The following is a 57,635-nucleotide window of genomic DNA, read 5'->3' on the forward strand; positions in this document are numbered from 1 at the left end:
TGAGGTACTGTGAGTGTCTCCCCCTTCTGACAGCAAGCAAAGGCCGGTCAAAGAGGACTCCCTCTGCCCCCGACCCTGGGATGCAGCCATGTACCCTCAGGGTGGTTAACTCTGGCCGTTCGTTTCCAAAGACAGAAGACATAGTGTTCAGATATGAACAGACACAGTTTGCTCTGACTCAACAGCTTAAAAAACTAACTCTCCGGAGTACCAGCCTGGTCCAGCAACTGGACCCCAGGGGCAAAGGCAAGGGACCGGCTACCAATCATTTCTGTCTACGTAGAAAATTTCTGCACAATTAAAAAAGTCAGTCATTGGACCAGTCCAGTGAAGAGGTAATAAGGTGTTTATTAAAAACTTTTCACCCAGAGGCAGTTAAAATTTATAATTTAAAACCCAGCCCACTACAAAAAGGGGAGGGAGAAAAAACTGTGCAACATTGACAAAAGAACCAAGACAGACAAGGCCCAGTGGGGCAGCCCCACGGCCCTGGGGTTCCTCCTCTCCGAGGCCAAGAGCAGCAGCAGGGTGCACACCGGGGTTGGCTCCAGTCCCTGGCACAGCCCAGTTCATGGGCCTCCCGGGGTCGGGGGGGGGGGCAGCGCCCCAGGAAGCGCCCTCAGTAGTGTGTGTTCATCGCATAGCCTGGACCTGCGACCTGCTCACTCTGCTGTGGAAGGACACAGAGCAGTGGCAATTCGGGGGCCTCCTGGGCAGGCCGGGGGGCCTCAGTCCCCCACCCAGGGGCATGTGTGGGCTCATTCTCCTATCCCTCCCCAACTAGGAGGCATACCCTCCCGGCCGCCCCCCAGCCCTGCAGCGGTGCCCAGAGCCCCTACCTCCCCCATTGCTGAGGCTGTAACCCGTGGCCACTCGCTGAGATCGCCAGTCGCCATAGCTCCTGCACGGGCAAAGACAGGGCAGTTACCATCCGTGGGGACCTCGGGGAGACCAGATGAGGATCCTTATTCCCAGAGAACTCCTGGCACCTCAGGGCCCACCCCTGCAGGCCCGAGCAGGAACTCACCCTCGGTCTCCCTCCAGTGTGCTCTGAATCTCCTTCAGGACCCCTGCAGGGTTGGGGAAGAGGCCTGCTGAGGCCGGCAGAGGCCGGGCCAGACACAAATGTTTCTCCCCCTTTTACTGGTGGAGTGTCGGACAGGTCTGCCTCCCTCAGAGTAACGGCCCTCAGTTCCACCCTGGCTTTCCAAGCCTCCCTCGGGACATCCCTCATGACGGCCCACCGACTCCTGCCCAACTCACTCTCGTCATTGAGCAGAGCGTGCTCCATCACCGGGCCAGGCCTCCTCTCTGAAAGGCAGGGGCCAGGTCAGGTGAGCTCTGAGACCTCCTCTGCCCCAGCTCCCTCCTTACTAGAGCAGCAGTGCCGGAACCCAGAACCCAGGACTGGAAGCGATGCCGTCTCTACTCTTAGCCCCAATACCACCTGCTGGCCTGGGGTTCCCTTCCTTCCCCTTCGGTCTGGGTCTGGGTCTGGGTCTGGGCCTAAGTATCACAATGTATCTGTCCCCCACCCCCACCCCCACCCCCGGGCACAGGGAACCCTGTCTTACCCTCTCCATCACTCTGGCTCCCTGAGTTCCTGTGAGGAGAGAGATGGTGAGGACTGGGAGTCTCTGGGCTCCCCATTCTGGCTCAGAAAGCCCTGATCCCATGAAGAATGAGGTCAACTAACCTGGCCCACCTTGAGCCAGGGTGATAAACCAAGCTCTGCCCTGGATGGCAGCTTCCATGAGAGGGAGGGGCATATGAAGGGGGGGCAGCGAGCCAGAGCCAGGAGGGTGGGCTTAGCTCAGAGGAGAGGGGCCAGGGCAAAGGCCACCTGTCCTTTTACCGACCTGGCTTGGCCTGAGACCTTCTCTGGGCCTGATCCGTTGCGGGGGCAGCTGTGGCTCTTGGTTTCTGCTGAATCCACCAGACACCGGGGCTCAACCAGCCACTTGGTGGAGAGAGAGAAGCGCTCAAACTCTGAGGGTGAGATCAGGTAGAATCCTGGGGGGGGGGGGGGGGGGGAGGAGAAGCCTGGAGGTGAGGCCAGCCCACGGCTCCCAGGCCCTGAAGCTGCTGACGGGACTTTCCTCCCAGGAGGAACGAGGGGCCGGGGGCCTCCCTCAAAAGTTCTCTTAAGTCAGTCAGTCCAGCCTGGCCTCGGCCGCAACACCCCAAGCTGCCCTTCCCAGCAGCCCCTGGCAGCGCAGCGGGAGTCCCCACCCGCCCCGCCCCCGGGGGCCCGGCTGCTCGCACCCGCCTGCCCGCCCCCGCTGTGCCCACCTTGGCCGTATTTGGTGAAGACGCAAGAGGCAATGCCGCTGACATCCTCCCGGCGGATGCAGCTGTACCGAACCTGGGGCTTGAGCAGGGGCAGCGAGACCACCTGGACGTCACCCAGGTTGGTGAGGACAGTCAGGTGGTGCTCCCCGTAGTCCTCGGCTCGACAGCTGCCGAAGTGGGCCACGCTGACCCGCCGCACCCGCGAGCCCTCCAGAGCGGTCAGCTTCAGCTTCAGCTTGGCGCTCACCTTGGGCAGCGTGAACACCTGGGGGCACAGGGCACGGCTCACACCCATGGCTTCCGTGCCTGGTGCCGTCACAGGGCCCTACTCCCCAGCAACGACTGCCCAGTCTCTGTGCCCGCTCAGTGCTCGGACATGCGGCCACTACGCTTTGACCGGGAAGGGACACCAGGGCTACTTATTTCCATGTCTGTGTTTTCCGTCCCCCCTATTGACATAGGTCCTGCTTCAGTGCCCCCGTGCTGACCCCGGGACCCAGGATCTCTACCCCTCTCCTTTTCGGTGCCTCGGTAGTCTGTCACACACCAGCTGCAAATACAACTTTAAGTGAATCCCGGCCACTGTCATTTGTGCCCAGGATCTGCACTCCCCAGATGTCCCAGGGATCCCCAGGGAGCCCCGCCTCCATCCAAGCAACACCTTGAACTGTTCTTCTGACACCACAAGCAGCTGGTGGCTTCCCTGCATGTCTGGGCTCTTTGACAGGTCATGGGCCACCTCCAGGGGCTCAGGAAGGGGGACGCTATGTCCATCCAGCACCAGGATGCCCACCACGGGCGCTCGGTGCATCAGCTGGATCTCCTTGGCTGCAGGGAGAGAGGCAAGTGGTGGTTGATGGTCGGAGGGAGGGTGAGACTACAGACCCCACCCCACCCCACCCCACCCCACCCCATCCCAGGCAGATAAGGACCCTCTGTTCTCCCCCTGCCCAGCACTCACCCTGCTCGGCCCGCACGGGCTCATCCATTCTCCGCTCGGTGGGGGGCACACGCAGGGCAAAGGCATAGACCGTACCACCGTTGGTGCCAGCCCACAGCGAGGGGCAGTGGCGGGAGCCTGCCAGGAAGCAAAGGTTTATATCTAACCCACAGTTCCGGGGGTCAGGTGGAGCCAGGTGACCTGGGCTGATGTCCCGGCATTGCCACTCACAACCTGTGTGACCCCAAGGTCAAGTTAGCAAACCTTGTAAGCCTGTTTCCTCCTCTGTAAAACGGAATGGCTGTGGGCCCTGCCTATTTCCTGGGGGTATAGATGGGAAGAGCTGGGAAGGCTCTCTGACCACTAAGGGACCCAGGCACAGGTGGTCTTGAACCCGGGACAGCTCGGCCCTGAAGATACAGCAGCAGATACCCCCACCCCACTCTTGCCCCGGTGGGCGGGCGGCAGGGAGCTTCTGCAGGGCACAGTGGGTACTAGCAGGCACTCTTGGAGGAAGATATTCCTCCACTTTACAGGAGAGAAGCTGACCCCAGGTTAAGTGACACGTCCAAGGTCACACTTCTAGAGTGGTGGAGCCTGAGTACGAAGCCAGGGCAACCTGCCTTGGAGACCCAGGCACGGGAGAGAAAGAGGCAGGCAGAGGATCGGGTCTCCCCATGCTCCCAGCCAGGCCGGGCAGCAGCCTCCAACACGCCCTCAGGCCGAAGGGTGCTCTCCTGGGCCCCCCACACCTCAGGCTGGCCACTCACTGTCCCTCAGATAGGTGTCAGCAAAGTAGAGGGTCCGGACGAATCCCGTGAAGGAGTCCTCTGCTGAGCGAGCCTCGATCTTACGCTGCACAGGGGCCAGCTCCATGTTCTGCGTACCCGTCCGCTCAGCCCTGGCGCCTCCCTCCGGCACCTGCAGTGGGTTTGGTCAGGCTGAGGGGGGCTCTGGCCTCCCCTTCCTGGGGGGATCCGATTGCCCAGCACCGGTCCTTCCAGGGGAAGATGGCCACTGCCCACCTGGTGATACTAACTGAAGACTTAACCCTCTACACTTGGGGAAGCTGAGGCCCAGAGATGCAACGTGTGTGTGTCCGAGGCCACAGAGCTAGTGGGCAGCGGGGCAGGACGTGAGCCTGCTCGGTGCTTGCAGCCAAAGCCATGGGGGAGGGAGGGCTAGTTTGGACCTGCTGCCAGCCGCCCCAGGCTCGTGGCCGGTCTCGGCCTCACCTCCCCAGGGGGACCAGCTGGCCGCCGCTTCCGGCTTGACACCCGGCTACGCCGTATCCGGCGGAAGGACTGGCGCAGGGACTTCTTTAGGGACTTCACACGGGACAGGGGGCCCTCCAAAGCCAGCTGGTCACTGGGGTGCAGCGTGCACCTGGGGGGAACATCAGGACATCAGTGCTGCCAGGGCCCCAGGGTGCTTGCCCAGCACCAGCCCTAGACTCAGGCCCTGGCCACCCCGGGAGGGCTGCTCACTTGACAAAGACCTGCCGCCGCTGCTGGTGGTCAAAGAGGCCAAAACCGTGGCTTGTGCCAAAGGCCACGAGCCGCCACTCAGAGTGCAAGGCCAAGGAGGTGACCACGGCCGGGGGCTGGCACTGCACCAACACGAAGGGCTGGAAGCCGGGCTCAAAACGCACGGGCCCCGGGCGGGCACACAGGCGCTCGTGGCCCTTCCAGCGGTAGCCCTCCTGGTCCTGCAGCAGGTCGGCCTCCACCTGCTCCACGGCATGCTCCGCCTCCTCGTCATTCAGCTCCAGCACCAGCACCTGGGGTGGGGGGGTGGGGGGCAGGTGGGCTGAGCCACCCCCCCACCCCCCGCCCAGCACCAAGGAATAGTGGGACCACAGGGACCCTGAGAGTGGAAGAGTGAAGGACCTGGGACCCACACCAAAGCCTAGGGCCCAAGGAGAGCTGGAAGGCCCTTCCCGATCCCTGGCCCTTAATCCTGGTTTCTGGAGGAGAAACAATCATCCCAAAGGCCTGTCTCTAATGGGACCAGGCAACCTCTATCCACTGGGAAAAACACAAGAGCCACAAGAGTCCGTGATGGTCCTGGCGACATCTTCAGCGGGTGCCCAGGAGGCTGGTGTCTGTCCTTGCTGCCCCCCAATCCTTGGACACCGCCCAAAGTCCCCTGATCACTCCTCCTAGCTGCACCCCCTGCCCCAGCCCAGCCTGCTACCTGCCCTGCCGTGCCCGCCACAGCCAGGTAGCCACTGTATTTGCAGAGGAAAATCTTCTGGATTCCCAGCCTCGGATCATCACTGTAGGGGTCGAAGGAGCCCACCTGACAAGGGAGAGGAGGTCCGCGAGTGGCCATAAGCACGAGACCCAGCCTGTCCTTGCCCTGCCTGGTTTCCAGGCTCCCGGCCTCACCTTGCGGAGTGGGGGCCACTCATCCTCGCCCTGGGCATTGAGGTTCTCGCTGGGCTCTGTGTCGGTGAGGAACACCCGTACCGTGCTGAGTTTGTAGAGTAGCCGTAAGCAGACACCGGAGGCGTCCCAGAAGCGCACTGTGCCATCCTCGTGCCTGCGGGCAGAGCCACCTGCCAGTTGTGAGGGATGCCAGGCCAAGGGTGCCCGGGAGGCCCGGGACTGGCACACACCCGCTCCGGGGTCTGTTCCCACCCCGCGTATTCTACTTGGCAGGAGGAGAGTGCCATGAAAGTCACCTACCCTGTGAGCAGCAGGTCCCTCTGGGGAGGGGCTGGGGCCAGACTGGTACCACCATCGATGGGCCACTCCTAAAGAATGAGACCAAGAAGTCCATGGGAGAGCTTGGCCCGAGGTGGGGCCAGGGCTGGTGCCAGACTTACCATGGTGGAGAAGTGTGTGTGCTGCTGTCTGCCAGCGGCGACGATCCGCTCCCACAGCTTCAGGGGGATGTTGGAGACGTGGTGGGAGCAGGTGATGGCGGAGCAGTGAAGGGAGGCCAGGTAGGGAGGCTGGACTGGTGGCCAACCAGCCGCCTTCAGGTCAATCACCACTAGCTCCTCCTCGGCCAGCACCACCAGGGCGTAGGGGTCATCAAAGGCTGGGGGACAGGCCAAGGGTCAGGGGCTGCAGGAACCGTAGGAAGCAGTTTGCCCTAGCCCAGCCCAGCCCTGCAGGATCTTAAGCTCTAGGGCTGGAGTCAGAGAATCTGCATTTTTTTTTTTTTTTTACATTTATTTATTTTTGAGGGACAGTAAGACGGAGTAAGAGCAGGGGAGGGGCAGAGACAGAAGGAGACACAGAATCCGAAGCAGGCTCCAGGTTCTGAGCTGTCAGCACAGAGCCCGACGCGGGGCTCGAACCGTGGGATCATGACCTGAGCCGAAGTCGGACGCTTAACCGACTGAGCCACCCAAGCACCCCTAGAGAATCTGCATTTTATTTTATTAATTCATTTTTATTACAAAAAAAATTTTTTTAAGTTTATTTATTTTGAGAGAGACAGAGATAGTGCAAGTAGGGGAGGGGCAGAGACAGAGAATCCCAAGCAGGTTCCGCATTGTCAGCTTGGAGCCTGATGTGGGGCTCGAACTGACGAAACCGCGAGATCATGACCTGAGCCGAAACCAAGAGTCCAAGAGTCGGATGCTTAACTGACTGAGCCACCCAGGTGCCCCAGAATCGGCATTTTAAAAACAAGCTCCACTTGAGCCTCACTTCGGGGTGAGCTCAAGGCCTGCTTCCGGTGAGCAGGAGCCCCACTTCAGGCGAGCCCCACTTCTCTCTCTCTCCTTCTGCCCCTCCTGGGATTCTCTTTCTCTGCCCCTTGCTCACCTGGGCCCCCTCGTTCTCTCCCTCTCCCTCTCTAAACAAACAAACAAACAAACAAATAAATAAAAATAAGCTCCAGTGGCAGCGGGTGGCTCAGTCGGTTGAGTGTCCAACTTTGGCTCAGGTCATGATCTCATGGTTCCTCTGCTGTCAGCACAGAACCCTCTTTGGATCCTCTGTACCTTGCCCCCCACCCCTTTCCCACTCATGCTTTCTCTCCCCAAAATCAACAATAAAAAAAAAGCTCCAAATCCAGAAACATAGAGAAAATCACACACCACAACCAAGTAGGATTTATCCCAGGTGGGCAAGATTGTGTCAACACATGAAAATGAGTTAACGGAACCCATCACATCAATAGGCTAAAGTAAAACACGTGATCATATTGATCCACGCAGGAAAAATATCTGACAAATCTAACACCCATTTATGATAAAAAATCTAAGTAGGAAGAGAGGGGAACTTCCTCAACTTGGTAAAGATCATCCACAAAAAAGCTACAGCTCATGTGACTATAATAGTGCGAAACATGAAGCTTTCCTGCTAAGATCAGGAATTTGGCAGATGCCCCCTCTCTCTGCTTGTTTACAAGTCCTAGCTACTGCAGGGAGACAAGAGAAGAAAAAAAAAGGGACACAGGTCAGAAAGGAAGAAGTAACGCTGTCTTTGTTCACAGAGAACGTGACCATCTCTGTAGAAAATCCTAAAGAATCGACCCCCCCCCCCCACCCACCGCCGGCATCCTGCATCGGGCGTGAGGAGGGAAGAGGCTGAGAAAGGAGGGACAGCAAGTGGTCTTGTGGTGTTGAGGATGCACGGGAATACAGCCCAGGGTGTCCGGAGCAGGCCCAAGCCCCTCACCTGGAGGCCTTGGCCTCGTGAGGCTGGACTCACCTGGAGGAGAGGCCCGCCCTCCTGGGAATCTCCCACCAGGCCTCCGCTCCAGGTTTCGACATCGCCCTTTCTGGTCTTGCCTGTCACCAATTTACGAGGCTGACTCAGGGCTTTGCTGTCTTGGCCCAGCTCCAGGAGGCCCCACACGGCACCACTTGCCCCACCCCACAATGGGAGGGCTTCGAGTGTCTAAGCCAGGACCTCTTTGCCTCAGCTAGGTAGCTGTTAAGCCCCACAGCCTAGATCTGCCTGCCTTGGGCTCAGTCCCATCAGAGCCGAGCAAGGGTGAAGAGGGTTCAGAGCAGGTGGGAGGTGTGGCCAGCAAGGATAAAGCCACAAGCAGGGGAAGGGAAAGGCACTGAGAGGGGTGCAGGGGGGCTGAGGGGCTCAGGTAGTGGTGCGTTTGGAAATGGACAGGCCGCATCCCCTCACCCACTTCCCAAGCCCACCTACCTGAAGCAGGGTCTGCCTCAGCAAGGACAGTAAAGTCAATGACACGGGAGGTGAAGTCGAAGGCTGTCTGTTGGCCGTCGTGGACCACCGAGATGCAGTGGCGGTCCCCATAGCTGGCCCGCGGCATGCCCCCCTGGAAGATGGTGAAAGGCAACCTGGCGGGCACAGAAGAGCCGTGGGGTGGGCTGGGGCTCCCAACAGTACCTCAGCCACAGGCTGAGCTGACAGCTTAGACTTTCCAGGGATCAGAGTGGCAGGACCAGGGAGGGAGCCCAGTCTCAAAGTAAGTGCTCATTCAAGGTCCCCAGAAGGGGTGGGGTGGACCGCCCTCTCTTCCTGACTGCAATAACCCAGGAGAACTTGGGGGTGAGGTGGGGGCACCCAGGCTGGGGTTCCTGAGCCTCTGTAGCCACTCCTGCTTTACCCGGGGTTCCACCCCCAGCCCACCCTGATTATGCGTCAGGTTTCCCTGTAGGTCTCTGAAGAAACAGGTCTCCTGCTGAAACAGAGTCTGAAAACGGCTGATCTGAATCATCTTTCCGGGAGGGTGGAGGGAAAGGTCAGAAATGTTTGCTCAGGAATTAGCCATGAGAGGTATGAATGAATAGCCCTCTCTCCCTTTGCTGGCATCTGAGACACCGATGTGGGACCCCCAAGGCACTCCCTAGGCACCGCCTCCCACAAGCAGAGGCCAGAGTAGCCCCTCGGAAGGCTGCTGAAAGGGAGGACAGAGCACTGATACCTACCCCTGCTTGGTGATCAGCCAGAAGATTTTGGTAATAGCTTTGCAAGGAAAAGGACCTACAAGACAAGGAACCAGCTTGAATGGGCCCTCCACCCCTATGTCCACAGGGCCCAGACCCTTCATGCCCATACCCATGCAGCAGATTGCACAGGAGTCTTGCTCTGAGCAGTCCCTCGAGAAAGCCATGACGGGCATCTGAAAATCTGCTGCACAATTTTGGACAGAGCCTTCACTTCTCTGGGCCCCAGTTTTGCTTCTAGGAGTTGGGCACCTACACCCGAATGTGGGGAAGACAGACGGGGAACAGAGGACACTGCTTTGCAAGTGACAGGGCAGGGCCAGGCCCCATTAGGCGGACGGAGCACTGACCGTAAGGCACACAGTTGCGCAGGGGCTCCGAGTGCTGGGTGTCGCTGGACACAGGCCACTGGCAATAGCTGCCGTCGGAATGGCAGCTGACAATCAGGTGGCCGTCCCGCTGCCAGCAGACGTTCTCCAGTTGCTGCAGAGGAAGAGAGGGAAAGCGCGCAGGCTGGGGTCAGGGTGGTGGTCCTGTGCCCGCAGGTCTCAGCACAAGGGCTTTAGGTGATTCGGGGGCCTGAGAGCGCCACGCGGCACCCGCCACCCGCCACCATCCCAGGCGCCGCCTACCTGGCTGCTGAGGAAATGGCCAAGCACGCAGCTGCCCCGCAGGTCCCAGACAACGATGAGGCCGCGGCTGTAGCCGATGAGGAGCTGGTTGGGGTCACGGGGGTGCTCCTGCAGAGCTTCCACCATCTCGAACACCCGCCGGTGGCGGGCGTCCTCGGGCAACCTGGCCGAGGGAAGCACTGTGAGCCCATGCCGCTGCCACCAACAGGGCAGGACGGAGCGTGTGGCACAGTTGCTCACGGCGTGCAAGTGCCAGCGTGGGAAGATCGCAGGGAGAGAGAAGCCGTGCGCACAAGAGGACAAGGATATATAGAAACCTATATATCCTGTATATCCATCCACAAACGCAGGCGGTTACACTACTACGAAGAAAGGCAAGGCAGTGGCTTCCAGAAGAGTTGATGCGGTGGCTACCTCGGGGGAAGGAGGGACTTGTGACTGGGAAGGACAGCGGGGGCTCCTGGGAGGCTGGCAAAGTTCTATTTCTTTGTCCAGGGGGTGGCTGCAGGGACGCTCACTTTACAAGAATCCATTAAACCGCACATTCATACTTAGTGCGTTTCTGTAGAAGTGGTATTTCATAAGGAAACAGTTTTTAAAACCCACAAAATAAAACTCCCTACATTAGGTTGGTCTGGCCTTGAGCCCTGTCCCCCTCCTCCTTCTCTGGGCCCAGAATGCTGACGTGAAGTCTGGAGGTGCTGAAGCCAACAGAAGACCACGAGGTGGCAGGCAACGGACCAAGAACCCACACCAAAGAGGGAGAGCAGGAAACACAGACACCTGGACCCCTCTCTGCCAACCCAAGCCAAACCTCTTTTCATTTAGAACAGGATTTACACTGGTAGGAGGGGCTTCCCGGGGCACTCAGGTTGGGGGAGGCCCCCCGCAACTAGACTCCCACCAGCACAGAGTCAGGTGGGTGCCGGCAGGGCCACACGTGAGGAACAGGTCCTCCTGCTGTCCTGGCCACAGACGGGGCGCCCAGGCTGAGAAGCCTCCATGCCTGCTGACCCGCAAACAGTCCTGCTCTGACCGTGGTCGTGCTGCCCTGACGCTACCCTGCCGGGTGGGAAAGACAGACGTTTGGGCTCAGGCGGAGCCAGCCCCAAGTAGGAATCCTCCCAAACCCAGCGACACTCTTCCTTGGACAGTGGGCCCTGAGCGATGTGAGCACGTTGGAAGGCCAGTCCTTTCGGGACCAGGGTCCTGCTCGCTTGAGCCTGAAGCAGCCCCACATCCCAGGACCCCGGCCTCCTCTCTGTCCCGTGAAATGGCAAAACATTCCACCACTGCCAGTGCTTCGTCTCCTCCTCCTTTGGACCCTGGCACTCTCTCTCCACACCCAGACCTGATCTGACTCCCTCTCTGTTGCCGACATCATCGTCATGGAGCAAAACCTCCACAGTGATCCGAAGAAACCTACAGGCTTATGGCTGTCCAAGAGCTTTGGCCATGGGGCCTGCATGCAAACGAAAACTTAGCTCGGACGCCAAAACATAAATCTCACCAGGAGTTGCCCCACCTGACGTGGCAACACGAGGTTTGGGCCCCACCTGCCCCCCTGCGGAGCCCCTGGGGTTTTGAAATTCACATGATCAGCGTGAAGACTGCCGGACTGAGACTTGGTGACATTACGAAATCATTTTGAGCATCATTTTCCTCACCTTTAAATGAAATGACAGGTTACCCCCAAGACTCCTCAGAGTGCTATGGTGCTAACACATTATGGGGCGAGAGTCTCAAGTTAAGGGACAGGTTGGGGGCTGAGAGTCTCTTCTCCCCTCCCCGTAGACTTCCCAGGAGAGAAATTATGAGCTCCCGAGACACTACTGGGACTCAAGGGAGAAGGCCACGCTCAGCTGGAGGGAACAGCTTCCTAATGGCACAAGGTGTCCAGCTCACCCCTGCAGCACAGCGTCCGAGCCGATGGTCCGGTCCCCCAGCGTGCGGAAGGCCGGCAGCTGCACTGCAAACACGGTGCCACTCTCGGTGCCCAGGTAGAGGAGCTCGCGGGAGGAATGAGGCAGGACCACAGTGATCTGTGTGGCACTGGGGGCGGCCCTGAGGACGAGAATGGCTGCCTGTGAGCTGGCTGCCACTCAGGCAGGGGAGACCCTGGGGTTAGGATCCCCGACTCCCGGCTGCCCTCAGCAGTCCTGGGAAAGGCCGTGGCTGGGGAAAGCGGGCCCGTGAGGTCCTTTAACGGGGTCTGATGGTGTCTTGGGCCAGGACAAACATTTTGAGTGTCTCCTGCCAAGACAGAAGACAGATGGTAGAGAGCTTGGGCTAGGAGGCGGAAAAAACTCCCAGAGCCTCCTGTGCAGACGGCATAGGCGTGGAGGGCCCTGCTCCTCCAGAGCACCCACATGTGGGGATGTGTTGGCTCAAACAACTGCCAGGACCACCAAGGACTCCACAGGACCTTCACAGGGTGATTCCACCCAGGAGTTGGGTGCGCCGGTCAGGCTGGCCGGGAGAAGACGGGTACCAGGTCCTTACCCTGGGGGGCCACGCAGCGTGAAACTCTCATCTTCCTGTAGCTCTGACACCCCTCCTCTGACCTTCAGGCTCCACAGGTGGAGGCTGTTGTCGTCCAGCAGGGTGACCAGCTGGCACTAGGGAGGGAAGGGGACAGGAACCAGGAGTGTGTGGTGTCGCTAACCAGGGAGGGCCAGCATTCACTGGGGCCCTTCACACTGGGGCGGCCCACCCCGCGCCGGTTGATTCAGGGAGCCCCAGAACCAAAAGACCCCTGGCTGCTCTTAGGGTGGTCTGTGAACCGCAGCTGGGGGAAGGGAGGTGGTCCCAGGCCCTCCTATCAGAACCAAACCCAGGACTACTAAACGCCTGCCTCTCCCCACCCCTTCCAGGTGATGTGAGAGTAGGAGGATGCGGAGGGCCCCCTCACCTGGCCAGGTAGGAAGTAGATCTGCACCACAGCGTTGTTCTCCCGGTGCAAACCCATGAACTCCACCCCTGGGGCACCATAGCTACGAGTGGCAGGCTCAGGAAAAGCTCCAGAAGGCAGGACACCACCCCTTCCCGCCCAAGGGCCAGGACCTCTGGGCCCACGTGGCAAGGAGTGTAAATACCTCAGCATCACAGAAGGGCTTGCCCTCCTCCCAGACGGCAGTGACCGGGGCCTTGGGTTGGGAGGAGACGGCAGTGGCCCTGGCCCAAGGGCCCTTGGCCAGGGGTGATGTCACCCCGAGGTGGAGCCAGCTCCAACCAGGGAGAACGTTTCCAGCCAGGCAGGTGTGTGTGGGGGGGGGGGCGGGGAGGGGCGGGCAGACACCCTAGGATGGTGAAGATTTATCCCGGTAACTGTTGGGCTGCTTCCTACAGTGCCCAGCCCCGCCCCCCCCCCCACCTGAGCTGCAACAAACCCATCAGCTACCACAAGGTGGCACCTGAGAAAAAGACAGGGCACCCCCATGGGTCCACCCCAGCAGCTGTGGCACCGGGGATTGGTAACCAGGATGTGGCTGTAGCCTGGCAATGATTAACCAGCTGAGGGAGTGCTATCCGCCACCTCCAGCCTAGGCCAGCCCGCTAGAGGTGTCCCCGCCTCCCCCGCCCCTGCTGCATAAGAGGAACAGGAGGGAGCCGCAGCCTCACTGGAGGCTCCAGCCAGGCTTCCCATGGGTGGTTCCCCATCTCCCAGTACTCCCACGTCCCAACTGGCTCAACTCTAGGGACTCAGGGGGGATTTGGGGCTGGGGAAGTTCCCAGACTTGTAGTCCAGGCCAGAGGACCCAAGCAGTGATCCTTCATCATCCTGCAACCCTCGGGCTTGCCTCTGAAACGCAGAGGCCCCTGCAGCCCAGAACCAATGCTTTGGATAAAATGTGGCCCTTTCAGACCAATGTTCTGCCAACCAGGAGTCAGTTCTACTCTCTGATGTGCCTGTGTGTACATGGCAGGTATGCACGGTTGGGGAGAATCTGGAAGGCTTAGCACTGCTCTTCAAACCCAAGGACACCCTAGTTTGGACAGCACCCTGGGCCTGCTACCCCAGGTCTACTAAGTGGGAGAAAGGAAAACAAAACAAAAAACTTGACTCCACCTCCGGCATTTGGGACTGACTCCCAAGAGGCTACGCAAGAGGGTTCCCCAAGAGGGAACATCCCAGTACCAGGAGGGGTCATCTACAACTGACTTTTGTTTGAATCCCACCAACGCCAGGGCCCCTCCCCCAGTGGGAGCTGGGAGGACAGAAAGGATACAGCTTGACGGCTCCGGAGCGGGTGCCAATGGCCAGGATGCGCAGAGACGGGCTGTAGCCAAGGGCGCTGGGCTGGTGTGGGAAGCCATGCTCCACTGTCTGCAACGAGAACCATGTGGGTATGGAACCTGCAGACATGTCCCCTCTGCCCCGCCACGGCTGGGGCACCAGGGCCGGACAGAGGAGCTGCAGCACAGAGCCACCTCCAGCAGGAAGGAGAAATTCAGTCACGTTCAGGTTCCTACCCAGATACCTGAGTGCTGAGTCAATCCCAGACCCGTTTGTGACCCAGTCTTAGGCCCTGGGGCCAGCCCTGGGAGCGCATTCTCCCCCGACACCACACTGGCCACTCGATGCTTTCCAGGAACTCTGACTTGGTTTCTCCACCACCCATACTGTGGGTGACTGACCCAGTCCTCCTGTGGGGGGTAAGGGAAGCTTTGGGGGAGGCTGCCACAATGGACCAGATGGCTCGGGAAGCCTGGTTGTACCACAGTCTGGGGCAGTCCCAGGGGCTAGACAGAACCCCCCAGTAGCCTGTCCCAGCTCTGGGCCATCTGAGGCTCCTCCGGGGCCAAACACCTGCTCTCTCGCAAGTCTTTCTGTCGTGAGGTCTCTCCACTATCTTTCCAGAAAAGAAGCTTCTAGAGTTTTGTTGCAGACACATGCTTTTGCTCATTTCTTCTTATAGAAATACACATTATAGAAAACTTGGGACATATGAAGGAGTTTGAAAAGGAACACAAAAATCACCCATGCTCCCGCAACCAGAAGTGACCCTTGCTAACATCTGTGAGTCTTGTGTTGCGACTGTACACGTGTGTGTCTCTACTTAATACAAAGACCTGACTGGGGTTGTGCCACACGGATATATACGGACATGCATAGCTTTGTCGCCCATTTGTCCGCCTGTATGTAGCGGGCCCAAACCGTCAAAGGCACTAAAGTGACTTTTAAACGGCTAAGGACTATTCCCTACATAAAGGTGCCCTAACTCACAAGGCTTTAGTTGTTGAACACCTTTGTTTCTGCGGGTTTTACAGTTGCCAATCAGTTGCATTGACGACCTTTCTTGGACTCCTACCTTTGCTTACAACTTGGAGTATTTCTTTAGGCAGAGGTTCCAGTTCTGGAACTCCAGGTTTAAAAGGCATGGGTGTATACACTACAGATCTGGGTTGATAAACCATCTTCAGGGAGGTTTTTGGTTGTTTTTCTCCACCAGCCCTCCCCACCCCCCGCCTCCCACCCCAGGGGATGCCGAACCTGTAGAGCTAGATCAGAGCAGGGCAAAGGATGCCAGGCAGCTGCTTTACTTTTCGTTTTTTAAAGCAATGGAGACTCTGCCCTGCAGAGAAAGGTTGTACCAGTCAGGCGGCTCTCCTTAGGCCCAGGGTCCTCCTCTAGGCTTCCCTCAGCTGTCCCATCAGGCCTCAAAGGAGCAGAAAAGGAGAAGTCCTGACGACGGTGGACATGATAGTTTAGTAAACTCAATGCTGCCTGTTGGCTCATCCAGTCCAGGACGGTGGTTCACAGAAGGAGGCCCTGAGCTGGGGCAGGCCAGGAACAAGAGCTCCACGGAGTCTCTATTCTGGGGACACATAAGTGGAAGGGCCCCCCAGGTCTGGCTCTTTGCCAGGAACTAGTCTGCCTTACAAATGGCTATACCTGGAAGGGATGGCCTGGAGAGCAGAAGTGACCCAGCTGGAGCCCCCCTAGCCAGCCCAGGTCCCAATTCAGCTATGTAAAAAATGCAGCGCCTGGAAAAGCCTTGGGGAGATAGCAGAGTGTCTGGAATGTAAACATTTCCCAGGAAAAGGGGAGGGGGGGGCAGGGCATGTGATGGTGTTTGTGGGGACAAGCTCCCCCAGAGCCCCCTTCCGGCCTCAGCCAGTCTCAGATTGCTGGGGCCTCAGGAAATCAGCAGCCAGGGCTTGAGAAAAGTTTCCTGGGACGGTAGCATTTTTCGATCATCCCAATCAGCAGGAACACAAGGCCAAAGCCTCTGGAATTTGGAGGAGTCTGGGGAAAAAGTCCTGCAGGAAGGAGCCCTGTGCCCAGGAGGAGACCCGCACTGCCAAGTAGGACAGCTGTGAGCTGCACGGAGATACGGAGCATTTGTAATGTGGCCAGTGCCACCAAGGAACAGAAGTTTTCATTTTAATTAAAAAAAAATTTTTTTTTAACGTTTATTTATTTTTGAGAGAGAGAGACAGAGATGGAGTGCGAGTGGGGGGGAAGGGCAAAGAGGAGACACAGAATCTGAAACAGGCTCCAGGCTCTGAGCTGTCAGCACAGAGCCCAAAACGGGGATTTGAACCCACAGACCACAAGATCATGACCTGAGCCAAAGTCAGACACTTAACTGACTGAGCCGCCCAGGCACCCTTTAATTAATTTAAATTTAAGAATGGGCATACAGTTCAGTCACTGAAAAACTTTCCAGGTGAGTTCTTGGGTTCTAAAGGAACAGGGGCTGGAGTCAGGCAGACCAAGCTGCAAATCTCCCAAACTCTAAGTACAGAGCACACAGTTCCAAAGAAAATTTTGTGTCTGAATTGAAGTATGCTGTAAGTGTAAAATACACTTGGCGTTTCAAAGATTTTGTGTTAACAAAAAAACCTAGAAAAACCCTCATTAATTTCTACTGACTACATGTTGAAACAATATTTTGGATGTTTTGAGTTAATAAACAAAATGTATTATCAGGGGTGCCTGAGTGGCTCAGTTGGTTAAGCATCCGACTTCGGCTCAGGTCACGATCTCACGGTTCGTGAGTTCAAGCCCCACATCAGGTTCTGTGCTGACAGCTCAGAGCCTAGAGCCTGCTTTGGATTCTGTGTCTCCCTCTCTCTCAGCCCCTCCTCTATTCACACCTCTGTCATGTGCATGCACGCACTCTCTCTCAAAAATAAATAAACGTTTTTAAAAAATTAAAAACAAAATATATTATCAAAGTTAATCTCACTTGTCTAAAAAATGTTGTAATGCAGCTGCTAGGACATTTTAAGTTACACATGTGGCTCATGTTATATTCCTGTTGGGCCGAGGTGCTGCCCTAGACAATTCTGCCTCAGGATATGGGCAAGAAAGTCAAGCCAAAGAGAAAACAGCGTGCAGCTTTCTTTTTCTGTTAGCCTCTCCAGCCACACGTTATCCTACCAACCCACCGGCAGGAAGTTCTCCTACATCCCACCTGACTTATTCCTGCTGGTGGGCCTCTTTTCCTTAATCTGGAGGGAGACAAAGGTTGGACCCATCCTTCAGTCTCTTGTACTGTTTCTCATTTCCCACCGCCTCTCTCTACTGCCTCTGGTCTCCACCTTCTTTTCCATAAGCTGGTTTAGAAAGAATGGGGACTGGGGCGCCTGGGTGGCTCAGTTGGTTAAGCATCCGACCTTTTTTTTTTTTAGGCTTATTTATTTTTGAGACAGAGAGGGAGAAACAGAACGTGCGTGTGCATGAGCACAAGCAGGAGAGGGGCAGAGGGAGAGAGAATCCCAAGCAGGCTCCACATGGTCAGCGTAGAGCCCAATGCGGGGCTTGAACCAACAAATTGTGAGATCATGACCTGAGCCAAAATCAAGTGTCAGGCGTTCAACTGACTGAGCCACCCAGGCACCCCAGCATCCAGCTCTTGATTTCAGCTCAGGTTCATGATCTCATGTGGGATCGTGCCCCATGTCGGGACGGGGATTCTCTTGGGATTCTCTCTCCCTCTCTCTCTGCCCCTGCTCTTTCTCTCTTCTCTTTCAAAAAAGATAAACTTAAAAAAAAAAAAAAAAAAAAAGAAAGGCAACATCATGGATGGAACTAGAGTGCATTATGCTAAGCGAAATAAGTCAGAGGAAGACAAATATCCTAGGACTTCACTCATATGTGGAATTTAAGATACAAAACAGATGAACATAAAGGAAGCAAAAATAATATAAAAACAGGGAGGGGGACAAACCAGAAGAGACTCTTAAATACAGAGAAAAGACTGAGGGTTGCTGGAGGTGGGGTGTTGGGTAGGGGGATGGGCTAAATGGGCGAGGGGCATTAAGGAAGACACTTGTTGGGGTGGGCACTGGGTGTTATATGTAAGTGATGAATCACTAAACTCTACTCCTGAAATCACTGTTACACTGTATGTTAACTAGCTTGGATGTAAGTTAAAATAGTAATAAAAATAAAAATAAATACATACATACGTATCAAAAAAAGAAAGAACGAACAAATGGGGACTGAGTCAGTCCCACCAGGCTTTGAATCCCCTTCTGCCACTTAAAATGCCTTGGGACTTGGGTGAACTCTTTGCCTCTCTGAGCCTCATTTTACGTCTGATAAATGGGAGGATACCTACGACTGCATCGAGCAGGACCACCCGCAGCTTCAACAAAACCCTCAAGAAGACGGTGGCTGGAAGGTTCAGCCCACCCCCCAGAGCACAAAGGCCTTGCCCCCTAGAGCCTGCCTTCCTCCTGAGGCATCAGTCCCTGGAATTCCTCAGGATACCTTCCTCAAGGGATCATGGCTCCCCCAAGAACAAAATGAGGGGAGGAAGCATCATGGTGCCCGTACCTGGGCAGGGACCAAGAGAGTAGGTTCAAATGTAATTAGTGTGGGGACAGGGGATTCCCCAGGTCTGCGGAGGGGTGGGGAAGAGAGGCAAAACATGCAAATAAAGCCCACAAATCCCGAAAGGAGGCTGCAAACCTGAGTGCAGGCAGGGGGAGGAGGTGTGGCCCCAGACCCGTTCCAAGAGGCCTGGGGGTCTTGTTGGGAATGGGGAAAGAGGGGGTTTGGATTTGGGGAGAGGACAGAGGTCAGTTAGGGAGGAGCTAGAAACCCAGAGCAGCCTGGCCTCCCCTTTCCTTGGCTGTCCCATCCCCCAACCTCTGACAGCTTTTAAAGACGAAGCCCCCCAGCAGAGTACAAGGTCGATGCGGGGCACAGGAAGTGGACTCAGCCCCAGGGGTGCCCTGCTGTGGGACTGCCAAGGCACACAGCAGCCCTGAATCATCCCTCCACCCAGGACAAGGGGTGGGAAGGGGCCTCAGCCTAGGACAGCAGAGGCCTCCAGCTCAAATTCAAGCTGGGAGGTTGCCCCAAAGCCTGACAGCCACTGATGCCAGCCTCCCCTACCTCCTGAGCTCAGCATCCAGCCTACCTGGCCCTGCCCCTATCCTGCTACCTGGCTCAGGTGACCTCTGCCAAGGGAGGAGAGAACAATGAACTCTTTTGACAGCAGTTGGGAAAGGAGAGATTTGTTGTAGGAGCCGCCAAACTGCAACATTAGCCTAGTGCGAGGAAGAAAGCCCCGTCTGTCTCTTGCTGGCTCCAGGACCCCATTTCAAGTTCTCGGAAGGGAGAGAGCAAAGGCTGTTGGTCAGAGACAGTGGGGGCCCTTCATCTTGTCCTCAGTGAGGGAGGACGCCGGCCAAGATCCAGGGCCTAGGATCTTGCTGGGGGGCTGGAAGGAGGGCTGTCTAGGGCCAGAGGGGTCACGCCCAGCCGCTGGGCTGGGTGGCACTGCCCTGTACTGGGTGTGGTCAGCTCAGATTCCTGGCGGTGGCAGCAACCTGGCCCTCCCTGTGTGGCTGTCACCTGACACCAGGGGCCCAGCCACAAAAAAGCCAAGACAAAACAACCTGGTCCTGGACAGGGGCAGACGGTCAGGAACACACTGTTTGTTCAGGGCCTGGGGGTGGGGGGAGTGTGGGCCGGCTGGGCAGGAAGGGCGCAGAGCCGTTATCAACGGCTGGTTTCACCAGGGGAGGGAGGGGCCTCAAGTGATTTCCAAGGAAGGAGTTTCACTATGGCATGAAGTTTCTGTCCCCTTGGCATCACTTCCTCCCCCACTGACATGTCCAGCAGGCTCCACAGTCCCCTCATCTTGTCCTCAATGGCTCAGAAGACTAGGTCAAGGGGAAAGAAACTGAGGCTTAGGAGGTGAGGCCGCCACCCTCGGGGGCCAGCTGGTAGGTAGATGGAACGGGGGGGACCTTGTTCCCAGCCGGCGCTACCACTTGCCATATACTCAGGCTGTGCAAACCCTAGAGGCCTCAGTTTTCTCACCTGCAGAATGGGAACGCCACCAGCTGTGAGGCACCAGTCATGAGGATGGGGTGAGGCACCAACTGTGTACCAGGCACCATTCAAAGCCATTTAACTTGCTTAGCGTGCCAACCTGGATGTAGAGACTATTACGATGCCCGCTTTATAGATGAGGAAATTGAGGAGCCGAGAGGGTAAGTAACGTACGTGTCTGCAGTGACTTAGTGAGAAAGCGGCACAGCTGGCATCTAGACTCAGGCCATCTGGCTCCAGCCTCCCTGCCCCTAACCATGGAACCACCCAGCCCCTTAGCTGGTTGGTTGAGGGTTCAGAGAATCCATCTGCAGGCACAGCTCCTTCCCAGAGACCACCAGTCTGGTCTGCACACTGCATGCTGCACCAGCCGTAGGCACCCTTCAGAGGGCCCCTCACCTCCGTGTTAATAACACCTGCACTGATGGGCCACCCAAGGCTCAGAACTCCAGCTCTGTGTATCCATCCCCCTGTGTGCGGACACCCAAGGCTTCCAAGGTTCCCCAAACTCAGTCTCCGGCCAGAGAAGGCCCATAGGGCTGTGCTCTGAATCCCTAGCCACCAGCCACGCACAGCCTTGCAACTTAGACCTTAACTCATTTAACCTTCCCACCAACTCTCTGGGGTAGCTCCTGTCGTCTCCCCTGGACAGATGAGTGAGTTGCCCAAGGTCACCCACCTGGTGAACCTTGACACTCAATTCTGGGGCTGGCACCACTAACCCCTGGACCAAACTGCCTCTCAATAAATGGATAACCGTTGTTATTCTGTCCAAATTAAACGTATCACTTTCCCTTAACCTGCTCCTCACCTCTCCTGGGCTCCCCACCCCAGTGCCTGGCACCATTAACCGCCCGGGATGGCACCCCCATAGTCACGCTGGGCACCCACCGCCCTTCCCTGCCCCCCTTACTCCTACACCCCCATTGAGCAACAGGCCTCATGCCCTAAATAGTTCTTTAATCCAGCGGTCCTCAGCTAGGGGCCACTGGGCAGTGTCTGGAGACATTTCTGGCTGTACATCTTGGGAGAGCAGGGCCAGGCATGCTGCTAAACTGTTCTCACCACATAGCCAGCCCCAAATGTCAAGAGGGAGGAGGTTGAGAAGCCCTGTTCTATTCACACCTGTGCCCCCTCCCTCCTCCAACGGCCCAGGCCTCATCCAATCACTGCAATGCTCTTCTGAGAAAAAAAAAAAAAAAAAGTTCTTTTCTAACCTGTAAATGGGATCGCTCACTGTCCTGCTAAAAACCCACCACAGCTATGGTGTGTTGGGCCCTAGATTCCCAGGTTCCAGGCTCCCTCAAGCTGACTCCAGGGAAGCCTGGGGCCCGGGAGGGGCTGGCATGGGTGGGACCACCCAGGCTTCCAAATATTCCAGGATCTGGCCTCATCCCCCATTCCCAACCCTTCAGGGTCCACCACTCACTCAGTGTCTAGATGAGACTAAACCAGCCCACATCCCCCCCCCTCCCCCCCCCCCCCCCCCCCCCCCGCCTCCTCTTCTAGTCCCAGGAAGTGGAATTTCTTTCAGACCATCAGGTCCTTCCCTCTTTCCAAACTATAAAAGTCCTGGAGGGCAAAGATGTTATCTGAGATCCCCACAGCCCCAGCCCTGGGCAGTAGTGCTCAGTGCAGGTTTCTAGCAAGTGAATGGAAGGAGGAAGGGATTCAAGGAGCCTCCTCTCTCCCTCTCCCCAGCCAGGCCTAGGGGATGGGGCAGCCAAGTTTGAAGGCCACCAGTTGTGGGGCACTGGTTGCGGGCGGGGGGGGGGGGGAGATGATTCCTCTGCCCCAGCCCCACCCCAGCCCCACCCCAACACACAGTTGGAACTTGGGGCAGGGGTTCCTCCCTCTGCTGAGCCTGTCTGTCCGGTTTCTACTAGAATTGGCCACCTTTTTGGGGTGTGAGATCTCTCAGTGTCATCAGGGGCAATGGAGGCATACATAGGTCACCCAAGCCCCGAGGTGGGTGCTGATGTTCTGAGACCCACCCCCCCAACTCACGGGTTACTTCCTTCGAACCAAGGGTGGCAGACCCCCAGGGGCCCCGAGATCCCACATTCCCAACACCTGTACCCCGTTTCCCACGGCCCAAAAATCCTGCCCACAGCTTCCTTCTGACAGTGGGAGGAGGTGCTCGTTTAGGGAAGCCCTCATCCCACGGGGGGGTGGCCTCACAGCAAAGCTCCATCATGACACCTGCCACAGGTCAAGAAAATCAGAGGAAAATGGCAGGACACGTGGGGACTGCCACCAGCCTCAAACAAGCCCCTGGGAACTCTCTCTCCCTGGGAGGCAGCCTCTGAAGACAGACAGCAGCTAGTGTTCCTGGACCACAAACTGTTTAACTCCATATAATCCTTGTAACATGTCTACGACGTGGGTGACAGGCACAGGGTCACCCAAGTGCTAAGTGGCCAAGTGAGATTTGAAGCCCCGTCCATCAACACGTCCCAGAGGGGTCCCGGCGCCCCTGAGGAGCAGAGCACCATGGTCCTCCGCTTCCTGCAGTCCACCTGGTGGGGCAGAGGGAAGCTCAGGCACGCAGGCCACGGGCCCAGATCAAAGCAGACATAAGAGAGGCTAATTACCCCGAAACAGGAGCAGATTGCTAGGTGGCTGCAGAGCTAATAAACCACGTTGTGCTCCTCCTGTTTACAGGGCAGCTCTGGCCTTCTCAGGCACCAGCCACCCTGGGGAGGCCCTGGGGAGCTTCTGGGACCTCAGGAGCAGCAGGTTTGGGGTTCGGGCAGCCAAATGCCAGCTGTGGCACATTGTCCCAGGCGCCTCTCCCCGCTCACCCAGGCCTAGAGCTGCCACAAGGAGCTGTTGCGTTGGGCCTACAGGGACAGCTGCATTTTCCTCTGGGGGCAACGTGAGGAGAAAGGGGACAGCCACAGCCTGTGGTCAGTGCCCAAGGGACCTGGCATCACGGGAACATAGTTACACCTTGCAGGGTTCAGCCTCCTTTCACCTTTCTTGTCCCTAAGCATCCTCAACAGCACCGTGAGGAGAGAGGTTGTTTTATCCTTATTTTACAGGTGGGGAAACTAAGGCTAGACGAAGCAGGGTGATTTGCAGAGGTCACACAGCCAAGGGCACTCGGGACAGGGAGTCCTGATGCCTGGGCATCCCACTGCCCTTTCCCAGGAAAGCCTGCCAACTGGACCCCACTTCCAGAGTCAGATTCCCAAGGGGGACTGCAGGCAGCACCAACTGAAGTACCTTAATCCAGGTAAAGGCAAGCTGAGTGCCCCAGCCCGTGGAGGGTGGACAATATGGTGCCTGCCATAAACACCTGGCCGCCTCTCCCACTTCCCCTTACCTTGTTAAACTGGAAAAGGTCCCGCTTGAGCCTCTCCCTCGCAGGGTCATGTCCTGGCCTCAGGAACCGTCTCATCGTGCCTGGTGTGCAGCCTCCTAGCGAAAGAGGAGGAGCCGCTGATCACCAGGGTGAGGCAGACGCACAGCCCCCGGCCCCAGCGCCCATCCTGGCTCCCAGGCCCCAGCTTGGCCGGGCCCAGCCCCTCTCCCCGGGCCCACGGCGGCTTCACCGTCGACCCTCCTGCGCACCCTCGCTCCATCTGCAAAGTACAGTCGAGGGACCTCAGGGACTTCTGTACCTGGAGGTCCGGGGCTGGTTGAAGCTCTAACGCTTGCTCCTGGCCACCTGTGGCCTTATAAAGCCAGCGGGAGAAGCTGGGGGAGGAAGCCATTTCACCTGGCTTTATAGGAGTGGAGGCCCTGAGGTTAATTAGCTTAATTGTTAACCTGTTTTCTGAAAAACCATAAAAGCCCAGCTAAACAGAAAGGGAAACTTCCCAAGCCTCTCTCACGAGAGCCAGTTGGGAGGCAGAAATACAAAGGCTGTCCACCAGGGCTCCCAGACCAGAACCCAAACAGGGGCAGGAGAGAGGCCCGGCAGCTATCTCTGGGGGCCAGCACCCCCCGCGCAGACCCTTCCTGCTGACCGCAGGGAAGCCTCTCCCACCACAACTGGCAGGAGCCTGAGTGGGTGACGTGCGGGGCACACAGTCAGAGGCCACTGGGGTTTCGGAAGCCGCAGCCCTCACCCTGGGCTTCCCGGCTGCATGCCTCCCGCCCCCCCATCTCTGGCCATCCCGGTCCCAGCTCCCCTGGGCTCTAATGGGGTGCACCGTGACTCCCTTTCCCATGGGCCTAAGTGGAGCCTTATCAGAAGAAATCCGTTCCCAATAAAGAAACCAGTTCAAGGCCCCAAACCCATCGGCCCAAGCCATCCGAATGTAGAATGCATTCCCAATCCGAGGGCAACTATTTCTGGATCATCCTTGGGGGAAGGGAGAAGGATCATCTTTTCAGTTTCCGGCTTCCAGTAGCACGGCCTCCCACTGACCACAGGACACCAAGGCCCGTCCTCAGGAACACAGGGGCTCAGGCCTACTCGGACACTATAAAGAGACTAAGCAGACCCGGCCCCCGCACCGGAGGAGGTGCAGATAAAGACAGGCCAGTGTAGCATGTGGAGTGAGTTGCCCTGCCAGGGGGCACCAGGCCAGGGTGCGGGTTGAGGGCAGCCCCTGGCCCAGACTGGGGGATCTGACTGGGAAAAGCCCCCGGCCCAGACTGGGAAAAGAAGGATCTGAGACCTGAAGGATGCCCTTTAGTTTCTGGCTTCTCAGGAGGTGACCAAAATTACCCATCAGGCCAGGGCTTTGCATATGAAAGGACCCTGTGTGGTCCAAGACTGGGGGCTCCCTCCAAGGCAAGTGCTTGGCAGAGGGGGGCGGCGGCGGTGGTCTCTGGCAGAGCAACCAAGGGCTGGCTATGCTGGGAGGGGTCACCCCACTTGGCATAGACACACATCCTGGGGCAATCCAAACACCACCCCGGCTGGGAACAGGTAAAGACCAGCCCCCCCGAGGGCCATCACCTTCTGGGGGCACCACAAAGACCGCCATTTGCAGGAGGGGGTGGGGTGGATGTGAGAGGTTTGGGCCTTTTCACATTTTGGGGAAGCCACAGCAGAATGGGGTGCCCCCCTTGCCTACGGCACCGCAGGTAGCCGGGAAACTGCCAGGTGCCCACGGGACCCGAGGCCCAGAGCAGGTCAGGGAAGAAACACAGGTAAGTCCTGGAGGCTCTAGGGACCAAGCGTGAAAACACTGCTGGGCCTCCCGGACAAACAGCTGAGCCTTGGCCCCGCATTCCAGCTGTGGGGGAGGGCGGCACAAGCTCATAAATCAGCAGCAGCTCCGCTCCGGGCTCCTGGGGGCGTCCGCTCTCCCCGCCTGGGCCTAGGTCACTGGGTCAGAAGCCAGAGGAAGCTGGGAGCGGTGCCCTGGAGGAGGAGAGGGGCCTGTAGACTCCAGGGGGAGGCTGCTCTGGGCTCTGCCCTGAAGGACCCATGCCGGCTGTGGGGTCAGGACCAGAGGGCACAGGGCCATCTGTGCCAAGGACCCACGCAGGCTCGAGGGTGACACGGCACAGACCCAGGGGGACGAGGTGCAGGGAGGAGGGAGGCAGACAGGATGTGGAGACTGGTGGGAGATGGTTGCCATGCCATCCACCCAAATGCCCCTCAGAACATCTGCTGCATACCAGGCGCTATACCAGACTCCTACGTGTTATTTTTATTACTTTTTAAACAGTTCGCTCAAGTAATCCCTGCTCACTGTAAAACAAAACAACAACAACAACAAAAAACAACCCAGAGGAGAAAATCCTCCCGAAATCCCACTACTCGTAGGCACAGTGGCATGTCGGTACATGTCCTGACCCTTCCTTTCCTTTGCACTTCTGTACAAGGTACACCTAAACCTCGTTCCGGATGTTTGTTCACCCTCCACGAGCCCCCCTGAAGTTGAGTGGAATATCTCCACTTGGCAGACAAGGGAATGAAGACCACAGAGGGTGGGGAGCTTCAAGGGCGCTGAGGAGAAACCAGCAAAACTTGGATTTGCCCCCAGGTCTGGCGCACTCCAAATCTAAGGACTCTGGGAGGCAGGGAAGGATGGATGCGACAGGACAGAGGGTGCCTAATTACATCCCTGCAATTAAAAGGCACGGCCACATGCAGACACACACACTCCCACGTGCCTTCAACTCAGAGCCAACCATGCAGGCGGGGGCTTGGGTCCTGGTCGCTGCTTGTGAGGTGCTGGCGAGGTGCCACCTGCTCCACAGTGGGCTGGGACCTCAAGGAAGGGGGTATGTGAGGCGGGGGGAGCCACGACCAAGACCAACAGCCACGTCTGTTCCTCACTCCAGCCAACCCCTCAATGTTGCTCCCAACACAGAAATAACTGCCCAGGTCAAGGCATAAAAAGCGCACCCCTTCTTGAAAGGGAACAGGTCTGGGACTGGCTGGATTTACACCTCCAGGCAAACCCTCAGCTCCCCTCACCCCCGATTAGCGGGTTCTCCAGAGAGAAGCTTCAGGAACCCAGACCTGGAGCTTCATGGTATGGGAACAGACCCTACCTACTCAGCCCACTCCTGGGTGGCGGGAAACGGGGGGTGGGGAGGTGCGTAAGGGAAAGAGCCAGGGCTTGGTACCAACAGCCAGGGCTCAACCACCATAGCTTAGCCCCTCCAAGCTGGGTGGCCTCCCAAGGTAGCTTCTCCAGGCCCAGCGAGCTCATCTGCAAAGGGGGATGCACCGGTCTGCTGGCAGGGAGCAGGCATTGTCCTAGGGCTGGGGACACAACAGTGACAAAGACAGACATGATCCTTTATGTCACCAAGTTGATATCTTTGCAGGGGAGACCGTGATGACTCACAAGTTCACAAATCAGTCAGCGGGACAGTTTCAGATAGAGAGCAGGGCCAACAAGGAAACGAAGGAAGGGGACAAGACAGAGTGACCAGGGTGTGGTGGTTGGAAGGACTCAGTGAATGTTCCCGCATCTGGGTCCGTGGGTTTGCTGTTCCTTCTGCTTCCTCCAGATAGCCCATAGCCCACCCGCTCCCTCCCCTCTACTTAAATGTCCCTTTTGGACATTCTCTTCCCAGCTTTGCTTTGCTCCTTAGCACTGGTCACAGTAAAACAGTCTCCCTACTAATCTTGTTATCCGGGCAGCCCTCCACAAGGATGAGCCTTCTCATTCTCACTCAGGACTTCTGCCCTCTTTTCACTGCAGCGCCCCTGCTAAATTGAACGAGCAGAGGTGGAAACGTCTCCACCCAGACCTGAATGATAGGAAGTGGTCAGCCGTGGTAAGGTGCAGGGCGTGTCAGGGGAACGGAACAAGCTTGCATCTTCCAGGAGGATGAAGACAAGCACAGGGGCTGAGTACCGGCAACAGGAGAGATGAAGTGGGTCAGAAAGGGGGGCCTGGCGGGCCACCGAGGAGAGTCTCAGTCCTAGTTCACTGGGAGCCGGCTGACAGTCCTGGGCAGGGTCTGCCTTGGTCTGCCCTCCCCCACCCCACGTGGCCCTGTGTTGGCCAACCCATCTGCTCAGCCCCCCACCCCAAGCTCCATCCACTATGGTCTCCATGTGTGCTTTCATCTGAAATAACCTTCGTGTCCCTCATGCAACACATCAAAAATCATCTAAAAAGCGTTTTCTGAACCCATCTTGACCATTCTCCCCCTCCGCCCTGAAGGCTTGACCACATGTTATGCTAAAACGATCCCTAAAACCACCACGGACAAGGGCACCCATTTAGCTCCTCGAATGTTCTCCCCAGCCTTGTGCTGGTCATTAAGCTATCAGGGAAAATCAGGAGCCATCTAAGGGGCTGACAACAGGGAGCGGGTGAAGTGTGCTCAGCACCACGATGGAAGGCGTATAGTCAGTAAGGGGCAGAAGACAGTGGACATGGAAACATGCACACGATGTACCCGAGAGCCAGGTAGACTCTTAAAAATATTTACGTAAGTAGACAACACACTGGCAGGGTTATGGGATTAGTGGAGATTTTTTTTCTTCTTTTGGTTTATCTGCCTCCCAGCCAGGGCAGTTAAGAGGATCACATGTGAGAAGGGGCGAAGGCCCAGAGAGTGGTCAGGTATGAGGGGCCCCTAAGCTCACAGGAGGCACTCAGTGCCATTGGTGGGATCACTCCTGCTCTCTTGGGGGCTGGGCTCCTCTCCAGCCATGTTAACCTGAACAGGGGAGAAGAGAGAGGTGGGTGGGACCAGCTGGATGACCTTGGGCTTCTGGGTCCCGGGACCTGGGGGTGAAGGACTTTACTACTTTACAGGCCACGCCCAATGGGGAGGCCAAGAAGAGACTGAGGCAGTCACTGGAGACGTGTAAGAAGCTCTGAGTGTCCTCCTGGCTCCCTGCACCAGGGCCGCCACATGGCCAGAGCATAACCCCGGAGAGGGGGCTTTGTAAGGAGAAACACCTCCATCCCCTGAACTCCTAAAGACTGCCCAGCCTCAGTGTCAGGTCCTGCCTGTCGCCCTCTCTGTCCTTGACGGCACTAAACTCCAAGCATCCCTCCTGGCTCTGCCCCCTGTTCCATTGGGTGCGGGCACTCAGGCTTTGGGGCTGGGCCATGTGAAGCTTGCTGACTGATGGCTGAGCTGTGTGGGTTGGGGGACGGGGGCTGATTCTTACCCATTTTCCACACAGGTCTCTGCCTCATGTGTGGAACCAGCCTGTGAGTTCCCTGTGGGCAGCTGACCCGGTGATTCCCTTCCTTCCCTTCCTGCTGCTCAAATCACCCAACACTGCCACCGGCCATGAAACATGCCAGAGGCCAGGACTGGTCTCCCCACACCTGATGCACACCCTAGAAAAGACAGGAGAGTGGTCTCTTTGGCAAATTCACACCCCGGCTTCCCTTTCCATCCTTGGGGGAGACGCCACCGTTGAGATGCATATGAACCCTGCATCTCAGGACCTCAGTAAAGAGACCAGGAGAGGCAGAGACAAAATAACCGAATGGGGCAGGCTTGTCTTGGCCCCTATCTCTAAGCAGATCTGATTGTGCTCGCAGGGAGGAAAAAGGGGGTCCCAGCCCAGACTGCTCACCCCACACAGGTGCCATTTGCCCAGAGGCAGAGGCTTGGCCAAGCTAAGCCCGTCTGTCACGAACGTGTGAGATGGGACCTGAGAAGGTCCCTCAACAGCCTGGTCAGCTCCAGTCATCTGCCAGGAGAGGCTATGCCCAGGGGCAGGGCTCTGGACACCTAGGCCCGAGGGAAAGAAGGCCCCGGTAGCCACACTCAGCACCTGGCTGAGTTCCCCATCTCCAGGAGCACAAACAGCATGAGCTGGAGTCCCAAGCTCTCCTCTCCTTTCCCCTTTGTCTACACTCCCCACAGCCCCCTGCTGCTGCAGAGGCTACCCTTCCTTCCCCACGAGGGCGACAACGACATCCTGTGTGAGGCCCGCGTGTGGCTGTGTCCTTCCGTCTGCCGGGTGTGAGTAAACCTCCTACCAAGGGGAGCGGTGGGGCAGGGCTCTCACCCAAGGCTGCTTTGCCGGCGTCCGTGTTGCCCAGGGAAACCCAATCTCCCAGAGGCACCAGACAGTGCCCTGGCCAGCAGCTTAGCAACCACACCTTGGCTGAAAGGGCGCGGGGCTAGGTGGGAGGTGGGACTAAGGAGAACACCCAGAGAGGGGACAGAAACCAGAGGGTTGTCACTGCTGGTGTTAGGTAATAACAAGGATCGAGACCCAAACCGTGGCCAGATACCATCGGAAGCACTCCACCTGCATCATCGCATGTAACTCTATCACTTATGGAATAACCCATTCGGAGAGATATCAAACCCAAGCAGTAAGTGAGAGTACCAGCCCCAATCTGAGCTCCAACCTGACTGCACCACCCTCTGTCTGCCAAGTTCAGGCCCCTTGAGCAGGGCAAAGCCTGGATGGGACAACCTGGGTCAGTGGCCAGAGCCTCCCCGGCTGGGCCCAGAGCAGTCGCAACCCCCAACCCCATCCTAAGGAGCCACAGGCCAATCCCACAATCCTGGGAGGGCCTTCCTGCCGCACCCAGGGCTCCTCCTAGAGGGTTTCCCTCCCGGAGGATGGGGTGGGAAGTCTAAATGCATGCATTCCCTGAACACATCCCCATTCTGGAGGCCTCAGTCCCTTTCTGCAACCCAACATCAGACTTTCTCCAAGGAAGTGACAGACTGGAGTTGGCCAAGCCTGAGGAGGAAAGCCATTCTGGGGTGGGAGGTGGCCTGCCTCATCCTCTCAGGCCCCATTCCACAGCCTCCTGCTTGCCTCAAACCTTGAACAGCTGACCCAAGGAGGTTCCAAGAGAGGTCGGCTCCAGGAGAAAGGGACAACGCCTGTCCTGTCCATGGCTGGATCCCCAGTGCTCAGTGCCCGCCGTGGAAGACGCTCCAGTGTTATTTGAAGAACTCCCTCACCTCCTGCAAGTCTGTGCTCAAACGGGCGCCCTCGCCACCTCTCCAAGTTGCAACCCACCCCCCACCCCAGTGGTCCCAATCCCCTACTTTTGTTCTTATTCTAAATAATTCGAATCAACTTTTAACACTTACTTTATTACTTATGCTCGTTTTCTGTCACTCACGCTCCCCACCCTTTACAACGTGAGTCCTGGGATGGCAGAGATCTCTGTTTTGTGTAAGGTTAATGGCTGGTGTCTAAACCACTCTGGGCACGTAGAGGCACCAGTAGATACTTATTACCTGAATGAGTAAACAGCTAGGACTGAATAGAGATCAACAAGGCAAAGGTCTTCTCTAGTTGGGAACCACCGACCCCAAGGAGTACTGGGTCCCACAGGGTCCCTCAGGGAACTTCCCCACCCTGTTCTCAAGTCTCTGGGCCAAGGCCAGGGTCATGTAGACATCATGCTTGGCACCCTGCTGGAGATACCTTTGTGGGCCCTGCCTCAGACCAAGGCTCCAAGACACCCCACAAGGAGGCTCCAAGAATAATATTATTTGCTAGAATCAAGTAGTCCTGTGCCCAGATGTCCCTCTCATCAAACCCTGGGAACACTGAGTCAGGTGTCTTGAGAGAAGGCTCTAGTCTCTGCTGAATTCCTTAAGGGTAGAGTCAGGTACCTAGCAGCTTCCCTGTCCCCACGCCCAGAGGAGCCTCTCCTAGCTCAAGAATTCACTGTGGTTCCTGGGAAGGGGAAGGAGTAGGGTGACTCTTCAAAGTACCAGTTTCCTCTGAGAGGCAGGGCGGGGAAGGAAGGTCACCTCAAAGGGAGCTGAGCAGAGCCCCATGGTGCCAGGGCACAGGGAAGGGAGGGTGTCCCGGGGAACCCTGGGAGCCAAAGCTGGAGAAGTGCGAAAGAGCAAGCAGTACGGATGGCCCCCCGGGGGACACCCCTCTCCTGCCCCATACCCTCCTTCTCCCTGAAGACTGCTCCTGGGAAGGGGAAAACAAAGTTGCCAAACAGACCTGGCACGCCTCGACCCAGGAGGAGCCCTGATTGTGATATTGCCTGGGTGAGATAAGAAGGCTTCTCGGTGCTGAGTACTCAGAAGGAAGTCCAGGCGGCCAGTACTGCTCACAGCAGCCAACCCAGGAGCAGGGACCATGGGCCTCTTGGGCCTCCACTCAGGTGTCTCAACAGCTGCCCCTCACACTTCTGGAAGGACCAGGAAGGCTGGGGAACCCCACAGGTTTCCAGAGACTCTTGCCTGGTATGATTGATGCAGACGGGATAGGAGGGTGGGGGCGTGTTACAGACTGTTTGTAGAAGCTCCACACTTTCTAGCTCCAGGTACCACTTCCTCTATGGGGGGGGGGAGGGAACTGGAGGGGGGGTGGGAGTGGGGGACAGACACAGAGACTTGGGGCCAGGAGCCAGAAGGACACCCCTTTCCTAAAGTTGAAAGAAAGCACCATGGAGTTAAAGCTCCTTAAGGACAACAGAGCAACACAAGAATGTGATTGATCCCCCTCCACCTCCAACGGGGTATAAAACGCATACAGCCAAGCCCTCTGCTGAGCAAAAAGATTAGATTGTATACCCTCTTCCTCCCAGGAAAGGCCCCCAGCTGGGGTCTGGCTACCATGCCTCACTTCTGGCTTTTCCAGGGAGCAGGGGGAAGTACCAAGGGCCACAGAAACGCAAGGTGAAAAGTTAGAAGAGGCCACTGTCCTCTCCCTCTGCCTCCCTAGTTTCAAGGAACAATATTTGCTTTTTAAAAGTTCTGACTTCCAGAGGCTTTCAAAAATCAGGACCTCTTGGGGCGCCTGGGTGGCTAAGCGTCTGACTTTGGCTCACATCATGATCTCATGGTTCATGGGTTCGGGCCCTGTGTTGGGGTCTGTGCTGACAGCTCAGAGCCTGGAGCCTGCTCCGGATTCCGTGTCTTCCTCTCTCTCTGCCCCTCCCTGACTCTCAAAAATGAATAAATGTTAAAAGAAAATTTAAAGAAATAAAATAAAATATTAAAAAAAAAAATCAGGACTTCTCAGCTGACGTCTGGACAAAGAAGCCAAATTCCCTCACTACTCATCAAGCATGTCCAAAAGGCTCAGGAGTCTGCCCGGAGGCCCACAGGTGACGCTTTTTATGCTTTATGGGGGAATTTAAGCAGCTCACACACACCCCCATGCCTGCTATAAACCAGGCCACGCGTGTTCGTGACATTTTTTTCATTCTCCTGTCAACAAGGCTCGCTGGGGCTTGGCATGGTTAAGTGACTGAGCCAAGATTATGTATATGTAGCAAGAAATCAGCAAGGCATGATCCAAAACTACACCTGCTGTCCAGAAAGACACTAAAACTTAACACCATGTTTAAGGAAAAAGACTGTCAGGCAAGAGGGAGTTATGCCTCTTATCTTACACTTTCTGAGATAAGACGAGATCGGGCGCGTTCAGGGTGGTATGTCCGTAGACTATTTTACACTTTTTTTTTTAATTTTTTTTTTTTTACCGTTTATTTATTTTTGAGACAGAGAGAGACAGAGCATGAATGCGGGAGGGTCAGAGAGAGGGAGACACAGAATCCGAAACAGGCTCCAGGCTCTGAGCAGTCAGCACAGAGCCCGACACGGGGCTCGAACTCACGGACCGGGAGATCATGACCTGAGCCGAAGTCGGCCACTTAACCGACTGAGCCACCCAGGCGCCCCTATTTTACACTTTCTAAAACGTTTTACTTTCCCCACAATGGGCTCCTACTGCCTTTTGTTTTTTAAATTTTTTGTTTAGCGTTTATTCATTTTTGAGAGACAGAGCACGAGAGGGGGAGGAGCAGAGAGAGAGGGAGACACAGAATCTGAAGCAGGCTCCAGGCTGTGAGCTGTCAGCACAGATTCCAATGTGGGGCTCGAACCCACTGACCGCGAGATCATGACCTGAACTGAAGTCGGACGCTTAACCGACTCAGCCATCCAGGTGTCCCAGGCTCCTACCGCCTTTTTAATTTTTTAAACTAACCGCTCATCTGGGATTACGGGCCTTTTTATTCTTTTAATGCCATTGTATTCAAAAGTTCCTAAGTGCTAAATTATGAAGTTATTGAAATTATATTATTTTGCCACCAAAGGGGACACTCCATTGACTCAAGGAACAGTAGGGAAGCAGGCTGACCTCAGACACTGGAAACACTGTCCATCGGCCCCCACAGAGATTGGCCTAGTCTAACTTTGGAGAAGAGGAGTGAGCAGCAGTCAGAGCCCCCAGAGCTGGGTTAGAGTCTTGACTGCCATAGGTAAGCACTGTGGGCAGATCACTTAAGAAAACCAGATAAGATAAAGAAGTAGGACCATGTGTCCGAGGACCCTTCCCAATGCCTCAGCTCACACAGACAACAGACTGTCTTCCTGGAAAGCCCTTGTGACGCCGGGTTGGGCCACAGCTATTCTAGACTACCTCTTCATTCTTCCCACCTGGGGGTTCCCGTATCCCTGACATTCGTTCCCTCCCAGCTCCCCTCCCTGTTCACAATCCCCTCTGCGGCCTGACAGGACTTTGAGTTGTAAACTCTGCCTAAGATCCCAAGAGCCCCGGTTCAGACGCCCTGCATCTGGCACATGATCCCCACGGGAAGGGGCCCGGAGTCCAAGGCCCGCCGCCTCACCCAAAGCTCCTCGTATCTCAGGTGAGAGCCTGAGGGGGCCACGCCACGGTTCTGGTTAGTCAGTTCTCACTGCCAAAGCTGCGCGTGTGTACAAAGTGTCCAGCGGGGGTAAACCGAGAGCACACTTTGCACGCTTTGGCAAGACCACATTTTTCACTCCTCACCAAGTCCCGACGTATCGCAACGCAACCCCACCCGCGTCGTTGTGGAAAACCTACTGGATCTCCAAACGTTCCCTTAAAGATGTCCAAAGCCGCCAGACGCGGAGAAAGGCCCAGAGACCGAAGTCCCTCCCGCGGGCTTCCTGCGTCCGGGGATTAGGAGGCACAAAGGGCCGGCCGGGAGTGGGCCCAGATGGCAGGGGCAGGGACTAAGCCGCCGAGGTAACGTGCTCCGGCCGCTGCTCGAAGACAGCGGGCTACCTGAGACGCGCGTCGCCGGCCTCCTGGGCCAGGCGCCTTGCACGTGGGGCCCAAGGCCCGGGGATCCCACCCCCGCCGGCGGTGACCTCCTGCACTCACAGCCCGGCCGGGCACTTGTTTCCCCGTTTCCCCAAGCCAACGCTACTGGGCAATTCCGAAGCTCAAATCGTGGAAACGCACGCGGATCAGGCAGAAAAAAGTTCCCAGCCGCAATTCCTACAGGTGTCTTTCTCCCAGACGAACGGAGCCACGGGATCCAGGGCTAGGCGAGCGGACCTGTACAGCTCTCCCCGCCCCGCTCCGTGAAACCAGGGGTCCCGGCCCTCCCCAACCTTCCCGCCCCGAGTGGAGGGCGCCCCGAGGGGGCGGGCCCGGCTAGGTGCTTCCGGGCCCGCGCCTCACCTGGAGCCCCAGGCCGGCCCCCGCCCGAGGCCTCGGCGTCCCACGGCTCCCGCCGCCGGCTCCGCTCACTCCGCCGCGGGCCCACGGGCTGCTGGGCGGCCGTCTCCTTCCTGCTCACCTCCGGCGCGGCAAGCAGGGGGCGGAGCCGCTACTATTTACATAAAGGGCGAGCCGGGAGGGCTTGCGGGGCCGCGAGCGCCGGGCCCCAGCGGCCCGCCCCCGGGACTGGCCCCGCCCCCTGCATTTCTGCGCCGACGGGGCGGGAGTGCAACGAGGGCGCCCTCGGGAGGCGGGCGGTGGCCGCTCTCTGGCCAATCCACGTCCCGGGGGAAGGCGGGGGGGGCGGGACCGCGGCCCGCGTGAATATGCACGAGGCGTTGCCGGCCCGCCCCCCGGCCTCACCTGCGTTCACCTGGACTCACGACGCACGCCGCGCCCAGTGTCCTGCCGCGTCCGGGAGGAGGAAATAGTCCCTGGGACGCGCGGCTGTCCTAGCCACCTCCCAGGAGGGACCGAAGGGAACCGTCCCTCCCCCACGCCGGCCCTAAGCGGCTGTGGGAGGGGCGTAGCCAGGCCGGCTCTTCCCGAGAACACCCAGCCCACTCAGAGCCGGTGACCCGCGGACAGGAGGCCAGCTTTCGGGGCCCTAGAGCGTGGTGGCCCCGGGGATTGGGGTGTCGCCGCGAGGCGCCTCCTCTCGGAGCGGGCCCCAAGCCTGGACCCCCGTCTTCTGAGTCGCTGCTGAGGCAGGAAGGTGTCCGATGCCCCAAGGGACAGACAGCAACATTGACCAGAGTTTTTAGCACAAAGGGCGAGCGGGTTGGAGCGAAGAGGGGCGAAAGGAAGGGGCGCGGAGGCCGGGGACACGAATAGCACGCTCCACACACAGCACGACTCGAAGCCGCCAGGGTTCAAGCCACACGGACATGGTGCCTCTCCACCGCCCTTCTGCCCAGATTCTGCTGCATTCAGGGAAGGCCCCATCGAGGCCAGCCTCCCTCTACGGACTGCCATGCAGTAAGCCGAAAAGATTAGGTCTGTGACTTCCCGTCCCCTGGTTGCAGGCCCTGACAAAGGTGCGGGGTCGCGTTCTTGCCCTCCCCAGTATTTCTCTTTGCTTCCGCACCAGAGAAGGCCTCGCTGTCTGTGGGTCTGCAAAGCAGAGGTGAGAGCCTTGGGGGATAGCTCCCACGGACCACAGGATGGAGGGAGAGGGAGTGTTGTTCTGCACTCCCAGGATCGGGCTGGGGACTTGTTCACTATCTCCAGTCACAGCAGAAAATGGATCTATTTTTTAATGGCTTTGGCTTTATCGCACGAAGCAGGCACCCTCTCATTTAAAGGCACAGAGTCCTCTCTTCTGCCCCACCCCGCTGGGTCTCTGAAATCTAGTCCTGAGTTCCAAGGGGATCACTGCAAGGCAGCGATCTCAGGCATGGGGCTATGGAAGCCAGGTAGGGGGCATGGCATCTTTCTCCTGCAAGCATCAGACACCCAGGGCCAAGGCCCAGACTAGCTCCTGAAGCTACAGGTCAGAGTCTGGGTATAGGAGGCATCTGAGATGGTCCCTGAGAGTAGACAGTCCAGGTTCCCCAGGGCAGGTCCCAAGCCCTGCCAGAGCGGTGTGATCAGTGTTCCAGATCCCTGGGCAGCGTGAAGTCCCTGAAGCTGTAGAAGGAGATGTCTCCATGATCCACCAGGGCAAAGATCAGAGGAACGTCCCCACTCTGGTAGGACAACCGCTTGAGGGTACAGAGATCTGGAACTGGCTCATCAAATCTGTAGGGATAAAGTTAGACTGAGACAGAGACATAGGCAACCATAAGCTTTGAGACCCAGCCCTCTGAGGCTGCCAGGGAAGGGAGATGGTAAGACAGGAGTTGGGGGTACAAGAAGTCTGGCGCTGGAGTCTCTTGTCTGCAAATTGCATAGCTCTGGTAAGTTCTCCAAGAGCAACCCAGGGCCTTGGGTGGATGAGGGGGGCTAGGAAAAGTAAGGTTCTCACCACTCTTAGCCTGTGAATCCCTCTGATTCATATCCCTCCGACTGGGTGAGCCCTGCACTACATTGGCACAGGAGAGAGACTACCAAAAACGCCAGGAATAAGGGCTGAGGATTTGGGACAGCTCCAGTTCCTGTAGTACTAACTGGCTGTGTGGCCCTGGGTCAGTCACAGCTCTCTGGACCTCTGTTTTCTTTCAGATTGCCAGACTGCCCAGGGACATGGAGAGGACGTCCACTTGGTTTACAAGAGAACTGGCAATAACCTGAGGCTAGGGCTCAATGGTCTCATACCCACTAATGCACATCCGGGCGTAGGGCTTGCCAGGGTTATTCTTTCGGAATGTGGCCACAGCATCAGCCTGGTAAATGTCAAAGCTGATCTCCAAGCCTCCAGACTTCTCTAGCAACCTGAAGACAGAGTGAGAAACCTTAAGAAACAGGGAATCTCCTACTCCTCCCCCTTTCCTTTCCATGCCATGCTTTTCCTCCTCCAGTTCCAGGAAGAGGCCTCCTCCAGGGGGAACTGAGGTCCTGCTGTGAGGTGCCACTTAGGCAGAGGGAGGCTCAGCTGCCTATCTCAACCCTCGGGCTAAATCTACCTCTTGCCACTCATCCCTCCCTCTCCCCTAGAATATCAGCCAGGCTAAGGGTCCCTGGAATGATCCCCCAGCTCATGCCCAACTTTAGGAGTCAAATCCCAGCTGCCAACTCCTGCTGGCAGCCAAGGTGCTATGGAGACAGGCACTACCTGGAAACTCACCATGTACCTCCATCGGCGAGGTGTGTGGTCTGCAGCACAGAGATATGTTGAAGCACTGTGGCTGTAAGGACATAAGGTCAAAATAAGATGTTGGGGGGCGCCTGGGTGGCTCAGTTGGTTAAACGTCTGACTTCAGCTCAGGTCATGATATCGCGGTTCATGACCTTGAGCCCCACATTGGGCTCTGTGCTAACAGCTCAGAGCCCGGAGCCTGCTTCAGATTCTGTATCTCCCTCTCTCTCTGCCCCTCCCCTGCTTGCACACATTTTCTCTCTCTCTCTTTCTAAATAAATAAATAACCATTAAAAAAAAAAAAAAGAAAACAACGTGTTGGAGAGAGAAGTCCACCATCTACAGACTCCTCTGACATTTCTGAATCTGCCATCTAGTTTACGATTGCCGGACTTAGATTTTTTTTTTTTTAATTGTAAGTATGTCTCATGCAATATTTGCAATATACTTATACTAAAAAAAGTTAGCTGTTTATCTGAAAGTCAAATTGAACTCATCTGGCAAACCTAATCTAGTTACTTGGAATCTCCCATGTTCTTATAAAAGATCACAGTCTCCTGAATCTGTTAATATAGTTGTTGCCTTGTCAGTTCCCTATTTTTTTCCTTCAAATTTTTATTTAAATTCTAGTTCATTAACATATAGTGTAATATTAGCTTCAGGAGTAGAATTTAGTCATTCATCACTTACATACAACACCCAGTGCTTAGTTCCCTGTCCTTAAACATGCAGGGTATACACAGTAAGCCTTCCTTTTATTTGGCCAAGATGGCACCTCCTTGTTCTCCTCTAACAGAGCTGGGAGAACAGGGGACCACAGCTAGCTGGTGGCAGAGCCATCCACGTGCATCTTATTATTTTTAAGGCTCTAGTTGTAGTTTTCATTCCTCCTGGCCTCTCCCCGGACACAGACTTGCCATTTCCAAACCTTCCCATGTGGGTCCTTTTGCTGCTTTCCAGAACAGACTGTCCTTGTGGGTTCCACTCCACTGACAGCTCTCTCGGTCCCATCTTTCTTAAGCCTCAATTAGTCGTGGTCAATCCATACCCCCTTTCAAAGCGTTAGGATGCCTCAGCTGCCAGGGGCCTGTGGGGCTACGGCAGGGTGAGGGGGTACCTGGGGAGTCTGCCTGGCCAGGACTCAGCAAGGGGTGGAGCGGCTGGTCCCACAGGTGTGCGGGGCGGCTCTGGCTCTTCTGCAGGTGCCTCCGCTGCAGCAGCTGCTTGTACTCCTGCCAGCTGGAGCAGCACTGCACCTCGGGATCTGCGTTTACATCTTCCCGGAAGCGTTGGGCCTCTGCTTGTTGCTCCCGTTCTCGCCTGGAGAGCTTCTCCTTCCTTTGGTTCAGCTTCTGGCACCAGGATTCAGCATCTGTCTCCCGCCCAGCGACGTTCGCTGGGAGCAGCTCTGGGGCTGGGGCCAGCAGGAGGGTGTGGCGGCTGTCTGAAGCCATGTTGGGGAAGGAAATCTGCTCAAAGTTCCAGCGTGGCTTACGAACCCCCTTGACCCCATTCTCTACTTTGCCACTCTGCTGGCTGCACCCACCCCCCTCGTTGGCCAGGCCAGGCCAGGGCTCCAGGGCTCCCAAAAGCAGAGAGGGACCCGTGGGACCCTTTACAGGGCTTGACTCTTGAGGTTTCTCCTCTGGGCATCGGCTGTTCTGGTTGCAGGGAGGTGGGCTGGAGGTTGTCAGGCTCTCAGTTGTCTCATCCACCCCCTGTAGGGGATTCTCCAGGGCCTTGGCCTTCTTATTAATGGACCTGAGGGACGTGGGGAGGAAATCCAGCACATCTGCTCCTGATTGCTGAAGTGCACACGTCCCACGCACGCCTACTGCCTCCAGGGTCCTACAAGGGAGCCGCCCAAACCCAGCTCTTAAGACAATGCATTCTCCAGGGTTCCTAAAATGAGCATTCCCTCAACAGCTCCGCTCCCCAGAACTCCCTGGGGGTGTGTGTGGCCACATGGGGAGCATTACCGAGAGCTGGAGCTCCTCCTCTTCCTCTTGCCATTCCGATCCTCCAAGCACAGGGCACTGCCATCCAAGTTCAGCTGTCTCTCATAAGGGGACAGGATGGAGCTGTGGGGTTGAGAATTGGGTAGGCAACAGATCGACTTCCTCACTTTGGAGTTCCCAGTGGAATCTGTGAGGGACTGGCCCAGAGGAACAAGTCGGTGGGCCAGGGTCAAAGCCACACGCCAGGGCAAAGGCCCTGGGCAGACCTGCAAGCGAGCTGAATGGGGGCAATCACAGGGGCCTGCCCATGCATCTTTGCCCAGGCCTCTGGGTCTCACCAATGGCACCTCTGAACAGAGACTTACTGGAACCCGGGCTCCTGCAGAGCCAGCAATAAATGATTAATCACTGGTGAGAAAAATCAAGAGAACTAGAAAACTTGGAAAATACAGAAAAATAAAAATGAACAAAACCACAGATACCCCTGTAACACACATACTGTCTCCATATGTTTTTTTCTACAAAAAATGACATTGTACTAACATACTGCTATTTAGTCTTTTTTATACTTAAGAATATATATTACAGACACGGCCCCTTACCACTATAGCATTCTTCCCTGCCATGATTTTTTATGGCGCTAAGACTCCACTGTCCAAATGGTACCCACCACTAGGCACAAGGAGCCATTAAGGTTAAATTTAAATCCATGAAAATTAGACAAAAATTCAGTCCCACAGTTGCAAAGCCACATATATTGGATGGCGTAGACATAGACTGTTTTTATTACCATAGAAAGTTCTACCAGACAGTGCCGCTCTAAAGGATAAACTATAATTTGTGTGACCATGCCTTCCCCGTCGAACTCACAGGATGTTTCCAAGTTCACCATTTTGCAAAGTGATGATGCTTCATGTAAGGTCCCCGCTAAATGCAAATTCTGTGGGGGCAGTGATTTTGCTTTTCTTCAGCAATGAGCCGGGGCCTGGCACCCAGCAAGCGATCAACAAGTATTGTCAAATGACTGAACATTCTCACAGATGAACTTATGCACACATCTGTGACTATTTCCTTAGGATATATCCCACTTTCAGGAACGAAAGGACATGGCTGTCCCAGAGCTTTCGCGACGTACTGTGAATCAGCGAAGGCTATACCAGTTTCCACTCTAAGGCTGATCATCTCTATGACTCTTAGCAATGCTGGGCTACTAAGATGATGATCTTTTGAGGCTCCAGAAAGAAAGAACATCTAACTTGGCAAAAGGTATGTGAGACCCAACTCAACTGTTAATTCCTCACTTGGTCCTTCATTCAGGCACGCCCTCATCAAGTGTGCTCGCACCCCGATTAAGGCACTGCTCTGGCGCTACAGCTACATGCCAGGGACCTGTCGTGAGCTGCAAGTGTTCACTTGTTACCTGTGGAGCGAACAGGCTGAAGATGGGGCTCAATGTGATAGCCCGGGATAAGCTGAAATGACCCAGATTTGTCCCAACATGCCTCTCAATAGAGCATTTCCAACAGAGCCCATGTCTCCAGCCAAGGAGAGGCCATTTTCCACTTTGGGGCTTGTCTACCAGGTCCCAGGATTAGAACAAATGGGAGGGAGATGGGATCGGGATTTACCTTGGTTGGAATCGTCGAACCACATAGCCCAGTCTCTTCAGGTGGCTGAAGACCTCAAAGAGAAAAAGTAAAGATCAGACGTCCACTTTTGAAAACACCAAAGGGCTCCTCCAATCGGGAGCCATTCCCCACCCCCCTCCCCTGCCCCTCCTGCACACCCCGATTCCAAACCCTGGCATGGGTTGGACCATACTCCATCATACACACCCTCCCCAAACGAAGGTCTCAGTCTCTGAATTCCTGTCTCTTGCTTACCTTACTCTGGGCACAAATAACATTTAGCACTTTCGTGATTTAAGTGTGGAATCCCCAAAAAACAATAGCTGATGAAGCAGAAAAAGAACCACACCCTAGAACATTATGATACCAGAGCTGTCCAGAGTGAAGCTCCTGACTACAACGGGAACAAGAAGGTGGCAAAGGTGGTAAACAGCCCACCCCCCACCCCTGCCACTCAGCCCTACACCTCCACAGACAGGGGTACAGTAGGAGTGGTTTTTGGTAAAGAACCCCATGTCCATCCTTGTGTTCTAATGCCCGCATCAGAGAGATGTATACAGGAGTGCCCCCATCTTGCTTGATCTCTCAGCAGCCTTCAACACAGCCACCCACTTTGTCCTTCTCTCGGCCTCTATGATACCACCCCTCCTGGTTTTTCTCCTGGGCTGTCAGACACTCCTCAGTCCCTGTTTCTGGTTCTCTATCTCCCCCCTGCCCCCACACCCCATCTCCTCACACCGGAGTGCTCCAGGTCTCAGACAGCTCTCTACTCTGGCTACACTCCCACACAGCCCTGTGGTTTTAAACACCATCCATGTGCTCGTGATGTCCACAGTTGTCTCTAGCCTTGGGTTGTCTCTAGCCCTGCTCTGTCTTCTTCCTAGCCTTTGGTTCTGTGAAGTCAAATCGTTCAGTTGATTTGCTCACTTGTTACCCATTGCCACTAGGATGCAAGCATCATGAGAGCAGAGCCCTCACCTGTCCTGTCTAGAACCTCATGGGTACTTACAAATCGTCACTGACTTGGTGGATGGGTGACTCCTCTCCTGGGAGAGGGTGGCAGATACCTGGTATTGCAGGAAAGTCATGGTGTCCTCAGTCAGCAGTAGCTGGTAGGCCTCCTGAATAGACAGTGGCAGGTCTTGGTGGAAAAGCTGGATGGAGCCCTGGAAGTGGGGTCAACAGCTCACCTTGTGGCTGTGGTGGCACACCCAGTGGGGCAACTTCCAGGCTGGGATATATGGGCGCCCTCTCCCCTCCCCGCCCCCAGCATCACACAGCAAGAATATGGCCAACTGGGAAAGGAGGGCAGCACCACTGCTTTGGACTGGAATCCCTGCTCTCTACACGGTATTCTTGTCTCCGGCTCTGGAATTCAGGTTACAAGCTTCTTGAATACTCCGCTGCATCTACACTTTTTCTCCAATAAAAACATGTCCTTTCGGTTCCTTGGTCCCAACCCTCCCTCACCCCCCAGGGGCCCCACTCACACACTCCAGCAGATATAAGGCCTCTTCGGGGTGAAGCCGCTGCCGGCCCTGCTCTGAGAAGCCCATGGTCTGCCAGAATTTACCCTGTGTAGGACCCAGAGCAAATGTCACAAAGGAGCCAGAAAGGCAGAGAAGGCAGGTCTCTCTCCCTGAGCCCGGCAGCTCACCGCTGGAGACTTCAATTCCACGAAGCCCTCTTCCGGTCTCCACTCGGCAGCCACCAAACTGCCCCTAGCGAAGAGTAGGGAGGAGTCGGTCTCAGTCCACCCGCGAAGTCTACGCGGTCCGGCCGCCCCGCCTGCCCCGGCCCCGCCCCGGCCCGTCCCCCTTACAGGCGCTCCACGCGCTCCTCCGCCAGCAGCTGCCACAGCTCCTCGCGGCACTGGCGCAGCCTCTCGGCCTGGGCCACCGAGCCGTCGGGGAGGAAGTCCTTGGGCCCATGCGAGCGCGGAGGCAGCTTCTGGGACCGCGAGCGGGCGGCGAGGAGCTCCCGGGCACTGGGGAAGGAAGGGACGTGGGGTCAGCGGCGCACAGTCAGGGCCGCCCGGTCCCGTCCCGGATTCCCGTCCCCCTTCCCCACGCCCTCTCCGCGTGACCCGCGCCTCCCCGAGCCAGAACGCACCTGAGCACGCGCCCGGCGGGAACCTCCACCTCGGCGGGCTCGGGCTCCATCGGGCCGAGGTCTGCGGCTGCGCGCGCGCCGCCCTCGGCCCGCCCACCGCCTGATCTCCGCGGGGCCCTAGCGCCCGCGGATCCTGCCTCCGCTGCGGGCTCAACCAACGGGGTTCCCACCTTCCTGACTGTCTTACCGTTGCCAATAAACTTGTGCCTCGATTCCGGGGACAGAGAGATTGCAGGTTTCTGGATTTGTAGGAGCTCCTCTCCTCCCCAGCCCTGCCCTGGGCTCCTCTCTAGTAAAAATTGAGGAACCCGGCGTCTGAGAGTGTAGTATGGATAAATGAGTGATCTTCCCCTCCTTAGCCCTGGGACGCTTAGTCTCCACCACTCAGGCTGGACAAGGAGGGAAGAAAGGAGGATTTAGAGAAGGGAGAGTTGTGGGTTCTCGCATTCCAGCCTCGTAGACTGGCCATCGTGGGCTGTCAGATGCGGTCTGGGTAGGTTCGGAGTTCCTTCTCGGTCTACCATTGGGTCCCTTCCGAGGGGCTCAGAAGCCGGGCTTCCAGGGCCGGGGGCGGGAGGAGCTGTCCGGCCCACGATGGTGCTGAAGCGCCACTCCGGCCCGTCATTAGCACCTCCTGGAGGCTGGGGTCCCTGCAACAGCCACCGTGGGCCTCTCCGACATGGTCCGCTAGGTGGCACCATTGCTCTAACCAGCGACTTTGAGTCGGCGACTCTGGCCGTGGGCGGAGGTCACCGTGGGAGTCGCAGTAGGGGCGAAGGGCGAAAAGGAAGGGGGCTTCCCAAGTGGGGTCCCCACATCTCGGTTTCTAGACCCCTTCACATAACGTCTTCTCTGCCACCCAGTCATAAGCAGGGCATCTCGCCCTTAGGTCTGAACTCTAGGGCCCCAGGTGGCAGCGGCTCCGCAACAGGGACACCGCGGCGCGCATTCTCACCCCTCCCCGGCCCGTTCACCTGGGCGCATGCGCTGACCGGGCCAGCGTGCCCAGGGCGGACGAAAGCTATTGGGGGCGGGGCGGGGCACGGATGGGGGCGGGGCCGCAGGCTCTGACTGACAGTCCGACTGCGCGGCCGGGACGGTCCCTGTGCTCCCGATCCGGCGGGAGGGAGGGGGGAGGGGCGGGATTTCCTGCGGGAGGCGCCGAGCCGGCCTTGGAAAAGGAGGAGAAGGAGGAGAAAGGGGCTAAGGGGGGCAGTGGGAGCCACGGTCCAGAGTGCCAGGGACTGAGCCAGGCCAGCCGGACCCCCGGCGGGGCAGCTGGGAGAGGTGAGACTGCGGGGCCTGCGCTGGTGGTCAGCACCTTTGAGGGCGGGCACAAACTAACTTTTCTTTCGCGATCGGCGGGCGCCTTCGTCTCTCTGCTCCTTCCGTTCTCCTCGCGCCCGTGTTCCGTCCTCATGCATCAATCCCTTCGGCGCTTGGCTCTCCCGGTCGCTCCCGCCGCTTTGTTCCCCGGGTCGGCCTGGCTTGGGCTGGGTTGGGGGGTTGCGCGGCGCTGAACTGGCATTCCGGGGGGCGGGGGAGCCAGCCCGACCCCAAGCTCTACCAGGGGCGCCCTCCTCCCATGTCGGCTGCGGGCAAGAGCAGGAGTGCCATCTGGGTTGGGCTTGGGACGTTCTGGGAGTAAGAAGACCCCAGCTAGGGCCCCAGGCCTGCGCGGGTCTCATGCCACAGGACTTGGGCAACAAATTCCTGGCCACCGAAAACTGACGTAAGCTTTTCTGCAGCGAATTCGGAGCTCCGGGCCTCAGGTTCAGGCTTGGGGGGCCAGGCAGCCCCATTTGCAAACAGTACCCCAGCTCTTGTCTGTTCTCTGCCCAGCTGCTTCCTCATCCCGTGCGAGGGTTGAGGATGGGTCAGCAACAGGTGCTGTAAAGCCTCCCTGTCCAGCAGGCCGACCCCGGCCAGAAATGGGGAGCTATAAGCTCTCCACCCCACCCTTTGAATTCATAAAGAGCCTGGGGCTAGGGCATCCAGCTATTATTGTAAAGCTTCGGTTGGGAGGAGTCTGGGGGCAGGCACCTTCCACAGGGAGTGACCCCTGCACGCCTGCCTGTGCCTGACCCTTCCAGGCTCCACCTCCTGGCCCACCAGTTGTCTGTGGGTGTCAGAGCCCCAGGCTGTGGAGAACAGGCTGCTGGCCCAGCCTGCCCGAGTGTGTCGTGCTGCCAGGGCCCCTCCTGCCCCCAGGTTGAGGTGCTGCCAGGTGCCCTGGGGCCTCAGTGACTCAGCCTCCCCCTCCCAGAAAGTCACCTCCTTCCCCCAAATACTGCTCTCATGCCTGGCAGCTGTCTCCCCGCTTTGAGTGGCTTGGCCCTTCCTTGACTCAAAAGGGCAGCTAGGGGGGCTTGGGGGCTCCCTGGAAGCCCTGTCTTCCTCTTCTTCTGAGCCCCACTTCTGGGACCGTTGCAGGCCTGGCCCGCCTTCAGCAGAGGCACTGCACCTTTTCCAGACCCTTGAGATTTGTCCACTGCTGCTGCCCGAGGCCCGAGGGAATGCTGGCTGCTCTCTGGGTGGGCGCCGGTGCTCCTGAGCCACACTGGGAAGATCGGCGTGCCCAGCCCCAGCCCATCCCTGGGCCGTCAGACGCTGCAAGCAGATATCTGTCCAGATTTCCACGCAGCCTCCACCCCCTCAGAGATCGGTTTTCCTGCTTGTGGTGGCAGCTCACGAAACACCTTGAGGGAGTACCCATCAGTGCCTAACAAGAAGCCCACTGCCTGGGACACCAGACACACTCCCCCAGGACACCTGGCCCTCCACAGGGCCAAAGCATGGTACCCTGAGACCTTGGCTTAGACCTAAAGTTTTCCTGCCTCTGCCCCGGACTCCTGATCCCAGATCCCAGCCCAGGGACCAGAATGGGTCGTGAACAGGACCTGATCCTCGCTGTCAAGAATGGAGATGTGACTGGTGTGCAGAAACTGGTGGCTAAAGTCAAGGCTGCAAAAACAAGTGAGTGCTTGGCGGGGGAGTGGGGGGGGGACTGTCTAGCTGAGACCCTCCCCTGTGTGCTCAGGCCACAGAGAGAGGCTTGGGGATCACTGTGACCTGGGGACTTGAGTAGGAGGACTGTCTTATTCTGTATAAGGAATGCCTCTGTGAGAGAGCCAGAGAGGAAGTTGAGTCACCCCTTGCTGTGTAACCTTAGGCAAATCACTTAACTTCTCTGGGCCTCAGTGTTCTCACCTGTAAAGTAAAAGGGTTGAAATACATTCATTCAAGGGTTTTTTGAGTGCCTACAGTGTGCCAGGCTCTGTTCTAGGCACACTGGGCCGCAGCAGTGGATGAAACAGACCAAAATTCCTGCCCTCATGGAGTTGCCTTTAGCAGGTGGTTTTTCTGAAGAGGAGCCACGAGATTTCTGGCAGTGGGTTGGGAAAGACTGAATAGCTAGAGCTTCAGCCCCATCCCCCAATTCAGCAACGGCATCTCTGCATTTATGTCAGCGTAGTGGGGATGACTGTAAGGTAGCTTTTAAAAAGAGATCGCTACTGCTTTAAAACAAAGTTCACCACTATCTCAGCTCTTGCTAAAGCCCCTTTCCCCTGGACTTATCTGTCTGTATCCCCTGGGGTGTGTGTGTGGCCAAAGCTAACTCTCTAGAGGTTTCTCCAAAGCCTGGGTCTCTAGTCTTGACGGGGTTACAGGGGCTCTATGCATGGGTGGCCACACCTGAGCCCCATCTCTTGGGTACCTCTGTGGTGAGACCCCTCCCCACCCCACTCCTCCAAGGAGAGTGGACCTCTGGACTTCAGGGCAAGCTCTCTGGACAGTCCCAGGAGGACACTGGACTCGTTCTGAGTTCCCAGACCAGCAGGGGCAGGAGGTAGCCCCTGCCACCAGACTGGGGCTGGGTGTGGGAAGGTTCCTTCAGAGTGCTGGGGCTATAGCCCCAAGCACAGGAAGGGGCCCCCCAGACTATGTGAAGACATATAATTATCCTCACCCACACCTGGGAGTTTGGGGTGCCAGAAGGATGGATTTGAAGGGCCTGGGAGTTGTACACGTGTATGTGCACCCACTTGCACACTAGGGCAGGAGACCCAAGGTATGGGGAGATGGGAATAGTGGCTGGGGTGGGGGGGCGCTGGCGGCGAGTGGTCTCTGTGCCCTGGGGAAGTAGATGCAGGTTGAGCAGATGGAAGGAAGGTGCTAAGGAGGTCCTGGGAGGGCCCTGGAGGCCCAAGAGTGGGAACCACTCCCCCTCCTCCCCTCACCTCTGTGTTGTTTTTGGCGACCTGCCCAGTAGGGCCTTGGTTGAGCTGCTGCTGGCCTCACAGCTCTGGGGCCTCAAAGTGAGGCCCTCGGGAGGGCAAGTGGGTGGGGTCTGGAGGCTGGTGGCGGGAACCTCACAGCCAGACTCCTAGGCCCTGGGAAGGTGCCCCGCCCCAGGGAAAATGCCAATGGGGGAAGAGATCTCTTCTCTCAGCCCCCAAGGAGACTTGTACAGAATGTAGGCATGGCCACAGAGTGACAGAGTCCTGGGCCTCCTTGTGAGGCCCTGGCACTGAGCCTCCCCTCCCAGTCCTCTGAGAAGCTAGGAAATCTGGTGCAAAAAGGAGATCACAAGGTGATGTTTGCAGACCCCACAGTTTATGAGATGTTATAATCCCTCAATTCCCCGTGAGATGGGTATTTCTACATCTACCTTACAGATAAGGAAACTGACACTCAGAGAGGTTCAGTGATTTGCCCAAGGTCACACAGACATTGTGTGGCAGATCAGGGTCCCTGTCCTCCCTCCTCGCTCCTGCACTCAGCTGCCCGTCAGAATTACCTAGTGATTTTTCTGAAAGTGCCAACTCCCTGTTCTTCCTCAGAGTTAGAATCATCCTAGAGGTCTTGTGACTCTGCATATCAAAACGGTCTCCAGGTGACTCTAAAACAGTTCTCAGAAGGGAGGCTGGGAACTCCTACTCCATATCACAGTGAGGCAGAGGAAACTGATGGAAAGGGAGGTGCCAGGGTTCCCCTTTATCCTTCTGGTGGATGGCTAGAACCTTCTGGCTGGCCAAAGAGAGGTGCTCCCTCAGCCTCCTCCATTTGATATCTGGTCACTGGTGGTTTGGCATTCCCTGCCCTCCCAGGTCCTCTTAAAGGAGCAGGTGGCTGGGAGGAGAGAGGAGCAGCTGCCCTGGCCTCACCCCTGCCCTCTCTCCCTCCCCTGCTCCCTTTTCTGAGCTGTCTCCTTCTCTGGCCAGAGGAAATGGGGTGGGCTGAGGGTGGCCCAGTGAGCTCACATCCTCTGGCTGAGCCTAAATCAGGAGTGACCCTTCTACCCCCAGAGCCAGGCCGGGGAAGAAGATTGTGATGCAGGGGAAGTGCCTGGAGCCACTGCCAGGAACCAGGACCCTCCGCCCTCCAACCAAGGTCCCAAGCCCAGTCACTCTGAGCCTCTCCCCCACCGCCTTTCCGGCCATTGTTCTGGAAAGAACAGAGCCACCCAGCCTGCCCCTGCCCCTGTTCCTGTCCCTCCTGTCACATTGTCCTGCCACTCCCCGGAGGGGCTGTATCTCACCACTGAGCTGCCCCATTCCGGACTGTCCAGGCTGGCAGCAGGTGGAGGGACTTTTTGTGTGTCCTCCCCGCTGACCTCGTTGTCTTCACCAAAGCTCGGAGAGGTACCCTGGCTGGCCAAGGTCGTGCAGCCAGTAAGGGGGAGACTTTGGACCACACACTTCCTGCTTCTAAAGCCCCTTTCCTTTCCATTGCCCTGAATGGTTCTGTGTGACAAGAGCTTTCCAAGGGGCCTCGAGGAAGGCTGGGAGGCCTATGTTTCTTTCCAGCAGCCCCACCCCTTCTCCCCTTCTGTCACTGCCCAGCTCTGTATTTACCTTTTCTGCGTAGTACATAGCTTAATTCGGCTCAGCCCTAAACGTAGCTGGTCCCCTCTCTCCCCATCCCATGCTCCTCACTATCGCGTCGATCCCTCCCTGTTGGAATGAAGCCCTGTCTTGCTGGGGTATTCAGGGGCCCACCAGGGCCTGGAGGGCAGGCCTGGACCAGCATGCTTGGCACCCTGCCCAGCCTGGGTTGAGCCAGGCCTCCTCCTTCCCAGCAAGGGTGGGTTCCAGCAGGAGGCAGGGGCCTGCCTGTGACAGACATTCCCCTTCCCCCTCAAGGACCGCCCCCTCCTGTGTCCTGGCCCCTGCCTGGAGCACACCTGCCTGAATCCTGTCACCATTCCTGACAGGGATGAGCCAGCGGCCTGCCCGTGCCCCTGGCTCCTCTGGCCACCACCCCGTAGAGAGCCCTGTGCCCGGGGCGTGGACATCTCTGCTGGGGAGACTGTGGGTGCAGAATCAGCAGTTATCTCCCTGACAGGAGCCAGTGGGGGGACTGTACCAGAGGACGGCATGTGGGCCCTGATGGCTAACGTGTAAGGAGTCCTAAAGGGCAGCGGCTCCCATCTTTGGCGTGCTGACGAGGGTCAGGCATTATCCTCACAACCCTGGTGAGCCGGCTCTGTGATTGGCCCATTTTACAGATGAGGACACTAAGCCCGACAGGTTAAGTGACTTGCTCAGGATCTCACAGCCGGTACATGGCGGAGCTGGGCACAGCGCAGGTTCTGTCTGATGCCACCTTCTTCACCACGTTCCACTCAGGGATGTCCCCGGGCTTGGGCCCAGTCCTGGCATCTGCCCTGCAACCCTCCAGCATCTAGTGCCCCTCTCCTTTCTCTCGCGGCCCCCTCGGCCCAGTGGGACAATGAGACACTCCTTGGCCCTTTCAGGCAGGAATGCTAACCATGCATTCGTGGGCCTGTCCATTGAGGGCACGGCATGCCAGTCCCCCCCTTTCCCGCCCCCTTTGGCTCTATAAACAAGCTGGGCTGGGGGCCCAGGGAAGCCAGGCCACTGCTGCAGCAGCTCCCTGCACCGGGTGCCCTCAAGCTGATGGGCTGGCCGGCCGGGTGGGGAACCACAGGGACAGGATCACAGAAGGGCCATGGGGCAGGTGCTTTCTTGCACACCAAGAGGTCAGCTGGATTAGGGAGCAGGGTGGGGTGGGAGCGCTGGTTAGGATGCAGGTAAGGGCGGATCATTCTAACGTGTCCTGATGCCTTCTGCTCTGATCCCCCAGAGCTCCTCGGCTCCACGAAGAGACTCAACGTCAACTACCAGGATGCTGATGGGTGAGTGTGAGCCCCTGTCCCCCTCGAGAGCTGTGGGGGTGGGGGAGGGGTAAAGGGAAAGCCCTGGGCCCTAGAATCCCTTCCCCTCTCAAACTTGGCCCTTGAATGGTGTTTGCTGAGAGCTTTGGTTCCTGCCCACCCTCCTGCCTGTGGAGCTATCCTTGAGTGAGGGGAGGGAGCCCTGGTGCCTCTCTGAGGGGCCTCCTGGGTCAGATTCCTGCTAGGCCCCCTTTTTCTCCCCAGAGGGTAGGAGCCCTCGGGCTCCTGCTCCCACGGCCCCCTCCCCTGGGCTGGCTGGGGGGGGAGGCCAGACAAACAGGCCTCTCAGCCCAGACACTGAGCCCTTTCATGCTGTAGCCCGCTGCTCTGCGCTCCCACGGCAGGGCTGGCAGGGTGGGGGAGCGGGGGCACAGTGGGCAAGTAACTCATCCCTGCCAGCCTCCAGGATGAGTCTGGTGTGGAAGACCAGGATTTGGGGGGTGGGGCACCGCTCGCTAACACCCCTGCCCTGTGTCCCACCCACCACACCAGATTCTCTGCCCTCCATCATGCCGCCTTGGGGGGCAGCCTGGAGCTCATAGCCTTGCTACTGGAGGCTCAGGCCACCGTTGACATCAAAGACAGCAATGGTGAGACCCCGGTGTGTCCCCTAGCCAGACCCTGTGCTCAGAGTTTGCTCCTGCTACACTCTAGCAATGCTAATACGTGTTGGCACAGCTTCTCTGGCCTGCAGATGCTTTACCTCTTTAATCTTCACAGCCTTCTGGGGTAGTGGGTGGTACTAACACCCCATTCTCCAGATGAGGAGGCTGAGGTTACCTTCCTGTCGTGAGGAATCACCCATGGTGGGCAAGGTGGGATTCTGACTTCAGCCCCAGGCAACCAGACGTTTCCCTGACCAGACCAGCATCCCCGCCCTTGGGTCCGTCTCCCCCTGCAGCTAGGGTGGCTCTACAGTCTGCTCAGTTCCCTCCCCTGACCCCACCACATCCCAGGACCTCCTCCGATCCGCCTTCCCTCCTTGCAGGCATGCGCCCACTGCACTACGCAGCCTGGCAAGGCCGGCTGGAGCCCGTGAGGCTGCTGCTGCGGGCCTCCGCGGCCGTGAACGCCGCCTCGCTGGATGGGCAGATCCCGCTGCATCTGGCTGCCCAGTACGGACACTATGAAGTGGTATGAGAGCCTGTTTGCCTGCAGGGGCGCTGGGGCCGGGGCGTGGGGGTGGGGGGCGCTGGCCAGGCCAGACGCCTCACTCCGCTCCCTACACCCCAGTCAGAAATGCTCCTCCAGCATCAGTCCAACCCTTGCCTGGTCAACAAGGCAAAGAAGACGCCCCTGGATCTGGCTTGCGAGTTTGGGCGACTTAAGGTGAGGCCTGTAGCCCTTAGGGTGCCAGGGCGTGGGCATCTGTGGGGTCTCAGGAGGAAGCCCAACCTGGGTGCTGGTTGCTGCAGGTGGCCCAGCTACTACTGAACAGTCACTTGTGTGTGGCGCTGCTGGAGGGTGAGGCCAAGGACCCGTGTGACCCCAACTACACCACGCCCCTGCACTTGGCTGCCAAGAACGGCCACAGAGAGGTCATCAGGTACCCACCGCCCCCCACCCCCACTTCCTCATCCCTTTCCTGTGGAATGGGTGATGTCCCCTCGGTGCCCTGCCGCCCTCTTCACTCTCGCTCTGGATCACTCTCCCAGCCGGGGGCAGTCTGCTTCCTCCCCTGCCCCCACCACCCCCGTGACTCACGCCGCCCCCCGCCCTACGCCACAGGCAGCTCCTGAGAGCTGGGATCGAGATCAACCGCCAGACCAAGACAGGCACCGCACTCCACGAGGCTGCGCTGTATGGCAAGACCGAGGTAGTCCGGCTGCTCCTGGAGGTAAGTGTGGGCACCCAGGCAGCCCGCACGCGGGAGGGGGTCTCCACCCACAAGGTGTGTTTGGGTAAGCAGTGGCCTTGTGACTGGAAAGCAGACAGACCTGGTTCAAGCCCCACTTCTGCCTGTCGCTGGCTGAATGACCTTGAGTTCGTCCTTGATCCTATCTCTGAGCTTCCATTTCTTCGTCTGTAAAATTCGAAAGTAGTGGGTACCGTTCGCCTCCTGGGTAGTCACGAGGACTGGGGGAAGTGGTAAGTGAAGCTCTTAGTGTGTGCTCACACTGTGCACCCAGGGCGGGGTGGATGTGAACATTCGGAACACGTATAACCAGACGGCACTGGACATTGTGAATCAGTTCACCACCTCCCAGGCCAGCCGAGAAATCAAGCAGCTGCTGCGTGGTGAGTGTGTGTGAGGGGAGACCCAGCCCAGGGTTGGGGGAGGGGGCGGCCAGAGCCACTCCAGTGGGTACGAGGAAGTGGAGCAGGAGCAATGTCCCAGGAGCAAGATGCCACACCCCCAAACCTAGGGCTGGTCAGGGGACTGCTGTAACGGGAACCTGGGGGAGGGTCGTGAAAGGGACAGGAGGGGTGGGAAGACACCCTAAGGACCCTCAGATGATGCCAGCCCTGTATCTTCTGTCAGAGGCCTCGGGGATCCTGAAGGTCCGAGCACTCAAGGACTTCTGGAACCTCCACGATCCCACTGCTCTCAATGTCCGGGCAGGGGATGTCATCACGGTGAGGCCCCGGTACAGGTGGATTGGGCCGGATGCTGGCAGGAAGGGCAGAACTGTGGGTGCACTTGGGCATCAGCTCCTTGCGGGGAAAGGAAAAGCTGGACCATGGCTATAGGGCTGGCTGCCTGCCTTTGCTTGGTGCAGGAAGTGATCGATGCCATCACCCCCCCATGCCCCATCTGCCTCAGGTGCTTGAGCAACATCCCGACGGCCGCTGGAAGGGCCACATCCATGAGAGCCAGAGGGGCACGGACCGTGTGGGCTACTTCCCCCCAGGCATCGTGGAGGTGGTCAGCAAGCGAGTGGGCATCCTCGCGCCCCGCCTCCCATCGGTGCCCACCCCCCTCCGCCCAGGCTTCTCTCGGACACAGCAGCCCCCTGCCGATGACCCCCTGCACTCTCTGACCTATGGCCAGCTCCCTCGGGTGGGCCTCAGCCCAGATAGCCCAGGTACATCCTCCCAGAGGGCAATGCTGGGCACTGGGGTGGGTGTCTGGTCTTGGCAAGCTGCCAGTCAGCTGTTGGTGAGGCCAACTGGGGCTCTAACCCCTTTGCCTGTGCCCCTGCAGCAGGTGACAGGAATAGCGTGGGCAGCGAGGGCAGCGTGGGCAGCATCCGCAGTGCCGGCAGCGGGCAGAGTTCCGAGGGCACCAACGGCCATGGCACCGGCCTTCTTATTGAGAATGCTCAGGTAGGAGGGAGGGGGCATTGGGGCTAGGACAGAGCCCTCCGCCCTGCTGTCAGCTCCCCGACGTGCTGAGTAGCTCCTGTCCTGTCTCTAGCCACTGCCTTCCCCCGGAGAGGACCAGGTGTTGCCAGGACTGCACCCCCCGTCCCTGGCAGGTAGGAAGGGTAAATGGTACCCGGGCGGGCACTCCTCCATCCTGCCACCCCTGATTCCATTTCTTTCCCTCTTGAAGACAACCTGAGCCACCGCCCTCTGGTCAACTACCACTCTGGGGAACAGCTTTTCACCCAGGACGTGAGGCCGGAGCAGCTGCTGGAGGGGAAGGTGTGACACCCCCCCCACCACCACCCCCCCGCACTGAGAAGTGGGCTGTGGGCCCGGCGTGGGATGGGCCTCAGTATGGACTCAAGCCCCTGCTCTGGCCGGGCCCCGAGGGGAGGCTGGGGTTGATGGCTGGGCCCCAGCCTCGGCTCTTCCTCCATAGACCCCGCTCTGTTAACTTCCCTCTCTGCCCGCACGCCACAGGATGCGCAGGCCATTCATAACTGGCTGAGTGAGTTCCAGCTGGAAGGCTACACCGCCCACTTCCTGCAGGCTGGCTACGACGTGCCAACCATCAGCCGTATGACGCCTGAGGTAGGTGCCACAGCAGGAAGGCAGCAGAGGGCCCAGTGGGTACCGGAGGGGGCCTAACGGCACGAGTCTGTGTGGCAGGACCTGACGGCCATCGGGGTCACCAAGCCTGGGCACAGGAAGAAGATCGCCTCGGAGATTGCTCAGCTCAGCATCGCCGAGTGGCTGCCCAACTACATCCCGGTAAGCAGGTGGCTGGTGCCAGCACCCACCTTCAGCCATGGCCGTGTGGGCCCTTCCTGGCTTGGGGGCTGAGGCTGGCTGGGGACCCGGCTCCACTGGGGTCCTTTTCCAGGCGGACCTGCTGGAGTGGCTGTGCGCGCTGGGGCTGCCGCAGTACCACAAGCAGCTGGTGAGCAGTGGCTACGACTCCATGGGGCTGGTGGCCGACCTCACCTGGGAGGAGCTGCAAGAGATCGGGGTCAACAAGCTCGGTGAGGACTGCCCTGGGGCCTTGTGGCCGGGCCCCCACGTGCCTCCCAGGGTGTCTAAAACATTTCAGGGGTCAGGCCCAGAAGGGAGAATGGGATCCCAGGGGGACCAAGGTGACCCTTTGTAGCCCCCACTAACCCTGTTGCCTCTACCCGTCCCCTCTCAGGTCATCAGAAGAAGCTTATGCTGGGAGTGAAACGGCTGGCCGAGCTTCGGCGGGGCCTACTGCAGGGGGAGGCCCCAGCTGAAGGTGGCCGCCGTCTAGCCAGAGGCCCGGAGCTGATGGCCATTGAGGGGCTGGAGAATGGGGACGGTCCGGCTGCAGCTGGCCCACGCCTCCTCACCTTTCAGGGCAGTGAGCTGAGCCCAGAGCTACAGGCAGCCATGGCTGGGGGTGGCCCCGAGCCCCTCCCCCTGCCCCCTGCCCGCTCTCCCAGCCAGGAGAGCATTGGAGCACGCTCACGAGGGTCCGGTCACTCCCAGGAACAGCCGGCCCCCCAGCCCAGTGGTGGAGACCCGAGCACCCCACAGGAGAGGAACCTTCCAGAGGGCACAGAGCGGCCCCCTAAGCTTTGTTCCCCACTTCCTGGTCAAGGCCCCCCGCCTTATGTTTTTATGTATCCCCAGGGCTCACCCTCCAGCCCAGCCCCGGGGCCACCTCCTGGTGCACCTCGTGCCTTCTCCTACTTGGCTGGTCCCCCCGCCACTCCTCCAGACCCACCTCGGCCCAAGCGCCGGTCCCATAGCCTAAGCCGCCCCGGCCCCACCGAGGGGGAAGCAGAGGGAGAGGCTGAAGGGCCAGTGGGCAGTGCCTTGGGGAGCTACGCCACCCTCACTCGGCGACCGGGACGCAGTGCCCTAGCTCGGACCAGCCCTAGCCCGACTCCAGCTCGAGGGGCCCCCCGCAGCCAGTCCTTTGCCCTTCGTGCCCGACGCAAAGGCCCCCCACCCCCACCCCCTAAACGCCTCAGCTCTGTCTCTGGCCCCACCACGGAGCCGCCTCCACTAGACGGAAGCCCGGGGCCCAAGGAGGGGGCCTCTGTGCCCCGAAGGCGAACACTAAGTGAACCAACTGGCCCATCAGAGCCCCCCGGCCCACTTGCCCCAGCTGGCCCCGTGTCGGACACAGAGGAGGAGGAGCCAGGACCTGAGGGGACGCCCCCATCTCGGGGCAGCTCAGGAGAAGGGCTCCCGTTTGCCGAGGAGGGGAACCTGACTATCAAACAGCGGCCGAAGCCAGCTGGCCCCCCACCCCGGGAGACGCCTGTGCCCGCTGGCCTCGATTTCAACCTCACAGAATCAGACACTGTTAAGCGGAGGCCCAAATGCCGGGAGAGAGAGCCGCTGCAGACGGCACTTCTGGCCTTCGGAGTGGCCAGTGCCACGCCCAGCCCCGCTGCCCCCCTGCCCTCCCAGACCCCCGGCGAGGCCCCCTCCTCAGCTTCTCCCAGCCCTCCCCGGCCTGACCCTAGCAGCCTTCCAACTCAGGGAGCTCCAGCCCCTCTTTCTTCCGGCTCCCCAGCCCAGCCCCCTGCTCCCCCCTGCTCTGGGCCTGCTCTGGAGAACTCGGCGGGCAGTTGGCGGCATGGGGAGACCGAGCCCCCAGCTTCCCCCGCTGCCCTCATCAAGGTGCCAGGTGCAGGTACGAGGCAGGGTCTGCGGGAGGGGGCAGTGTCTGCAAGGGTTGTGTCAAGCCCAGCCAAGTCACGGCCAACCTTTTTGTCTCTGCAGGAACAGCCCCCAAGCCTGTGTCTGTGGCCTGCACCCAGCTGGCATTTTCTGGTCCTAAGCTGGCTCCTCGGCTTGGCCCCCGCCCCGTGCCCCCTCCAAGGCCAGAGAGCACTGGAGCCGTGGGCTCTGGCCGGGCCCAGCAGAGACTGGAACAGACCAGCTCATCCCTGGCAGCTGCATTAAGGGCCGCAGAGAAGAGCATTGGCACAGAGGAACGAGAAGGGTGAGGGGTGCTGGGTGCCCGGTGGGCAGGGAGGGAGAGAAGGCTGCAGGGAAGGAACAGCTCCCCCTGAATCCTCTTCCCCGGGGTCCTGGGAATGTGGGGGGGGGGGGTGGTCCCAGACAGATCCTTAGGCCCGGGCGACCCCTATTAAAACAGGAGGAGCCCTGGTTCTTAAGTTCCCCGGATGTGACCTGGGGGGAATCCTGGGGGCCATCGCTTAGAGGCACAGCACTTCCTCCTGGGCCCCAGAGCTCTCACTAAATGGACACTAGCGCCTGCTGCCTCAGCAGGCTGGGAGAAGCAAGGGGCACACAAAGTGCTTGGCACCAGCCAGGTGTTCAGGAACAGCCCCTTGCCCGCCCAGGGCCAGCAGGGTGCATTCTGATCTGACCCAGTCCTTCCCCCGCTGCAGCCCTCCCGGCACCTCCACCAAGCACATTCTGGATGACATCAGCACCATGTTTGATGCCCTGGCTGACCAGCTGGATGCCATGCTTGATTGAGACTTTCTGGCAGCCGTCAGCGGTGCAGCGTCCGTTGCCTTTGCCCCCAGCAGGGTCCCCCCTGCTGCTCCAAGCCAGCGACCTTCAGCACTGCAGCTCTAGGGGGCGGTCTTCATGGCAGGCTGAGGGGACCTGTCAGAACCTCACATGTCAGCAGGGCTCCCTCCCGCTGTGTAATCTGGCCAGACAGCCCTGCCCCCGTGGACAGGGACCCTGGTAAGAGCTTCCTCCGCCCTCCTACCACCTCCAATGTCTCAAGTGTCTGTGCCGAGGACCTACTGACGCCTGCTGTGCCGTGCTGTCCTGGCACTCTAAAAGGCTGG

The 57,635-nt window shown here is 58.0% G+C and overlaps 3 protein-coding genes across 5 annotated transcripts; 1 reads left to right on the plus strand and 2 right to left on the minus strand.

Annotated features, from left to right (window-relative positions):
* Positions 1 to 351: 351 nt before the first annotated feature.
* Positions 352 to 34,957, minus strand: LLGL2 (LLGL scribble cell polarity complex component 2). 3 transcript variants are annotated; one of them, XM_047081395.1, is made up of 26 exons: positions 34,852 to 34,957; positions 23,383 to 23,477; positions 13,984 to 14,081; positions 12,666 to 12,747; positions 12,257 to 12,372; positions 11,660 to 11,818; positions 9,755 to 9,917; positions 9,473 to 9,605; positions 9,105 to 9,159; positions 8,359 to 8,513; positions 6,063 to 6,280; positions 5,923 to 5,990; positions 5,623 to 5,776; positions 5,429 to 5,533; positions 4,720 to 5,012; positions 4,468 to 4,618; positions 4,003 to 4,153; positions 3,254 to 3,370; positions 2,954 to 3,120; positions 2,293 to 2,557; positions 1,860 to 2,013; positions 1,575 to 1,603; positions 1,264 to 1,311; positions 1,028 to 1,070; positions 840 to 901; positions 352 to 667 (listed from the first exon to the last, which is right to left on the minus strand). In XM_047081395.1, exons 2-26 carry the CDS (start codon positions 23,455 to 23,457, stop codon positions 663 to 665), a joined length of 3,066 nt encoding a protein of 1,021 aa, XP_046937351.1. In that variant the 5' UTR covers positions 23,458 to 23,477; positions 34,852 to 34,957; the 3' UTR covers positions 352 to 662. The 3 variants fall into 3 exon arrangements, with proteins under 3 accessions (XP_046937351.1, XP_046937350.1, XP_046937352.1); XM_047081394.1 differs by having other exon boundaries at positions 352 to 670; XM_047081396.1 differs by lacking the exon at positions 1,264 to 1,311 and having other exon boundaries at positions 352 to 670.
* Positions 34,958 to 36,132: 1,175 nt separating this feature from the next.
* Positions 36,133 to 43,378, minus strand: TSEN54 (tRNA splicing endonuclease subunit 54). Its single transcript, XM_047081397.1, has 11 exons — positions 43,326 to 43,378; positions 43,036 to 43,200; positions 42,871 to 42,934; positions 42,704 to 42,787; positions 42,281 to 42,379; positions 41,214 to 41,266; positions 39,607 to 39,708; positions 38,745 to 39,388; positions 37,616 to 37,676; positions 37,147 to 37,263; positions 36,133 to 36,630 (listed from the first exon to the last, which is right to left on the minus strand). Exons 1-11 carry the CDS (start codon positions 43,373 to 43,375, stop codon positions 36,480 to 36,482), a joined length of 1,590 nt encoding a protein of 529 aa, XP_046937353.1. The 5' UTR covers positions 43,376 to 43,378; the 3' UTR covers positions 36,133 to 36,479.
* A 2,829-nt stretch (positions 43,379 to 46,207) lies between these two features.
* CASKIN2 (CASK interacting protein 2) lies at positions 46,208 to 57,312 on the plus strand. Its single transcript, XM_047081407.1, has 19 exons — positions 46,208 to 46,301; positions 50,436 to 50,487; positions 51,019 to 51,116; positions 51,515 to 51,660; positions 51,760 to 51,855; positions 51,942 to 52,072; positions 52,255 to 52,363; positions 52,656 to 52,764; positions 53,009 to 53,103; positions 53,291 to 53,552; positions 53,672 to 53,793; positions 53,885 to 53,945; positions 54,023 to 54,114; positions 54,316 to 54,426; positions 54,505 to 54,606; positions 54,719 to 54,857; positions 55,022 to 56,497; positions 56,587 to 56,809; positions 57,222 to 57,312. The coding sequence occupies exons 1-19, from the start codon at positions 46,208 to 46,210 to the stop codon at positions 57,310 to 57,312; spliced, it is 3,609 nt and encodes a 1,202-aa protein (XP_046937363.1).
* Positions 57,313 to 57,635: the final 323 nt, after the last annotated feature.

The sequence above is a fragment of the Lynx rufus genome, unplaced genomic scaffold, assembly GCF_022079265.1.
Source record: "Lynx rufus isolate CCGP_SWC_20201006 ecotype Redwood Valley unplaced genomic scaffold, mLynRuf1.p SCAF_18, whole genome shotgun sequence".
NCBI lineage: Eukaryota > Metazoa > Chordata > Mammalia > Carnivora > Felidae > Lynx > Lynx rufus.

Excerpts from the sequence above, each read along its gene's own strand:
- CASKIN2 (XM_047081407.1), top strand. The coding sequence starts at position 46,208 with ATGGGTCGTGAACAGGACCTGATCCTCGCTGTCAAGAATGGAGATGTG. Across the intron at positions 51,661-51,759 it reads AGTACGGACACTATGAAGTG|TCAGAAATGCTCCTCCAGCA; the intron begins GTATGAGAGCCT and ends CCTACACCCCAG. Across the intron at positions 52,364-52,655 it reads TAGTCCGGCTGCTCCTGGAG|GGCGGGGTGGATGTGAACAT; the intron begins GTAAGTGTGGGC and ends CTGTGCACCCAG.
- TSEN54 (XM_047081397.1), bottom strand. The coding sequence starts at position 43,375 with ATGGAGCCCGAGCCCGCCGAGGTGGAGGTTCCCGCCGGGCGCGTGCTC. Across the intron at positions 42,935-43,035 it reads GAGGAGCGCGTGGAGCGCCT|GGGCAGTTTGGTGGCTGCCG; the intron begins GTAAGGGGGACG and ends ACTCTTCGCTAG. Across the intron at positions 37,677-38,744 it reads TGGCCAGGCAGACTCCCCAG|CCACAGTGCTTCAACATATC; the intron begins GTACCCCCTCAC and ends ATGTCCTTACAG.
- LLGL2 (XM_047081394.1), bottom strand. The coding sequence starts at position 23,457 with ATGAGACGGTTCCTGAGGCCAGGACATGACCCTGCGAGGGAGAGGCTC. Across the intron at positions 9,606-9,754 it reads GCCATTTCCTCAGCAGCCAG|CAACTGGAGAACGTCTGCTG; the intron begins GTAGGCGGCGCC and ends CTTCCTCTGCAG. Across the intron at positions 8,514-9,104 it reads TGGCTGATCACCAAGCAGGG|GTTGCCTTTCACCATCTTCC; the intron begins GTAGGTATCAGT and ends TGTGCCCGCCAG.